Genomic DNA, 70,731 nt, shown 5'->3' with positions numbered 1-70,731 from the left:
TTTTTAATACGAATCGAATGTAGCGTTCCTAAAGTAATTCACTAGTACACACATTCTGTAGACAATCTGCACACATACACACAACCTGCAGAAAGACGGGTGTGGTCGGGCATTTAATTTACAATTCTCACTAGCTTCCGCTTCTTCTTCTACTTCCTTAACGCCCTTCATCGTCTTCTCTGACTATTCAGGAGGAGATCGCTTCACTCCCCCGGACTTCATTGTTCACACCTCCTGGCGTAATATTTGAATATATTACTGATGGAGGCATACTTTGCCCGGAGACTCCCAAGTACCAGATGGTCTTCAGGATATCACGCTGTGAGGATGTCTTGATTATTTGAAAGGATCCGCAGAACTTGTCCATGGAAGTCGCAATTCCTTTTCGTACTAGAACGCGGACGCCACCGTGAAGCAAGCAAGTGGACACTACGCAAACGGTATCATACAAGACTATCATTTGGGGCTTTATATCGACGCTGACTTGTTTTTGCGGCAACAATTGAGGTACAGGAAGATCCTTCAGTTTGGCACGTTGACTACTCCCCTCGACGGAGTTGGCAGGGTGATATGATCTTTCTTTTAGGCTATTTGATGGGCTGGGTGGAGGAACCCCTCATTGATAGGCGTTCAACCCATCTTTTGCGTTCAGCTCAGGTGAATTACGAACATGTTCCTGTTTTGCCGGCCGCCATTTCTTACGTCACTTCCGTGTTTGGCAACAAGAATTGTATGCACTGCAGAACGTCTTCAAATGTCAGTGGTGCACTTATCTGAACTTGGTTTCGTGCATCTACACATAGCCCTTGAGTAATTAAAGCTATAACTGCAGGCGATGGGAACTCAGGTTCCGCTTCATACAACCGACCGACCGACCGACCGACCGACCGACCGACCGTGAACTTTTATTGAGGTCCTGAGGGACTAGCCGGCGGAGACCCGCTGGGGCCCCGGCTCGTACAACAAACGGTGTTTTTCGAGAAAGTACTCTAGTAAAGAACCACATTGGTATTCAAAGCGTAGAGCCGCGTCCAGACTTTCACCAGCGTTGTGACGGAAAGCCGACAAAAAACTTATTTTCCAACTGTTCCAACAAGCTGGTGGCTTAACCAAAAGCTGTACGTCATACCACTTTCTAGCGAGGGCACCGAGGTAGCGTCGTATGTTCCGAATCTTCTCATCGTCAGAGAGCCACGCATTCTTTTCACATGCATATTCACAAAACCAAAGCCAGTAGTTGGGACACGGGGAGCTTTCCTCGAATATATCCGGTTCTACAACATTCCGTTCAAGTTTATGCAATTTTTTTAGCAGAGTTGTCGTAAGTTCACTCTGATGCGTCATCTGTCGTTGCTGTTGCTCGATAACCTTCAAAATAAGGCCCATATCTGCCGACGTTTCCTGCTTAAACCCGATCTGCACGATGGACCAAGTCCGCGAGCCGATCGGTCACGTGATGCGACGTCACAGTCCGCCGCGGTCCAGCGCAGAGCACATCCACACGGCGGCCTGTCATAGCAGACAACAAAGCGGACCATATATTCGCTTCTGCCTAAAACAATTATAGAATGGAATAACCTTGACCGACGCGTATAAACAAACAGATATACAAGATGCCGTTCGCTTGTCGTTTTGAGCACGATATTCATCGGTGGTGTTTGCAGTCAAACGGCGACGATTGCATTTTCGTCTCTATTCCTGCCGTCGCTCATCGTAGGCGCATTTCTTCTCGGGAGCCCGGACTATACGCGAATATAATGGGATTAATATTGTTACGGATGACATGGGTTTATTTACAAGATGATCTAGGGTGCGTAGAGACGAGGTCGAAGGCAATCAGGCATTCTTCTAACACACGCGCAGTTCTTCAATCTCCTCTTCTTCGGCTCCACCGCGCAGCGTAACATTTTCCTCCTACGCGGACGAAGCTCGCCGATCGAGTTAGGGAACCACATGGTTGGTACCGCTTGATTCGGGAACCCTATGATGGTAGGGCTTCAGGCGGGCCACATGAACCACTTGTGTCTTAATTCCACGACCGGCGATTACTCGAGGTCAGTTTTGCTATGACGTAGTTGACGTCACTTAATCGGTTTATTATCACGAATAGAGATAAACTTGCGATAGAAGCCTTTCTTACGTAGAGGTGTCCACAGTAAAACTTGATCGCCTCGAGCGAAAGTGACGGGTATATGCCGGGCGTCATAGCGTGCCTTAGTTGAAACTTGCGAAGAAAGTGTTCATAGGCGAGGAAGCCGACGCGCTTCTTGGGCACGACACAATGTTTATGCGATGGATGTGTCTTCTTTCAGTGTGAATGGCAAAATTGTGCCCAAGAAACTTTGGGGACTGCGAGCATACAACAGATAGAAAGGCGCATACCCGGTTACTTCGTGCTTGGCTGTATTGTAGTGATGAAGAAGATTGTGATGAAGGGCAACACGGCATCCCAATTCTTGTGATCAGCCGAGACAACATGACCAACACACACTAGAGAAGAGCAAACACCAACGGTCCGCAGGGTTTCACCCACGAATCCACGAGAAGTGTCTTTCGGTCCCACGCGAACATAACCTTGTGTCAGACGATTTTGAAAGAAAACACTCATCACTGAAACTGTAGCACCGCCATCCAATTAGGCATGAGTATTAAAACCATCAACACAGACACACACCTTGTTTTTCAGGACGGCGACAGGTGGAGGACTACGTGACCGTCCTGCGACCTCCATCGGTCGCACCAGCTAGTTTCCCAGCTGGAGTAGTGGGCGACGGCGAGGCGATCGCGAGCGGCGAAAGCCGGTCGGAGGTGGAGTAAGACTGCGGTCGGAAGCTGGAGACTCACGCCGAGATGCATATTCACGCGGATGTCGTCGAAGAGGTGCAGCGGTCTGCCACGGGGTACTGAACTGCCTTCCAGATTGACACTCGGGGATGGCCGGAACGTGCTGCTGCCGTCTGCGACAATACCTGGCGATACGTCCACGGATTCCGCAGCTAAAGCAAATAGGTGGCTCGCGGTACACAGGGTTGTCATAAAATGGGGTCTGAGGTTTGTATCGGGGTGAAAGGCGTTGGGGTGGTGCGGCCAGACGGCGTTCGAAGTTACGCGAAGGCTGTCGGAACTCCGTCGTGTCGACGCGGACACGTTCATCAAGCAAGGGCCGATTTTCATTGTTTGTAGTTGGCAAAGTACCGGCTGTTCAAGACAGCGTGCGTCTAGTGTGCATTGCTGGTACTCCCGTCCTCCGTCTCTTCCTCCACCTTGTGCTTGAAAGCGCGCAAGTTATTCCTTAACGAGTTGACGTACAAACAAAGCGATGTGGTGGGAGGTGGAGATGTCCACACTTGCAACCATGATGACGTTGTCAAGTCTGCAAAATTTTGGCAATACTCGTCGCGTCTTCAGCAGCTCAAAAGCACGACAGTGACATCTTAGATCAGAAGGAGTACGCAGGTCTTCCTTTGAGATAAGAAAATTGTAGACATCTTCACCGATGCCCTACAGGAGATGTCCAACCTTATCTTCATCCGACATGCCCGTCTTGACAATTCTGCACAGTTTCAATACTTCTTCAATTTAAGTTGTACATGTTCCCCGCGGGCAACAGTGCTCTTCGCGAAAGCGTATGTTCAGCCTTCTTTCTTTTTGAAAGTTAGTTCCCAAAGCAGCACTTGATTTACTCAACGAACCTTTCCCATGCAGTCATCGTGCTATAGTTGTTATCGAACCAGTGAAGTGCGGTTCCGGTAAGAAAGAAAACGACGTTAGCAAACTGATCACGCCGAAGAGCTTCATCCATTGTGGCCGCTTACCCTTTGATAATACTTGAGCCAGTAGTCGGCATCCTCATCAGCTTTGCCGGAAAAGGTGCGCGGTTCTTTACGAAGGATCCACCAGATGACTTGGCTTGGGCGCTCACTATCATCTTGCATGCTTGCTGCCGCCAGCTGCCGCCAGCTGCTTGCGGTTCGTTCGTCACCGTGTCTTCAGGCGGTAGTCCCACCAAGCGCCGGCTTCGTCGGAGGGTGCGTAGAAGAAGGTTGTCCAGAGCGATTACTCAGCACCTCCACCAAAGTTGTTACGGATGAGATCAGTTTATTTACAAGATGATCGAGGGGACGTAGAGATGAGATCGCAGGCAGTCAGGCATCTTCTAACACACGAGCAGTTGTTCAATCTCCTCTTCTTCGTCTCCACCGCGCAGCGTAACAATTTAATAATAACAGAGGCGATAGGAGAATATGTGTGCGTGCCCTATCGTCACGATGACAACCGATCAACACAATAAATGTGTTCGTACCTTTGTTCAATATTCCTTGGCACCTCTGTGTCGTGTGCTTAACAGCTTCGCTAAACATCCACCTTCACATAGGGAAATGCCTCATGATTTTTTTTTCTCAAACGCTCTCTTTTCAACACAAGCGTTATCCTCACTCTTCTTGGGCTGCTTTATTTTTATTAACTTTTTGATGATGTCGCAGCCGTGCAATTACTACAGGTTGTTACGTAAAAATAAACTATAGGAAACCCAGTGGTGACATTTACTCGAACGTGACTCAGAGCTCGACACACAATGCGTCATCAAGGGAGCCGGTAATAAACGTCGTTAAAGCCAATAGATCGTATAAGACGCCATGAAGTGCCGAAGCCTCGTATTTTCCGCGTATAAACGCCGCGTAACGAAACCAAGTAAGGAGAAAAATACCATCAATGCGAATACGTGCTGCGCGAACTTACCACAGCTGTTTTCTCCGTCAAGCGAACGTTGCAGCGTTCCCTTTGAAGAATGTTACTTTCGTAGGAAACACCAAGATATAAATCTTCTTCTGTATTCTGGTTTGTAGCGGTAGAGACGCAGACAGGGCATGTTTATGCCCGGTGATGTATGCCCGCCATTGCACTTGATCTGATTTCAATATCTGGGACCCTATGCCATGTTAAGCGGTGAAGAACGGAGTTCGCAGTGGTACAGATCTAATAAGATTACTGTGGAGTGATGATGCGCTCCCGAAATGGCGAATTTTGGCTACCCAGTTTTAATACCCGGTAATTCAGTTGAGAAGGTAACGTGTAAACATCGCTCAAGCCCACGCACCAGAGCAAAGCCATGTCCGGAGATATTCCCGCGGTCCTGCTTTGTGTCTGCGCTAACTTTTTGCTCAACCAGTTGACCCAAAGTTCCGAGGGTCATTCGCTTGTCGTGGACCATACGCGCGCAATATTCGTGAAAGACGGTGAGCCGTTTCGCTTCGTGGCGGGCGAAATGCACTACTTTAGAGTTCCGAGGGCATACTGGAAAGACCGACTGTACAAGATCAAGATGGCCGGCCTCAACACGGTTGCCTTCTACATCGAGTGGAGCGGACACGAGCCGGAGTCAGGAGTGCACAACTTCGTCGACGACTACGATCTGGACGCCTTCTTGGAGGAGATCAAGGAACAAGGTCTCCTGGCCATAGCTCGCCCGGGCCCGTACATCTGCGGGGAGCGGGACAACGGAGGATTCCCGTACTGGCTACTCAGAGATCACCCCAAGATGGCGCTATCGAAGCAGCGACAAGAACTTCGTAGCGGCAGTGGACCGGTGGTTCGCGAAGCTCCTGCCCATGCTGGTACCACACCTGTACCGAAACGGTGGCCCGCTCTTCGCCGTCCAAGTTGAGAATGAGTACGGCCACTACGGCAAGTGTGACCTAGCGTACATGGAACACCTGCTGACCGTCATGGAGTCTCACATGGGCAAGGACGTCGTCTACTACCGCACGGATTTCCCTTTCGTCTCTTTCTACAACTGCGACAAGGTGCGTGACATTCTCGTCGCCGGTAACATCCCGTCACACTACAACGTGCCCGCCGTGTTCAGTGTCATGAAGGGCGCGAACCCCAAGCCGGCCCCCATGGTCGTCATCGAGTACTACACGGGCTGGATGGACTACTGGGGTTGGTCGCACAACAGCAAGACGAAGGACGCCGTGCTCGACACCTTCAAGATCATGATGACCCACAACGCATCCGTGACCTTCTACATGTTCGTAGGCGGCACGAACTTCGGCTTCAAGTCGGCAAAAGGCAATACTTACCCCCTCACGACCAGCTACGACTACGGAGCACCCATCGCCGAAGACGGTGACATGAGGTCCATCTACTACGACATACGGAACCTGACGACCAACTACCTGGGTCACGTACCCAGCGGGGAGATGCCTCAAAACCAGACCAAGCTTAACGTGGGCACCGTTCAACTCGACGAACATATTTCTCTGGAAGAAGTGATGGACCACTTCCGCAGCAAGGAATGGCTCGAACAAAAGCATTCCGTCGACCTGTTGACATTCGAGGCAATGAGACACGACTATGGCTTCCTGATTTATAGGACTACAGTCAACGTGGTCACCGCGGCGACAGCGGTGCTTAACCTGCCGGCGCTACGCGACCGGGCTTACGTTCGCGCCGGAGGCAAGCAGTTCATCTTTTACAATCATGCCGTCAGTTATGGCAGCATAAAGTTATGGGACACGATTCCTGTGAAGAAAGGAGACAACCTCTCCATTCTCGTGGAGAACATGGGAAGGGAGTGCTATGGCATCATAAACCACGACGCGAAGGTGCGTACATGGCGAATCTCTTTTTATCAGCGAGAATGTCATGTAATGTTGATTTCAATGTGACCCATAATACTTTCGCACTATCCATATCGAAAAGTATTAATAGCTGTTTATGCCTAAGTACCACTTTTTCTGTAATGCGGAAACGTGGCTAAAGGAGGCTATCTAGCTGCAAATTAAGAAAATAATTCACCGACGATTACGATACTCCATAATGCGCAATTTGAGCGCAGCTCTATACGTGTTTTCACTTCGCGATATATTGACTGGCGCGCACAATGTGTCTCGTGCGGCAGATTCCAAACGAAGCGAAGCGCGGCGCGACTGCCTCGCTAATCGGGAGATCGCGAGAGGCAGCGCGCGGGTGACGCGTCGGTGCGGTGCGGTTCAGATCAGCAGCCGCAGACAGACCTGTGCTCATGCAGCGCTTTGTTTTAACGCGCTCGCCGCATGCCTTATCGATGGCGTCATCGGTGAACAGAAGACGCGCGCTACTCTGGTGCAACCTTGGAGCGACAGCCGCCGCAGAAAGCCTCATACACACTAGCGGTAAAACGCGCGCGGCGCGCCGCCGGCGTTAATACGAATCTGCGGCAGAGTGGCCACACCCACTGGCGGCGAGTCGATTCGGTAGTCACGTGGCAGCATGAAAACCTCGCCTGCTCTCTGTGGGTGCGAGATGTCACGTGCTTTTTCCTTCGTCTTCTGGCAGGTCGGCGCTGTGTTTACGGTTTTCGTCCTTCGTTCTTAACGCGAGTAATATCGTATGAAGATGACGAAGTTATGTCGGAGCGCTCTCTTCTGTTGCGGTGTCGCCGCGTTCCAACGTCAAGGAGAATGAGGTACTAGGAGGCTCCTCCGCGTCCTTGTATTCAGGGTCCGCCTTGTCAAAGAGAATCGGATATGGCGCACTGTTTCCAAGAACCTTTTCATCAGAAGTCTCGGTTTAGACTCGTCATTGTAAAAAACATTCGAAAGTCATGACAATCGAGACAAGCGCGAACGAGACCAAACCAAGCAAACGAAAGAAGCGCGAGCGAGAGCTAACGCGAGCAAATGATACTACGAACCGAGAGGTCCGGCTGAGACCCGATACGAGTACGCACCAAGCGGTTGGCCGGGTCCGCATGACACCAGCTTACCGCGTGGACGTCACTGAAGGGGCCGTTATCATTGGTTTCCGCCGTTCGCGGCTCGCGTCTTTCGCCTCCCGCTCCACGTTCGTTCTTTCATCTTTCGCTGTGTTCGTTCACTCGGTTATGCCGCCGACGCTCGCCTCAGGACGGGCCATTAGGAGCTGCGCTCTAAAATCGGGGTACTGGTTCCTAGGAGACCAACTCCTCATTGTAATGGTGTACATGCACTACTGGCGATCCATGTTGGCCGTGAAGATGGATCAGAACCAGGATCAGACGCCCGGATAAACAGAATATAATAAATAATATAGTCTGAGGAAAATAATACTTAAAAAATTCACCGCACATGCACCCCGTACAGATGGTAAACCAGCGAAGCAGAAATGTGCGGCCCCGGTGTTTATCACTGGGTTAATCCCGACCGTTCATTAATGCCTTCTTCAATTATTGGTTAAGCATTTGTCTAGCTCAGCCGAACGAGCCGCCGGATCGGCACGACATAGCCGCTTACGCTACACATCGCGGGCCCGATATTCTGCTGAGGCGTTGGAGAGACGCCTGCTTTCGGCACTCCTGCTCTCGGCGGTTCCTGCTCCTGCTCTCGGCGGTTCATAACCACATATCCAACGCGGGTATAAGCCACACGTGATTTAGTTCTTTCCTTCTTTGTTTCTTTCATTCCTTTCTTTCTTGCCCTGGCTCATACCCGCATACATACCCGCATATCGAATGCGGATATGCGCCGCACGCGATTTTATTATCATTAATCGTGACGTAACTGACGACCATGGGACGTTATTGATGTCATGACCTATCAGTCATGTTAGTCATACATCCGTAGCCTTCCATGCCAATTTTCGTATATACCAAGTGAACGAGACGCGAGTTCTCGATAGGTTTTCGATAGGTTTATTTCCGCCCGAGGGTTTCTCTGGTCGGACCAGGAGCGTTTCGCTTAGGCATATACAGCTTCGCTGCAAAAATATGATCGTAGCTGCAGTCCTAAAAGGACACAGCCCCTAAATACGCGGTAGAAAATAGATGCCAAGCATGACACTGTTCCGTAGCATGTTGCATTCGTGTACCAAATGGAACATGTACCAAATGGAACATGGCTCGCGCAGGGGCTCACACAGGCCTACCTGGGGGGATATGCACTCAAGAACTGGACTATTGAGGCCGTTCCCATCAACAAGAATCGAGACATCAGCGAACTCCTACGCATCGTTAGAAGACAGGGAAACGGAAGCGTTCCCGGTTTCTTCCACGGGACCTTCACCCTGAAAGAAGGACAGAATCCTTCCGACACATTCCTGAACCCGTCAGGATGGATCAAGGGCTTTGCCTTTATCAACGGTTTCAACCTGGGCCGCTACTGGCCTCCTGCAGGACCGCAGGTAACTGCATCTGTTAATGCTGATCATTGCGGTTGTTATAGCTGGTCATCGAATCAAGTATATTTCTAAATGAAGTAGTTGCTGAAGCGACTCTTGGACAGTGCTTAACGTTAACGCGTGCCGTTCATTACTTTTATAGAAGCAAAACTTTTTATCTCGGTTCACAGAATGCACTGCAAACCGAGGAAGGTTGAGATAAAGGTGTTTTGCAACACCCGAGGAAAAGGCCAAACCTCGCCTCGGTAATTCAAACACGCGCAATTGCAGCATACGATTTGCAAAATGACACAGGTAATGATGTTCAGCAACGACACGAAAATGAGTTCGTTCACGTTTTAACTATATCACATCGCACCAATGGCAAACAAATCGAAAAATAATACATATTCAGCTACACTATACTTCACCAACGTAGTTCATTATACAGTATGGCTATACAGCAACGTCAGCAATCAATCATGACTAGTAGCACGGCGTTCATTGCCAGGTAGAGGAATCATAACAAGTCACTGAACAAAAATAAACAAGGAATTAAACAGTAACATCACTGTTATTACGCCTGTCCTTACGGAAAATTGTTGAAATGCTTAGAGCCATATAGAAAAACTGAGCACCGCGCAAGCTTGTAGACACTTGGAAACCATTTTAGCATATCTAAGTACAACGGTCGGAATACACACCCAGGAAAAGAGAAAGGACATAAACCTAATTTAGCTTGGGCGCCAATGTGCTTGGAACCACGAAGTGGAGGGAACATAGACGTCGAGTCCTTCAAGGTGAAACTGGGCAAGCGTATTGCTGAGCTAGTTGGTTTATTAAGGCACTATGTTCTCCGGCACCGTTCGCTGCCTTCTAGATGGCTTACGCAGTATAAAGCTCTAAGCTGCTAAACATTATAGCGCCTGAGAGTTGCAAAGGAGAGTAAGCACCCCAATTTGGTGAGAGTACCATTCTTTTGTGACAGAATATGGGTGCCACTCGGCAGGAACTAAATAAAATTGTCACACGTTCCAGCAATGCGTGTGGCAGGCGTTTGCTAGTCTTTCAGGCTAACACCACCGAGTGATTAAGTAGCGCACGCAAGTCTCACGCCACGCATGCGCAGGTGACGCTGTACGTGCCGGCCCCGTACATCAGACCTCATCCAGAAGAGAACCGTCTGCTACTCTTCGAGACGGAAGGAGCGCCAGCGAATCGTACTGTCATGTTGGTCGACAAACCGTTTCTGGACGCAGACATTGCTCGCCCGAGGTCCTGAAGGCGGCTCTCGGCTAATGCGAGAAACTGCGTTCTTCATTTTTTTTAATTATTTTTTTATTTATTAATGGTGACCGATTGCTGCGCAAGAAGTCATCGTAGGATTCGGTCAGCATGACGTTGATACACATCTCCTTGTACCGTTTCATTGCACGCTGTTCTCCCTCAATGAAGGCAAAGCCAAAACCATGTTCATTTATCGTTAATCTCCCTACTTCCTGATTGTGGGCCCTTGTGATGACTTGTGAAGTATCTATCACGTGGTATGGTTCCATTAAACTTGAACAGCAAGTAGCTATCTTTAGGCCAGAACAACGAACCTCTACAATGTCACGAAGACCTTGCAGGACTAATGTCATTCCGAGAAATTGGAGTCTCACATCACAGCAGCCGTCGTGACGGTGGATGACAAGATACAGCGTCACGCACTGAACGCGAGGCCACGGGTTCGACTCTCGACTACAGTGGTCGCATTTCGAACTGTAAGAAACGCAGGGAAATGCTCGTGCACTTAGATATCAGTGCACGTTAAGGAAGGCGAAAGTAGCCGTAATCAATCCAGAGCGCTCCAATGTGGCGTCGCTCGAAACCCGAGCGTTTCTTTGCAACGTACCAAGTTGGATAATTCGACATTGTTAACTAACGAAGCAGTCTGGTGCTACCCAGCCAGTAAGCATCCATCTTTTCTATTCTGCCTGTTCATCCATCTTTGCTAGAGTAACAGTAGATGCAGCCGGCTACTAGATCGTCGTCGGTCACGAGAAGAGAACCGAAGTGATAAAGCCAGCGATAACTATAGTACATGCATTGCTGTCAGCGGAGCGTGTGAATAAAGATTAGGAAAAAAACTAAATAATAACGCAATGAATTTCGGATGGCACGAAATCGTAAAATGAAGCTCATGGTGGAGAGCTGAGAGTGATTATAAGGAGAGAAACGCTGAGGGCAGTTGCGTCCGAGCGGCTTACAAGGATACCTATTCATGTTGTGTGCGGTGCGAGGAACGCCTCTTATCTATACCTTCGCTAAATTACGAGGATTAATCTTCCATAGCGTCATATCAATTACGTTCCCCCAAACCACTACCATCCTCACAAAAATTGTAAGAAAATTAACATAGGCGTGGGTATACCTGCCCTCTACAGTCGGGAATATAATACCATTAGATGGTATGATGGCTATTGACCTATACGTCAGTTGCAAGAATTTCTCTGAAGTTCAAAAGGTTCTTTGTTCTTGCGAGACCCAATTGCCCCATGACCTCGTCATTTCTACCATGCTCCTAGTACAGTTTACTCCTTAGAATCAAAGTCGCATGTTTCTCTCTGCAAGTCCGAAGGTAAAAAAAAAAAAAAGCCACGTCAAGAGCGACATTAACATTCCCTCGAACAGGGCATAAATTTCGAATGCTGAACGCCAGCTGAATAAACCCGGCTTTCTTACTGGTTCAAGCATTACCTTGTCATTGGTTTTATTTGTTTTCTGTAGAATCAACACCTAATACACTTCTCAGACGAGAACCTTTGAGCGTGCTCAAGTAATTGATGGTTGAACTCTATGCAAATCGAGTGCTACTATACGTCACCTTCAAAAAAAAAAACCTTGGCGTTGAATCTTATGCGCTCGATAGTGACTCGTCTTTCGGTCGCTCTCCAGAAGGTCGATTTTAATTTCGGTTGAAAATTCCCATATGACAGGGTTATTAGACATACTAAATCTGTCGGTCGCATGTCGACGATTTGCGCCTCAAATTTCTTGCTCACTACGGACACCCTAAGAAGCAAGAATGAAACCACAAAGTTTCTCACAATCGTTATAGCACAATGCATTGTTAAAAAAAGCTTAGGCTACGTTACAGAAACGGAAGGCTCCCAGGTACACAAGAAATCGAGGCTCTACGTCCTCACAACTAAAGCCATAATTCCACCAAATTTATGGACTGCAATTACCTGGAAAGGAGTAAAAGTTACCGTTTATACAAAAACGCTCAATTAAAAAGAAGAAAGCCCTCGTTAATTTTGACACATACACATTCTTAAAGATACGTCACCGAGATTTTTTTTTTTTGTTCTACATTGCTACTAGCGCCGAGGTTTTTAAATTCTATGCATCAGCAAGGTTGAACAGTGAAAAATTCTGTCGCTTAAATCGCTTATACAAAACAAACTTCCGCGTGCAGCTTGAACGAAAGCGAACACCCAGGTCTACGAATAGTTGACGCTATGATAGGAATACCACAATAGAAAATGTAGGGTAACTAAAGAACCACCGTTTTCAAATGCACATTGATCTGATTCAACGGTAAATATGCGGACCGAATAATGGCGGTAAACAACCTCTGCAAACATCCCTGCTAAGCCACGAATCTCGCTAATAGTTCGCGAATCCTAATGAGTCCACAATTGAGCTGAAAACGCAATCTGTTCATGGTGGCGAAGAAGGTTCCTCACCGGACCTTTTTTTAAGCTCTTCAATACAGGAAGAAAAGTCACTTGATTACCTATTTGCCGGGGCTGGGGTTTTCCACCGAATTTCTTTAAGAACTAAAGGTGACAAACAAAGTTGTCAGCTTCGCCATAAGGCGAAGCGCTGAAAGCGATGGCAAAGTTTAGTGTCGCGCTATAGGCGTCTTAAGCTGAAACCCCGTAAGCTGAAACAAACGCTTGTTTTATCTACCATTTTTGTATACGTCTCCTTAATCTTTTTTTTCCCCGTCTTCAAAATCTACATTTTACGCTACTTACGACACCAATACTCCAAACGTCTCTCGCATATCTCGACTGCTGACCGGTTGATGCTTCCGTCCCCTTTAAACCCAAGCGCTTCTGGAAGATGTACGTTACGTACGGTTCGCACTGGGTGAATCCCTTCGCATTCCATTAGGATATGTGCTGAGTGGCCTCCCGATTTTTGCTACGGCATATACATGCCCCTTCTAGTTCCGAATATTTGCTGCGGTACGTTTTTTACCGCGACAGCGTTCGTGTCGCAGAAAATCCGGCGTCGGCGTCCGTGGCGGAGAAAATTATCCCCAACCACACCGACCGCGCAGGCCCTCCATGTAGTGCAAGGTTCTGGTGAACAAAAATTTAATTTCTCACAGTGAAATCCGTCAGAAAAGGGTATAGTTCGACTTAACCACAACACACAGACATGGTGGCGTCGGATTGTAATTTGAATGTACGAAAAAACATAATTCTGTTACGAGGAAACTCAAACACCAATGCCCTTTTCCAGCATTTATACCAGACCTACAGCTGCGCACTCGGGTAGTTTACTTGCGAAAATAATATCCAGATGGCGCTCGCATCCTCGGCAGGTCAAATTGGGACTTCACCTGTCTAATGCGTTTTGGACACGCGCGCGCGTCAGCGCAATAGCAAACAATTAATAAAATAACGAAAAAAGGTGCTAGGGCCTTCACATTTTAATATAAGACCATCTATATTGCCTCTGGAAAAACGTCATCCCAGTAATGCATTTCTGTTTACAAGTGAAGCCGACTTATGAGGACCTGTGTAAGCTTGGTCTTTGTAAGCTGGCTTTCCCACGTTCTGCGTTGCAGTGAAGCCCACTGCAAGAAAAATGCGATGCGAACGGGGCCCGTTAACGCTATCGCGTTTACTCTTACAGCGAAGCTTAAGCGTCCTCCAAATTTTTGTGCTTAGGCAGCCGGCTCGGGCCTCAAATAGCAAGGCACTAACTAGCCTTAGTGTTATCGTAGAGATTTTCCATTCAAATTTATTTCTTCCCATTTTTGTAATTATCTATGGTCCTTTTGTGTCCATTCTTTGCATCCAGTTTACGGACTCTCTCTCATTTTCTTTCTGATGAATTCTGGTTGTCCATTTACAGTTTGAATTATCCCATACTTGGTTGCCAACTTTCTTGACCTCTTCCTCCATTCTGTGTCCACGCTTTTCAGGTAGAGATACTTGTGCACTTTAGTCACCCATTTATTAAGGCGAAAGCCTTGTATGTCTTGTTTTGAGTTGACCTTGGAAAAGTGGAGCCAAAAATCGAACAAAAAATCGGTAAAAAGTATGTAAGAAATATCGATAACTCATTAAGAGCATTACAAACCCCACAACATTATATATCAATCGATAGGTAATTATCTGACGAATCATCTCTAGTGATAAATGTTCATAGTAGTCTTTAAATTATTTATATTAATTAGCATGATAAAGCGGAACAATGGGTCGAGAATTCGGAAAGTGGTCAAGAACAGAGAATTAATGATAGTAATTGGTGTAAGTATGGTTATGATGGCAATGATAATAAAAATGGGTATACAGAAAGCTGGATGAGGTCAATTAAGAGTGAATTGATGGCAAATTAAAGGGTTTTAGTTGGGTGATAGGAGTCAAACGAAAGGTAATCATGAGATAGAGTGAGCTGAGATAATGAAGAGTAAATAAGAGTGATATAAGTGTGAATGAAGATGAATAAAGTGGTGATAGGGTGAATCAAGAGTGAAGAAAATTGGAAATTTGGTGTAATAGAGCAAACCAAGTGTGATGGAAGTAAAACCAAGATAACAGAGTGAATAAAGGTGAATCAAGCAGTGATAGGGTGAATCAAGAGTGAATCAAGTGAATTAACAGTGAATCAAGGGGTTATGGAATGAGGCTGTGACTTGGGAAAAATATACGTCAGATTTGAGAGTCCAAGTGAGAGTGACTAAGTGAAAAAAGTGCTGAGTCACGGTTCCAGTTTGGTTAATCATAGGAAGGGTGACTTAGAAAAAAATATGATGGTTTGCAAAAATGTCTGTAAATTGTGGTTTCAGTGTGATGATGACTCATCGCACCACCTCACGAGATTCCACGCACCACCTCATACTTATTGCAGCCCCACAGTGTTCTATGTTTCATTATTGCTGCATTCCGTTTCGTCTTTATTTTCAGAATATCTTGGTCGATGCTTGATTAAATCTTTCCTTCGTTTATGTATACGCCGAGGTACTTAATTGCTTGACTATGGGTATGACTTGCTATTGAATTGACACCACGTAATTACTCGTCTCTTCCTTAAAGATCATTATCCCCTATTTATATGTGCTAACCATAAGGCCTAGATTCACATATATTTGCAAGTGCCTGTAAATATCTTGCATTGTCGACGCATAGCACTATGTCATCCGCATACATTAGTCCGGGGACCTTCTGTTGCACCATTTCTCCATTACACATGCAGGGTAAATCAAACCCTAATTCGCTGTTTTCCAGTCGTCTTTCTATGCTCTTAACATAAAGCGTGAACAATAATGTAGATAGAGGACATCCTTGCTTCAGTCCTTGGTGAATTCTGACCACTTCATTACCTTTCCGACCTTCCCATACAACTTCTACTCGGTTGTCTCTATATATCTCCCTCAGCAGCTCCACGAAATCGTCATCTACGCCGTCGTGCTTAAGAATATCCCATAACAATTCTCTGTCTATGTTGTCATAGGCTCCTGTAATATCTAGAAATGCTATTGATAAAGTTATTCTGAGCTACTGAAATCTCTATGCACTGAGTTAGTACAAACATATTGTCTTCTAAGCGTCTGCCTGGCCTGAGCCCATTCTGTAGTTCCCCCAATACATCGTTTTCCTCCAGTCACTTCGACAGTTCTAATTTTATGGCTTGCATTGCCATTCTATATATCACCAACTCGCCTGTACGAGCTCGTCTTATCCTTATCTCCTTTGCCTTTGTAGATGAGGTTCATCTTGCTTTCGCGCCATCAAACTGGAATTTTCTTTCTTCTAATCACTTCCTCTATGGCATTAGTCAGCAGTGCCTTGCTCTTTGGACTGAGGTTTCTGATTGGCTGTATTGGGATTTCATCGGGACCTGCTGCCGTGTTATTAGGGGCATTTTCTGCTGCTTTTTTTTTTTCAATGAAAGCTTTCCATGCTAAATTTTGTTCTCTTAGACCTCTCTTATGTTGCTGGATCTCTTGTCTGAACTACGTTTTTTCTCGTGCCAAAGTTATCTCTATTAACGTCTGTCATGTACCGCAGCTCATCGCCTCCTTCATATATATGTTACCGTATTCATCCCTTATAGCCGTTTGCAAGTGTTTAGTTCCAGCTCCAAGTGCTTTTATATGGTTCAAGAATCTATTTGGGGCGCTTTTGTCTCTTTTGCGAATGTCGTGCACCGTTCACTTGCACATTAAATTTTCTCTTGCATAATCTCAGTTGCCACCCTTTATTTTTTCCGCTATTTTTGTCATCTAAGGAGCGCCTCCTCCTCGTGTAATCCCAATGTTTTGGCTTCTCGATGATCCCTAGACGCCGGCTTACGCTCGTCTATAGCTTGTTTTATTTCCTTGTTCTACCACTTACGTGGTTTCCTCTTTCCGATCCAACATTTTCTCTTTTTTTGCCTTGTCTGTCTTATTTTCTGCTGCATAACGTCTACCAGTTCCTTATATTCCCAGACTGCTGGGAGGAAAAGCCTGAATTTCTTTCTCTATGTTTCATGCGATCCCTGTTATTTGCTCTTCATTCATTTTTAGAAATTGTCATGCTGTTGGTTCGTGTTTTGTGTGAGTATCTCTCCCAAATTTTAATGTTACACGGCTATGATGAATACCCAGGCTATTTTTTCCGTGTTCGTCTGCTATCATTTGGTCTAGGCGTTCGTATACCATTTCTGAAACGAAGACGTAGTCGATACATGACTGCCCGTTTCCTCATCGCCGCGTTACCTGTCCATGACACTTATTCTCCCTGTTAAATACTACAAGGTTCTGTTCATCACACAGATCCAGCAGAACCGTTGCAATCCGTATATCCGTCTAAGTCCTCCATGTGCGCATTCGTATGTCCTACTAATACCAGGCCTGGCCTGATTTCTTGAACTCATTAATATCGCTTCTAATGCAATTATTCAATCCTTTGTTTATTTCTGCTATCAGTATCTGTCCATAGGTAAGCTACTCCAAGCCACGCCTTTTTGCCTTACCATGTGCCGCTAATCCATAAGTGCTCCTTGCATGTCTCTTTTACACTTTGCCACTTGATACTTCGTCTAATAAGCATGCCTACGCCTCCACCTTTCCTTGGCCCAGCCATTCTGTTGCACCCTTCCCATACGAAAGTGTCAGTAACAGGCGGCTGCTGCAATTCTCGTAGATGAGTTTCGGCCAAGGCGTACACGCTAATAGCTTCGCCATTCAGCTGCGTTTGAATTTCCAGCCAGTTTTCCTGCTTGCGACCATCCTCCATGCTTATGTAACACATTTTAGCGTCTCTATACTTATTCTTTGTGCTCCTTTTCTCATTGTGGTCTAATTGTGCTCCTTGCTCGTGTGTCGCTACATCCAATACTTAATCTTCCTTCCTGGTTGCCTGAGGCCCGCCTGAAAAAGCTACTAGCCTTGCCACGAATCGACGTCCAACCGGTGATTGCTACAGTATCGCTAAAATGTATCCTGTCACGCACAAAAGCGCTTTCGCGGCTTGCTCGGTTCACTTCTCGGTTGATGTCAATGACCGTAAAATTCACTGCCTTAGCTAGCGCCCAAATTTCCCTGCTTATTGCAAGTACTGCCCTTTCAATTGCACCCCCCTGGCTTTCAAGCTCTGGCACAGTGCACACTGCGATTTGAACTTCCTTTCACACATTCGGCAGGTCGGTAACCCCTTTGGCTATTTGCTTCGCGATCCCTGCCCCCCTTCCTTGCAGTACGTCAATCACTCCGCCCATTATCACCAAGATGCACAGAGCGCCAAGATGTGCGGAGGGCAGAACCATCCGGTGGTGTTGAGGGAACTAATGCGTGACGTATCGCATGACATGCCACTCGCGCGGCACTGTCATTGGTGGACGCGGGCGCGGCAACGCGACGCAGGACGTCCATTTCTATACTCCATCTCACAAGCTGGTTGCAGCATTGTCGAAGTTACACGATTTCTTAGCCAATAGGAAGGCCGAATGTCCCTTGAGATGTGCTCACCCGCGCCGCGTCGTCTGCTCAGCGTCTGCTTGCCATACTGTTACATGCTCCATGGTTGGTGGATTGACGCAAACAACTTTTCGACGCCGTAAGCATAAGCTACGTTTACATGCATGCGACTGCAGGGTTTCGCTTCACCTGTACGCTTTCCCTGCAGTTACTTTGCAGCCTCCTTAGCAAGTAGTACGGGCGAACGCCCTCACAAATGTTCACCTGAACCGCAGCGTCTGTTCGGCGTCTACTTGGCGTTTACTCACTATCGTCTTCACGTAAATGCTAGAACGGGGTAATAAATTAATGATGCAGTGAATAATTGGACTTTTATAGAGTTCCACTTCGTCAACGCATCACCAATGTTAATACTGTGGTGTCATCTGCTAACTAGAAACCAAATCAGTCTCGGTGCCGTGTCTGTAGTCCAAGCAGCGTGAAAACAAACAGCCGATCTCAATAATTACGACAAAACATGCGTAATGATTTGACCTCAGCTTGAGATGTGACTTAGCGATGACCGATTTTTCCACTTGTTTCACGCGGACAAGGCGGAGAGCCAGTAACAAGCGCGAATTTGTATCGAAGTGGGCGGTCGGCGGTGTATGGGCGCGGCCATGTCACGGTTAGGGAGGCTATACCGTTACCGGCGGTAACCGCTACATTATTCACGGTGTACGACGTGCATGCGCAAAGGTCGTAACATATCACGTATCGCTGTACGTCTCCTGCAGTAAGCAAAAATAAAAAATGTCGCAGTTTCGCCCGAAAGGCGAAGCATCGATTGCGATAGCAAATTAGTAGAGAGCTATTCAGAGTAGGGATAGTAGTTGTATCGGCTGCATAAACTTGGACACATTGGCTTACTAACTGAATTAACAATCGTGGTGTCAGCGCGCACAAGCAAACATGAATGACCGCAGCCAACGACTGTCAAAACACTGGCAGCAAGGGCAGGTTCGCGTGGTCTATCGCTTTAACGGAAACTGAGCGGCGAATGCACAGCGCATACAAAGGTCAGAGCCGTGTAGAGATAAGAGACGGTGCGGGCGACGGGCACCGCCGGGCAAACTGCAAAGGAGAAGTTGTTGGCAGAGGATAAGCTGCCCCCCCTCCCCCCCTCTTCCCGCTTTGTTGCTTTCGCGTGGGAGATTAAGTGGCAAGATACGCCTTTGGTGCCGGAGCACAGCGCCGCCCCGCCTCCCTCCCTCCCATACCCCCACGCGACGGTCGCGTTTGCTTTCCGCCGAGCGTTCGCTCTCCGTGATAGCGCGCGTCCCCCGCGCGCTTTCGCTCGCGCATACGGCGCGTGGCGACGATTTTATCGCCCTTGGAATCTATACGGAACCTCACGGCGACGGCAACGGCAGAAATCCGGTTGAAGTGTCCATATAATTGCTATCGCAATAAAACTCTCTAGTTAGCCAATAATCAGCCAGTTACGCGCGTAACTATGTAGCGCTGCGCAAGTATATTGCCTGTGTACGCCTCGTACCTTCGGCAGTGCTGCAACGAGCTTCTGAGATGGAGTTATAGCCCCAAAAGTATTGCGCGACAACGCGATTTCCGTGGGCGCGTTCGTCGAAACGACGCCCGCGCCCCTCCGCACCGCGTCAATCGCGCCAAAAATCGCGCCATGGGGTTCCAGCTTAATCCTCCACGCAAGGGCCGTGGATGAGTCCTGGATAGTGGGACATCACGACAACGCCGACTACAACGGCATCAAAAATGGGAAAACATATTAGTCTTTGGGACGGAGCGGGTATTAAAAAAGTGAGTATATAACAATTAACTTCGTGTATGGTCGTTTAAGACAAAAGGTTCATAGCTCATAAAAGCGAAGAACTTACGCAATAAAGTAAGCTTGACGGTGAAACCCTGTTTCTAATAGTATTTTATTATCCACCCCTAATTTAACTGCCAATAAATAAGGTCTTTAAGGAAATAAAGCGAAGTGAAAACGTTCTCTTCTCATAGCAGGTAGCATTAGTAATAGAGATGGGCAAAACGGCTCACTTCAGTGAGCGGCTCGGAACGGCTCCGCTCACTGAAATGAACCGGTTCAATTGAACGGCTCACCAGTTCACTTAAACGTGTAACCTGTGTTATGCATATTCTATAGTTATGCGGCTTTAAAAAAAAGACGATATATGCATAATTTAATAACCGTGTTATTGGTATTTTCGCTATGTTTAGAAAATATTGTTACATATATTAAAAGCGTGAATGTTTAGTTCTAATGAAGCTTTCTTTTCTGATATTGGGGATAAGGTGCTTATGATACTGTGACAGGCAGAATGCGACGTACTTTTTTCAATATATATATATATATATATATATATATATATATATGTAACTTCATCGTCATTACAGAAGCTTGTCCGTTTTCGTGGTACTTTAAAATCACCTTTTTACAACTCAGAACACAAAATGATTGTACATTATGTGTCAACATTATTCATCTATGCACATACGTACGTTCACTATAATATAAGTAAGCTGTAACGGCATGCAACATGAATGTAGAAATCATTTCTTGAAGTACAATACAAAAATCATACGAAAGATCCACAAAACTGCCGCACGTACCTTTCGTTTTTTTTTTTTTTTTCTCTCTCTTGAGTGCACGCGCAATACTGGCGATCATGCCATCATACACCAGGACAAAAAAAAAAAAAGGAAAAAAAAGAAAACAAAGAGAAATGAAGTGCTATAACAACACAACAGATCACTGGCCTCGTTTTATTGACGTGCTAATGATACACGCTCAGAAAATGCAGGGCAGGTGGATGTCATGGGCGACATTTTCATGACTACACTAATTAGCGCAAATGAAGACCAGGACGTAAACTGTACGTTCACCTCTTGTCGTTAAAGGGCCCCTAAACCACCCAGAGGTCGAAATTTAGTTGTGGTGTTGCAGTTGTGCACGAGTCTACAACGAACACGTAGCCGCGAGAATTCTTCGAAATGGTGCCGTAATAGCGTAGTTACACGCGTTTGATGATCGACAAACGGCCCTCGCTCGTTTCGCTCTTTCCTTCGCTACTCTCCTCATCGGCTGGTCTCCCCTCCTCGCCGAGTGCTTCTCGAAAGGTCACGTGACATACGTCATCGCCAACGCGCTTCTCAAAACACTGCATACTTTCGGTCACGTCCACGCTAGCGGCACATATACCGACGGCGAACCAACCGTCCACCAGTGCCGTAGAACGTCTGCCGCGCGAGAGGTGTCCAAAGTAGACGGCAGTTCGGCCGGCGCCCCGCCCGCTGCAGCATCAATGGCCCAATCGACGACCGCGAACCTGCGCGCCTCCGCCACCGGCAACGAAAACATCAGCTGGAGCCGGGAGACGACGGGCTCGGCTGTGCTCGCATCGCAGCCGACGGCGCCGCTAATATCAGCGTATTTTTCTTCTTTGTGTACAAGTATTGCGAAGAGCGATTACAACGATAAGAAAATATTGCGGCTTGTGAGCGTCGGTATTTAATTTCAAAGCGCCGTCCGTTTTAGCTTTGAAGGGAACCAGAAAAGGCCTAGCGACGATATCGGCGCCGTCGAGCGATCAGCGGCGGTGAATCAGCCGCACAAATGAGTCCCGGTCTCATCCTCTCTACGTACGGCAAGGAAATCTCGCCTTTCGCGAGCAAGAACCGCTGTCGAACGGCGGCCCGCGAATGGCAAATGGCGTGCGATGAGTTACCGTGCCGGTAACATGGACTAAGCGCTTCTCGGCTACCCGCTGTTGCAGCGGTGCCGGCCCGTGTTATGCGAAGCGCACCGCTATAGACCCTGTGTTGCGCGCACGTCTGGAAAGGCCAACACTGTCGCACTCTGTTCGTGCAGCTAATCAGACCGCTAAGCACGACTGTGTTGAACGCGAGCGATTTGGCACTTGCGTTGCGGGCTGTAATTACCGATTCGCAAGGGCGCACAAACGAGCAACACGACGAGGAAGAGCAGAAAGCGCGCGTACCTGCTAGCAGACTAACCAGAAGTCGTAGGTTCTTGTTCAACCAATGGACACCGTTTCCGCAGTTGACATCACCAGATTCCCCCTGCTGACATCGTGACGACCGCTGGGGATACCGGAAAGGCGAGGGGAGGAGAACGGCATTGTTTTTTTTTTTTTTTTTTTTGTAGCGCTTCCGCGGCGCGTAGCGCTGCAGCGTTTGGCATCGTTGATCGTGACGGCATTCTGAACTCTATGCGCGTTTACTTGAAATGTTCAAAAAATATCTGAGGTTGTTAGGGGCCCTTTAAAGACACGGAAGACCATCTTCGAAGTGTTATTGGACCAGCGCACGATGTGCGATCGGTGAGAGTCGTGCAACATCGTTCGAACAGCAGCAGGCAACTAACGGTACCATCCTTTGCCAATTAAGACTACTTCTCCCCTCGGTGGCATCGGGTGCCACACCATAAGAAGCACAAAAAACCAAGGGGACTGCTGCGCACACCACACACTGCGAGCGAGTACCAGTAGCGCGAGTCGGCCCACACCAGCCACCATTCGTCGGTCAGAAATCTAAAAACATCGAAACCCAGCAGAAGACCCAGCTCTGACGGAACGGTTCGGCACGGCTCATTCAAGAAGAGAGAACCGTCTTCCTCACTCCGAAAGAACCGCCGCTCACTTACTCAACCACGGCTCCCTCGGTCTTCAAAAGAGCGACCCGCTCCTGAGCGCTCAGGAGCGAGCCGGGTCTTTTGAAGAGCGGAGGAGCCGTGGCGAAAAGAGCGGCTGGCTCCTGAGCGCTCTGGAGCGAGCCGGATCTTTTGAGCCGCTCTTTTGAAGAGCGAGGGAGTCGATCAGTAAGTGAGCGGCGGTTCTTTCGTTCTTCAGGCGAAGGCGAGGGGGTGAAGGCGACTCTTGCGAGGAAGGGCGGGAGGGCAGTTGCTTTCTCGTACCGCTAATAGATGGCGTGGAAGTCGCACCCAGCAGAAGACCCGGCTCTGACGGAACGCATCGGCACGGCTCTCTGAACGCGAGAGAACCGGCTCCCTTTCTCCAAAAGAACCGCCGCTCATTTTTACTGAGCGACCGCTCACTCGCTCTTTAAAAAGAGCCGCTCACAAGATCCGGCTCGCTCCTGAGCGACCCATCTCTAATTAGTAACGCATACGAGCATAGCAAACAATAAGAAGTTTATACTCAACTGTTATTTGACCATATTTCTCACGGCTCACGACCATTACATCAGATAAGTTGGTACTAATAAAACTTCACAGAAAATTTTTTAAAAAGCCTACTGGTAAAAAATTCGTATTTCAATAACAACGATTAGCAAAACAACAGAGTTGAGGCTACCTAGCGCATTTTTATAACAATAATGTCTGTCGAATAACACCTTGTAAAACGTGTAGTCATACGATGGACTCGTATAGATGAAGCGCAACAGTAAATAAGCGCGATTATTTTACCAGCGAAGCTGTTAAGTGCTGTCTCCGATGGTCGTGTCAGCGTGCAGAAAAAAACTATTATTGGCCGTATGCTGTATGTGCGAGTGAAAGGGCGCACGGGACGCGCGCTTTCACGAGGAGCGAGCGCACGGCGGAGAGCAAACGCGACTTCTTCCGTCGCGCGAAAGGCCGTGGGGGGATGGGAGGGGAGGTGCCGTTTAGCTGCGGCATCAAATGCGTATCTTGCGACCGGGCACAACGCGAACTGGCGACTTAATCACCCGCGCGAAAGGAGGAAAGCGGGAAGGCAGCGCGGGAGGGAGGGATGGAGGCTTTTGCTCGGCGAGCAATTGACTGCGTACTTGTACTTAGCGCGGCAACGGGCGGTCGCGCGCACCGTATCTTGAAAGCGATCTGCTACACCGGTTCCTACTTTTGTATGCGCTGTGCCTTCGCCGCTTAATTTTCGTTGAAGCGACAGACCGCATGAACCTTCCCTCGTTGCCGCTGGCGCGCTTGCTCACGCCAGCGTTTTGACAGCGGTTGTGTGCGGTCATTGAGTGTCATCTATTCCTGTTTGCGCGTGCACGCTGACACCATCCTTGTTAATTCCGTTGGTAAGCGAATGTGTCCAGGTTTATACAGCCGATAAACCTACTGTCCTTACTGCGTATAGCTCGCTACCAATTTTCTATCGTAATTGATGCTTCGCCTTCCAAGCGAAACTGCGTCTTTTCACAGCGAAGCTGTTAAGGGCTCACTCTTCGATGGTGGCGTCCGGATGTAGAAAAAAAACTCTCATTGGCCGTGTGCTGTATGTGCGAGTGAAAGCGCGCGAGGGCGAGGGACGCGCGCATTCTTGTGGAGCCAACGCATGGCGGAGAGCAAACGCGACTTCGCAGTAGAAGGGGAGCAGTGGGCGAGGAGGGCATCGAGCTCACCCTAGATTCTGCGTGTGCGTGCCCGCTCTCCCACTGCGGCGCATGCGCACAACCCGGCCGGCATCTGCCACCTGTGCCGCATACTCTCTCTGCGCTCTCGCCCGCCTCTCCCCTAACAGTGTCGACAACCTCGTTTAGCCGTTCCGTCACGTAGACATCGCGCTAGCACTCTTATCAGTTGCCCTTTCGACTCGCCATGGCCCGGCCGCGTGCAGTTCGGAGGAACAACGCAACAAGCGACGGGGAACTGGCGATTCAATCTCCCACGCGAAAGAAGGAGAGCGGGAAGGCAGCGCGGGAGGGAGGGGTTGTGGCTTCTGTTTTGCGAGCAACTTGTAGTTTGCACGGCGGTAGGCAGTCGCGCGCACCGTATCTTGAAAGTGACCTACAACACGGCTCCTACCTTTGTATGCGCTGTGCTTTCGCCGCTCAGTTTCCGTTGAAGAGATAGACCGCATGAACCTTCGCCCGCTGCTGCTGGCGCGCTTGCTCACGCCAGCGTTTTGACAGCGGTTGTGTGCGGTCAAACAAACAACGCGCAGAACTGTTGTCGACGGCGGCGGCGTTTTGCCCGCATTCGCACCGAACGCGCGCGGCGTTGGTGACGTGTTTATGAAGAACGTGCTAACCTTTGCCGTACACTCTATGGCGGTGTACGATAGCGACCATAAGGCCATGGTCCCTATGGTCACTAAATAAATGAAAACCACCGGATGATATATATTTCTGATCCTTTAGTAGTTCAAATAACCAACTTACACCTTACATCTTAATATTCATAATTGGAAATACATAATTCCCACCATAGTACAGCTTCGCTGGTCTTCCCTCTCCACCCCAGTGGAAGGGCTGACAGTTTTTTTTCCTAACCTTTATATGATATTGGAGCCGTGCCACTTCTACAGGTTCTATAGGAAACCCAGCAGTGACATTTACTCGAACGTGTCTCAGAGCTCGACACACACAATACGTCATCAAGAGAGTCGGTTATAAAAGTAGTTAATGCCAATTGATCGTATAAGATGCCATGAAGTGCCGAAGCCTCATAATTTCTGCGTAAAAACGCCACGGAACGCGACCAAGTAAAGCGGAAAATGCCATGAATACGAACTCGTTCTGCGCGAACTTATCACAGCTGTTTTCTCCGCCAACCGAACCTTGCAGCGTTTCCTTTGAAGAACGTTACTTTCGCTGGAAACACCAAGATGTAGATGCTTTTCTGTATTCCGGTTTATAGCGGTAGAGACGTGGACGGCGCATGTTTATGCCCAGTGACGTATGCCCGCCATTGCAGATAATCTGATTTCAATATCTGTAACTGTATACTGCATCCAGCGTTGAAGGCTGAATGTCGCAGAGGTAAAGTTCCAACAAGATTTCTGTGCAGTGATGACGTTCTCTCGGAATGGCGAATTTCGGCTGCCCACTTTTTGTACCCGGTAATCAGTTGAGAAGGTAACGGTGTAAACATCGCTCAACCCCACGCGCCAGCAGCAAAGACATGTCGGGAGATATTCCCGCAGTCCTGCTTTGCGTCTACGCTAACTTTTTACTCAACGAGTTGATCCAGTGTTCCGAGGGTCATTCGCTTGTCGTGGACCATACGCGCGCAATATTCGTGAAAGACGGTCAGCCGTTTCGTTTCGTGGCAGGCGAAATGCACTACTTCAGAGTTCCGAGGGCATACTGGAAGGACCGACTGTACAAGATCAAGATGGCCGGCCTCAACACGGTTTCCTTCTACATCGAGTGGAGCGGACACGAGCCGGAGCCGGGAGTGCACAACTTCAACGACGACTACGATCTGGACGCCTTCCTGAAGGAGATCAAGGAACAAGGTCTCCTAGCCATAGCTCGCCCGGGCCCGTACATCTGCGGGGAGCGGGACAACGGAGGATTGCCGTACTGGCTACTCAGAGATCACCCCAAGATGGCATATCGAAGCAGCGACAGTAACTTCGTAGCGGCAGTGGACCGGTGGTTCGCGAAGCTCCTGCCCATGCTTGTACCCCACCTGTACCGAAACGGTGGCCCGCTCTTCGCCGTGCAAGTCGAGAATGAGTACGGCCACTACGGCAAGTGCGACCTAAAGTATATGAGCCACCTGCTAACCATCATGGAGTCTCACATGGGCAAGGACGTCGTCTACTACCGCACGGATTTCCCTTTCTACTCTTACTACGCATGTGACTGGGTGCGCGACATTCTCGTCGCCGGTAACATCCCGTCGCACTACGACGTGCCCTACGTGTTCGGCATCATGAAACGCGCCAATCTAGAGCCGGCCCCCATGGTCGTCATCGAGTACTACACGGGCTGGATGGACTTCTGGGGTTACTCGCACAACAGCAAGACGAAGGACGCCATTATCAACCCATTCAAGGTCATGATGACCCACAACGCATCCGTGACCTTCTACATGTTCGTAGGTGGAACCAACTTCGGCTTCAAGTCGGCGAAATCCAATACTTACCCCCTCACGACCAGCTACGACTACGGAGCACCCGTCGCCGAAGACGGCGACATAAGGTCCATCTACTACGACATACGGGACCTGGTGACCAATTACCTCGGTCACGTGCCCAGCGGGGACATGCCCCAAAACCAGACCAAGCTTAACGTGGGCGCCGTTTACCTCGGCGAACATATTTCCCTGGAAGAAGTGATGGACCACTTCCGCAGCAAGGAGTGGCTCGAACAAAAGCAGTCAGTCGACCCGTTGACGTTCGAGGCAATGAGACACGCCTATGGCTTCCTGGTTTATAGGACTACAGTCAACGTGGTCACCGAGGGTAGAGCCTACCTTTTCCTGACGACGCTACGCGACCGGGCTTACGTTCACGCCGGAGGCAAACAGTTCATCTTTTACAATCATCTCGTCAGTAATGGGATGCCGAAGTTGTGGGACAAGATTCCTGTGAAGAAAGGAGACAACCTCTCCATTCTCGTGGAAAACATGGGAAGGGAGTGCTATGGTGTCCTGAACCACGACTCGAAGGTGCGTACATGGCGAACTTAGTTCATCAGCGAGGATGTCATGCAAATTTTATTTCCCTGCTAACCATGACACTTTCGCACTATGCATACCGAAAGAGAATTAATAGCTGTTTATGCCTAATTACGACGCTTTCTGACATTCGGAAACGTGGCTAAAGCAGGCTATATGTAGCTGCAAATTAAGAAACAAAAATATTGTACCCGACCGTGTAAAGAAAAAGCGGGTTTAGGAGACCGGCATTTCATTGGAAAGATCGTAAAGCACCGCACGAATTGCTATAGCGAGCTGCAACATCAACTCCGAAACATATACAGATCGGCGTGTTACCCCCGTATTCATGTAGAAATGGATATTAACTGGAAGAGCATGGCTAACTTGATATAAATGACGCCTGGCATAAACGTGCCTAAGATGTTGATTGCGTTTCGTTAGGTGCGTACACGACAGATGTCACTTAAATCAAGTCAAGCGTGGGTTTCAAGTTAAGGTGCATTTCTGAATACGGGGGTTAATCTGGAATGAGAATCTCACCCTTACAGAAATTTCTAATAACTCAGATGACACAATTTTTAGACAAATGTTACTGGAACCTAACAACGGTTTATTAAAAGGTTTCTTACCGTTTTTAAACTTCGTAAACACTTCATACCAACATCCTGTCGACTATTGGCAACCGATATTGAATTATATATTTATTTACAAAGTTTATTTAAACGATGAATGAACATCCTTCAAATATTAAAAGCAAACCCTGCCATACTAACCATCTTAATACATCATAGAAACCTTACATTAACATTCTACCAACCTTTTATTCACCGACCTGGAAACATCCTAGTAACTTTTTTCCCACTTTCTGTTGCTCGCCCTAGAAACAGCCTGGTGACATTTACGCACTTTCTCCAGCATTTTTTGAAATTTTCTGGTAGTGATCTGATGTAACCTTGAACATGAGTGGGATATAAATGCATGTTTCTGTTAGCAAAGGACATCAATTTTTTTCAAACACTGACATTTATTTCCCAACCCTTTCGTGCATATTCTCAGAGGCCACAAGCAAGCAGTGACGATAATGAGTTCTTGACATCCCCCGTGGTCAAATTAAGATGCCTTGCTGGGAGCCCAAGGGAGGAAACATGCTATAATAGTTACAATAGCCTTATGCATTGCGTATGTGGACGAGATAGCATGTAGTAGTCATCCACAGTAATGTGACATCAAATGACCTACAATGATAGCGAAGGTTTCAACTGACTGCCTTGCCACACATACTTAGAATTGGGTTCACACCTCTGGGCTCCAAGGCCTCTTTTTGGGCGACGTCCTTGTGGGTAGTGGAACGCCGCATCCTGCAATAATCCCTTATGGGATTGGCAGAATTTCAACAAAAAAAAAAAAACTGAAGCAGTACTGCTGCACAGCATACACGCCTGCTACATGTACGAATCATATACTTGTGCAAAGTAGCCATAAATGAATTGCAATAAGGATATTCTAACTTTTTAGAACGGCTTCAGCCAGATATGCCTACCTGTCAATAAGTACGATGACATCACTTACACAGTATACAACTTCACAAACTTGAGAGATACTTCAAACACCCCTTGTTATTACAATTTTCATGTATTTAGCAACAGTAAACTGATCAGTACTAAACGCAGCTGCTTGGGCTGCTCAGCAATAGAATATCCATATGAATGGTGTCTTACAAAGAGTATTCAGCATTATCTTTGATAGATAACTTGCGAACAAGTTTTGAGAAGAAATGCTCCATATGGGATAGAGTTATGGACAAATTTCAAAAACAGTAATTGTTAAATTCTGCATCTATCTTCTGGCTTCTACACTGAACTAAACGAACAAAATGCACCACAAAAGAAATCTATATGTACTTTTACAGGAATGTTCCACAATTATTTGCCCCATACTGAAAAGTACAGTGTGCATGCGTTTTTGTATCTTGCTCAGCTAGCTTGAACTAGGACAGACAGGCTGCTGAAAAGCACCTCGCTTGAAGCAAAAGGCTTCAACTCCTTAAAAGACAGGACTCATGTGTAGATTCATGGTGTTAAACATCCCAAAGCTGCTATGAGGCATACCTTCGTGGAGAGCTCCTGATTAATTTTGACCACCCATGGCATTCTTTAAAGCACGTTTCTGCATTTTTCCTCTATCCAAAAGCAGTCCCCACAGGCTGCGCTTCCTGGCAAGCACTACCCACAACTTCCTTCGTCATCCAAGCAGTACAAACGGTATTTATAATATTTATTGCCCAATGATGAATGAAGTCACCAATTTACAGCCGTCATATCTTTGGCAAAAAGGTTAGAATGAAAAAAATTCAGTAGCTGATCCATGCAGAATGCTTCTCCTGATATATATGTTTTCAGTAATGTCTTTTATCACACAAAAAAGAAAGAAAATGAGATAAGACAAAACGCTAGAAGACAGCAGACAGTTGAATGCATCTTGTGCCTGACTAAAAAAAAAAAATACGTGTTTGGATTGCCCTTAACTTTTGCTTCGCTGTACTCTCCACACGTCAATTTCCCCCACAAAAGTCTGTCAAGAGATATCACATTAGCTCTTTACTTTTGGTATTCAAGCTGTTCGACTGGGAAGACTTAAGAGTAAGGATCAACAGCGAATATCTCAGAAACCTACGGTTTGCAGATGGCATTGTCCTATTCAGCAACAATGGGGACTAATTAAAACGAATGATTGAGGATTTTAACAATGAAAGTGTAAGAGTGGGTTTTAAGGTTAATATGCAGAAGACCAAGATAATGTTTCATAGCCTTGCAAGGGAACAAGAATTCAGGATCGCCAGCCAGCCTCTAGAGTCTGTAAAGGAGTACGTTTATCTAGATCAGTTACTCACAGGGGACCCTGATCATGAGAAGGAAATTTGCAGAAGAATAAAATTGGGTTGGAGGGCATACGGCAGGCCTTCCCAAATCCTGACTTGGAGCTTACCACTTTCATTGAAAAGAACAGTGTACAACCATTGCATTCTACCGGTGCTAACATATGGGGCAGAAACTTGGAAATTAACAAAGAAGCTGGAGAACAAAGACGCCAGCAAAACTTGGCTGAGGTGTTCACATCCGCTGTCAGCGGACTATGTTTTTATTGCGATAGCAATTATATGGACACTTCCACTGGATTTCTGCCGTCGGCGTCGCCGTCGCCGTGAGGTTCCCTATAGATAAAATCTTCGCCGCGCGCCGTATGCCCGAGCGGAAGCGTGCGGGGACGCGCGCTATCACGGAGAGCGAACGCACTCAATCTCCCACGCGCAAGCAAGGAAGCGGGAAGCGAGCGCCGGAGGGAGCAGGGGGGGCGCACTTCTCTGCCAACAACCGCGCTCGTCACTCGTCGCTCGCGCGCACCGTCTCTTATCTCCACACGGCTCTGACCCGTACATTCGCCACTCAGTTTCCGTTGCAGCGATAGACGCACGTACCTTCCCCGGAGCGGCGTATGCTTGCTGCCGGTGTTTTGACAGTCGTTGTCTGCAGTCATTCAGTGTGATCTATTCGTGTTTGTGCGCGCTCACACCACGCTTGTTGATTCACTTAGTAATAGTCGGGCCACATTTTCCAACGCACGCTACACATGCAATGCTGCCCGGATCGGCAGTGCAGCGCTACCGGTGTGTCCCTTCGCACGCGCTGCCCACGGGAAGCGCTTCTCATCAACACCACTGTTTCACACGCGCCTTCTCGTGGTCATCCAGTCTCTCTTCATGTTTCACCAAGCCCGAGGGTTGGTTGGGACCTCTTTAAATAACTTTTAGGTAAAGGCTTATAACTTGGATGTCTATGGCCGTCAACTAGCATCTAGCCAGTTAAAGATTCCATGAGCACTGGTTCAAAATTTTCATTCCTTTAATACCAGCGTATTTTATTGCGATAGCAACGCTCGATGCGCATTCACACCGTCGACGCGAGTGGAATTGACGCGAGTGGAAGTTAAAACTGTCTGCAAAGGCGCACTATGAGTTGGACCGCAAAAGCGACTCAGTCAATTGGACACATCGGTCGCGGTCCGCTCAATGGGATCTGCCGGAGTCGCGGCTGGGATAACGTAATAGTTTTACGTCATCCTGGTCAGCGTTCTATATTCCGCTAGCTTGCACGAGCGTTGTGTACCGACGCATTCTCGCTGAGCATGTCACACCGTGGTGCATGCAGTTGTCTGAACAGCGACGGCAGTAAACGCCAAGTCTGTCTAACCCTTTCTTTGACCCGCTGGCCGACGCACACAGATTTCCCTCTTTTTCATGCCTGCACAATCGACGCCTGCAACGTCGCTGACGGCACTTCGTCATCACGGCGGCGTTCTGACGTTGGCTTCAGCGCAACGCCAAGCCATCCAATTTTTACAGCGGAGCTGTTAAAGCGTCGCTAGGCTGGTCTCGTCGGCCGCAGCATCGTCGAGCTGTGAGAGCGTGAGCTGGAGAGAGTGAACGCAGAGCATAGGAGGAGAGGAGTTTCAGAGAATGAGAGACAGACAGACAGAGAGGGAGAGAAATAAATACAACAAAATGAATTTTCTTGGCGAAGTGGGATTCGAACCCGGGTACCCACGGTCCGAAGGCGAGCGTCATAACCGCATAATGCGCTATACAACTTTTTTTTTTTCAGACGACTTTGACATTATACACCAACAGAAACACAAAACAACAAATAACACAAGATAAAACGTGTCAGTGAAATTTTTACTTGCACGACATTAATTTTTTTTTTCAATGATGCCACTTTGTCCAGCATTTCAGTCCATGTTGGCTGTTGAGGGAGTGCCCGATAGATATTCCTGAACCGTACTACACTTTCAATGAAGTCATCGAGTGCAGATCTCACTACGACATCAGCATTTTGAACTGCGTTCTAGTTGTCTACAAACTGTGGAGGCCCAACAGCATTATAGCGTCATACGGAAAACCCTCTGTTTCGCCCGGTAAGAATCTTATTCCTTGTGGATCTAAAGGTAACTCTTTCTGTAACGTCCTTTAACATAGAAAAACAATTGCGTGCCAGTAATCTAAAAACACGTGCTCAATCGTTTCAGATTTCTTACATAAGAAGCAGTTAATTGACCAAGGGATACCTTTGCTATGCATCCAGGTTTTAACTGATAGTGTGTAGTTAAAAAAAGGAAGCTTTTATTGCAGGGTGTTCTGGCATTTTTTTAACCCTTTTGAGAACATCTGCCGGGCTTCCATAGATTGACATGCGGTAAATCGGTACAGGGAACAAAGTATGTTCTGCGAGCGTGGTGTATAGCACAGTGCCTAATAGACACTGCGCTATACAAACACCACGCTCGCAGAACATGCATTTATGGGAACCATATGGTTGCATTGTACCGACGATTGTAATACAACTTGCTATGGGCGGGAGAACGAGAAAATGAAAGTGAGAAAAATAGAGAGAAAGAGAAAGAAGGAAATAGAAAGATAGAGAGAAAAAGAGACAGAGAGAAAGAAAAAAAAACAATATAAACATTCTTGGCGACGCGGGATTTGAATCCGGGTACTCACGGGTTCAAAAGTGGCCCGTGAGGTGATTAAGTTAGGAAATTTGCAGGCGCAAGCTGGAATCAGCTTGCGCAAGACAGGGGTAATTGGAGATCACAGGGAGAGGCCTTCGTCCTGCAGTGGACATAAATACAGGCTGATGATGATGATTATGATGGTGACTCACGGCCCGAAGGCGAGCGTCATACCCTTTACGCTATAACACCCACGCTTGCGAAACACCGTTGTTTCATCAGATTTCACAAGCGTGGAACTGGCTTAATTTTTCCCATTCACAGAAGCTTCGTTTTCGCCGTGCTGTCAGATATGAAAACACGGTACCCACCGATTGGGAAAGTACAAATTAAAGAACTGTAACTACGCGTTTAAGAAGAGAAATATGCAGCAAAATCTAATTGAAAGCATCCGCGGGTTGAATGATGTAAGCAGCCCAAGCGCTTGATGGGTATATGGGAGTCTAAAAGGAGTGTTGTAGTCATTAGGAATGTGAATTACCGACTATTCATGCAGGCCGTGACCATATCACCAGGATCCGATGCTCGAGTAAAGAGATTATAACGAAGAATAGAATCTGGAAAAATATTACTTAATAAATGTGATCGTAGCTGCAGTTCTAAAACTACACAGTCCTTGTATCCGCGGTAGAAAATCGATGCCAAGCATCAGGCTGTTCTACAGCATGTTGCCTTCGTGTATAACATGGAACTGCTCACGCAGGGGCTCACGGAGGTATCCCTCAATCGAGACATAATCAAGAACTGGACTACTGAGGCAGTTCCCATAAACAAGAATCGAGACATCACTGAACTCCTACGCATCGTTCGACGAAAGGGAGACGGAAGCGTTCCCGGTTTCTTCCACGGGACGTTCACCCTGAAGGAAGGGCAGAATCCTTCCGACACATTCCTGGACCCATCAGGATGGATAAAGGGCTTCGCCTTCATCAATGGCTTTAACCTGGGTCGCTACTGGCCTCCTACGGGACCGCAGGTAACCGTACCTGCTAATACTAAGCATCGAGGTTGAGGTTGTTCGCTCTTTTATAACTAGTCATCAAATGAAGTACAGCTCTTATTGAAGTAGTTTCTGAAGCGACTCGTAGCTAGTGCTAAGCATTAACGTGTGTCGTCTATTATTTTAGAGCGCCGCTCCTAGGCGCCCGTTCCTGCGGCATGCGTCGGCGTTCCCGCGTTGCGGAGCGAACGAGCGCAGCCGATATAGTGGTTCAGAGAGAGGAAGATGCTATTTTCTGCTATCCAGATGGAAGCACGGCTCAGCATCCGGGGGTGGGGGAGAAGGGAAAGTTAAGCGAGGTAAGACAGGAGGGGGAGAGGTAGGTAGGATATGAAAACGTTCAGACGTAGCAACGTGTCATGGCAAGGGACCACAAGGACCGGATAGATGGGCGATCGGCTACAAGGCGGCAAGGCCAGCCCCAGCATCAAACTCTAAGAAGGCTTGCAATGCTGTGACTGGGGATAAGCGGGGGAAGAGGAGGTCTTCCACTGTGTTGGCTGGAAGGCCGAGGCGTTGATGTGCGGCTGCCATCGCCTGTCTAGAAGTAGCGAGTGCTGGACAGTGGCATACGATGTGTTCCAGGATCTCAGGAGAGCCGCATCTCCTGCAGGCAGGTGATGAGGCGATCCCTACGCTGAATTTTCGGGGGGGGGGGGGGGGGGGGCAGGGCAGGCCATGCGCTTACTGTCCTGAGGCGCAGGAGGAGTGTCTGCTCTTGCCTGGTAAGTCCGACCTCGGGGAGTGGCCGGGATGCCTGCCCGCCTGCCCGCCGGCCACACGCGTGTCCGGATGTGCTGCGGTCAGCAGTTTCAGCAGTCGGTAGCGCGTGAAGTCCGATGCGGCTATTGCAGTGCTTACTCTGACCGGCCGTGATGGGCTGCTTTGGCTGCTGAATCCGCCTCTTGGTTTCCGGCTATCCCTACGTGTGAGGGGAGCCTAGTGAAGTGAGAGGGGGATGTCACTCCTTTGGATTACTGTGAGCCTGGCCAGGAGCCGGGCCACGGTGACACCTGCTCGGTCTGGTTGAAGCAGTTCCTGGAGAACCGGTCGGGAGTCTGTGAAGATAGCCACGGGGATCTGCAACAGGTGTTCAGCTAGGTAGTCGGCTACAAGGTGGAGACAAGCTAGCTCTCCTGCTGTGGAGCTCGCAGGGAATGGGAGGTGGCACTTTAGGGTCTCTCCTGTTGCGGGGATTATGCAGGCTGCTGTTGCCGAACCACTGGCAGGGAGGACAGATCCATCCGTGAGTATGTGGTGGTGTCCATCTAGTTCGTGGGCTTGGACAGCGCTGCCTGCTCTAGTTCGAATATGGGGGTTGTTTGATTTGGGAGTCGTGGTCTATCCGAGTTCCGTGAGGTCAATCTCACCGCTGCTACCAGTTGTAGGAGCTGGGGTTCGTGCCCTAGCCAGTGGTAGGAGTTGGAGTCGGGCATATATAAAGTGGTAGCTGGCCCATGCCGTCGTCCGACTCATCCACGCTGGCGCTGAAGACGTTGTTGAAAGGAGGAACAGGTTCTCATCGAGTAACTGTATTTATTTACATTATTTACATGAGAAGTTGGAGAACGATACGTCTCCTCAGTCTAGGATGACTGGATCGAAGCATACTAGATCGAAGCACTGGCTACATCTCAGGGCAGATGGGAGAGCACTCCCGATGGCCCGCCAAAGTCCGCGTTAACCCCCCCCCCCCCCCTGTCCAAGCTGCGGTCCCACCATCCTCCAATCGGAGCGTCGAGAGTCACCGAAAGGTCCGCCTTGAGGGCGAGGGTGCGCATAATTCCCCCGGCGCCTTCGTTTCCCCACCACATTCGAAGAAGTGCCCTCGGGCACACACAGCTCACTCCCCCACATAAAGGAGGGGACACTCGTAGACAAGTGACTTCACGCCAGACTTGAACTGACGCGTCTGTTGTTCCTGGAATGGGCCAGTCATCGACAGGTTTGGAGAACGGCCTTGGCGGCCAGCTGGTCTGTCGAGCGGCCGTGAGAAAGCGTCGTAGTAGCGGCCCTTTTCCAAGAGTCTCCTCTTCCTATAGTGTCGATACATGTACTCTTTGAAAGGTGTAGAGACATGATGTCGCCACTGATCTTTCCCGGTGGGACGGCTTTTCTGCCTCGCGAAGCGATTCGTCGCAGGTAAACAGGAGACACTTCCAAGATCGCTGCCCCCGCTGGTCGCCGAACGTAACAGGGTGCTCTTCTTCCATTTGCCTTCCAACTGGAGGTGCACATGGAGTGGTAGGGAGGTTGTGGCGTCACTACTGTGAAAGGTTGACCAAACAGCTCGTCATAAAGTGCGCAGACGCCGCCCATCCGGGAGGAAGGTCGGTTCTGCAGTCTGCGTAACCGGGCATCGCCATCCGGGGTGTTGTGCAGCCTGCCTATGAGGAGAAACCCCTGCCGTAGCATCAGCAGCAAGAGCGCCCAAGCCTAGGTCTTTGCGCAGCTGATGAAAGAGGGAACGCGAAGGGCAACGGGGCATGAAAAAAAAAAGCGGCGAGAGCGAAGATAGCACGAGCGGGAGAGCGGAGGAGAAGGGTACGGCGAAAGCGTGAGAAGAAAAGAGTAGTGCCGCGCAATCGTAGTGAGTGTGGCGACGACCGATACGAGATGGTGCCAGAGTAGCACGCCGTCGTGTGTTCACCGATGACTTCATCTTTCTTCAGTCACAGCATTTTACAACAGCAAAACATTTTATTTTGGTTCCCAGAATACACTGGAAACCAAGGGAGCTTGAGCTAAAGGTGGTTTGCAACACCCGCGGAAACGCCCCAGATTCACCTTGGTAGTTCAAACACGTGCAACTGCAGGGTTATGATTCGCAAAATGGCATGCATAATGATGTTTACAAAAACCCATAAAGGAATTCGAACATGTTTTCACTAGGTCACAGTGTAACAAGAGCAAACACATAGAAAAGTAATATGTATTCAGCTACAATATACTTCACCAATGCAGTTCAAAATACAATACGCGGAAACAATATGTTAGAAATCAATCATAGGCAGTAGCAAAGCGATCATTGCAGGTGAAGAAATAATAAGGTCACTGAAGGAAAAACAACGATACATTGAACGGTAACACTACTGCGACTACGACTCTCCTGATAGCAAACTCTTTGAACGCTCAGATCAATAGAGAATGAAAACTGACTCGCCATCCCGGCCCTGCGAAAGTACATGTCCAGCGACTACAAAAACCACCACTGCAATATTAAGGGGGGGGGGGGGGGGGGGTGCAATGCTTTATGGCTTTACAGTAATAATAGTAATGCTATTTTACAGTAATGGTGGTAATGGCAATTTTGACAGCATGCCGCCCGTCGCGGTGATGCAAGAACATTGCAATCAGTAGCTAGGCTGGTTATTTCATATATGTACGAAAGGCTAGAGACGTCACTCCACACGTCGTAAGCTACCATCGCCGCTGCGGCTTGCGCAACAGTAATCTTTACCGGGAAACGTATGCGGGGAGCGCTACATGCTTCGCATTGTTACCAGGAGCACCTTATCATCAATAATGTGGTTAGGATGCTTGCTTTGAGCTTGTTCTTTATTGAAACGTATGCTGTTCTGTATGTTGTACGCGTGCTTCCAAAGAATGTATGCACTGTTCGCTTCACTTTGCTCAGTACTTGTAGCCTCTGCCTTGCGGGCGTACGAGTCATTGCTCAGCCCTTCACTGCCGCCGGGATCGGCCCACCATTGTTTTCTGTCGCCGTTACGCCACGAATAAATCCCGGGATTCTAGTCATACACAGCTTTGCTGCAAATTTCAGGACAGCGCGCAAGCTTATACATAGTGGGGATCCTTGTTAGTATATCTAAGTACAACGCTCGGAATACACACTCAGGCAAAGAGAAAGGACAGAAAACTAATTTAGCTTGTGCGCCAAAATGCTTGAAACCCCGAAGTGGAGGGGACATAGACGTGGAGTCCTTCAAGGTGAAACTGGCCAAACCATACTCCTGAGCTAGTTGGTTCATTACGGCATATGTCCTCTGGCACCGTTCGCTGCCTTCTAGATGGCTTACAAAGTATACAGCTCTAAGCTGCTAAACATTACGGCGCTGAGAGTTGCAAACGAGAGCAAGCACCCCAATTTGCTGAGCATACCATTCTTTTGTGACAGAATATGGGTGCCACTCGACAGGAACTAAATAAAATTGTTACACGATTCAGCGACGCGTTTAGGAGGTGTTTGCTAGTTTTTCATGCTAACACAACCGAGTGATTCAGTAGCGCAAGTAAGTCTCACACCGCGCATGCGCAGGTGACGCTTGTACGTGCCGGCCCCGTACATCAGACCTCATCCAGAAGAGAACCAGCTGCTGCTCTTCGAGACGGAAGGAGCGCCAGTGTACCGTGCTGTCATGTTAGTTGACAAACCCATCCTAGACGCAGACATCATTCGTCCGAGGCCCTGAAGGCGGCTCTGGGCTCATGCGACAAACTGCGTTGTATTTTTTTTTCTTATTTATTAGTGGTGGACCGTGGTTGCTGCGCAGGACGTCATCGTAGCATTTGGCCAGCAGACGTTCATACACATCTCCCTGTACTAGTTTCATCGCACCCTGTTCTCCCTCAGTGAAGGCAGAGCTACAACCATGTTCACTTATCGTTAATCTCCCTACTTCCTGATTACGGTCTCTCTCTCTCTCTCTTTATCACATGGGATGCTTGCATTCAACTTCATTAGCAAGTAGCTGTCCTCCTGCCAGAACAAAGAACCGCTACGGATGCCAAGAAGACCTAGCAGGAGTAATGACATGCCGATAACTTTAAGTCTAGCATCATCGCAGCCATAGCGACGGTGGATGACAAGATACAGCGTCACGCTGCTGAACGCGAGGATATGGACTCGATTCTCGACCACAGCCGTCGCATTTCGAACAAACGCAGGAAAATTCTCGTGCATTTGGATATCAGTGCACGTTAAGGAAAGCGAAAGTAGCAGTAATCAATCCAGAGCTCTCGATTTTGGCGTCGCCTCAACGTCGAGCGTTTCTTTGCAACGTACTAAATCGGATAAACTGCCGAATCTGTCTAGCGCTACCCAGTCAATAAGCATCCATCTTTCAATCTTCCGTCTGTTCATCCATCTTTGCGAGAGTGACAACAGAGGCAGCCAGGCAACCAGATCGTCGCTCACGAGAGGAGAACCGGTGGCAAAGCCAGCGAGACCTAATAGTTCATGCATTGCTGTCAGCGGAGCGTATGAATAAAGATTAACCAAAAAATAACAACATGATGAAGTTTTGATGGCACGAAATCGTAAAATGAAGCTTATGATGGAGAGCTGAGAGTTATCATAATGACGTAATAGTTGAGGGCAGCTGCGTCCGAGCGGTTTACAAGGATACCTGTTCATGATGCGTGCCGTGCGACGCCTCCTATTTATAGAATCGTTAAATTAATCTTAAACAGTGTCACATCAATTACGTTTCCAAACCAATGCCATCCTCACAAGAATAAAAAAGTAAACATAAGCGTAGAATGTCACTAGATGTTATGATGGCTTTTGACCTGTACCTCACTTGCAAGAATGTGTCTGCAGTTTAAAAGTTTATTTGATGTTGCTTGACCCATTGCCCCATGCGACTCGCCCTTTCTGCCATTTTCCCAATATGGTTTACTCCTTAGAATCAACACCGCATGTTTCCCTCTGCAAGCCTGAAGGGATAAAAAGCCACGTCATTGACGACTAATATTCCTGCGGACAGGGCATAAATTTAAAATATTAAACGCCACTTGATTAAACCCGGCTTCCTTACTGGTTCAAACATTACCTTGTAGTTGGTTTCACTCCTTTTCCGCGGAATCAACACGAAAAACACTTCTTAGGCGGGTACTTTTGAGCGAGCTCAAGCAAATGAATATTGAACTGAATGCAAATCGACTGCAACTATACGTCACTTTCAAGCAACCCTGATTTCGAACTTTGTACACTCGATAAGGGCTCATCTTACGATTGCTCTCCAGGAGCTTAACGATGATCGACTTCAATTTTGGTACAAAATTCCCATGTGATAGGGTTTATTAGACATAATAAATCTGTCGGTCGCATGTCGACAATTTGCGTCTCAAATTCCTTGCTCACCGCCGAAAGACACCCTAACAAGCCAAGAAGGAAACCACAAAGTTTCTCACAATTGTTATAGCACAATCGCAATTTTAGAAGGTGCTTAGGCTACTTTACGGAAGCGGAAGGCTCCCAGGTACACAAGAAATCTAGGCTTCACGTCCTTACAAGTAGAGCCATAATTCAACAAATTTATGGACTGCAATTACCTGGAAAGGAGCAAAATTTACCGTTTATACAAAAACGCTCAATTACAAAGCAGAAAGCCCTCGTTAATGTTGAAACATACACAGTCCTTACAGATACGTCACCGAGCTTTTTTTTTTTATTATTCGACATTGCTACTGGCGCCGAGGTTTTCAAATGGTATACACCAGCAAGGCTGAACAGTGAAAAGCGTCGTCGCTTAAATCGCTTACACGGAACAAAATTCCGCATGCAGCTTCAACGAAGGCGAACACACAGGTCTGCGAGCAGTTGAGGCTATGATAAGAACACCCAAATAGGAAATGTAGGCTCACTAAAGAGCCGTCGTTTTCAAATCCACATTGCTCTGATTCAACGGTAAATATGCAGACCGAATAATGGCAGCAAACAACCTCTGCAAACAACCCTGCTATGCCACGAATCTCGCTAATAGTTCTAGAATCCTAATGAGCCGACAATTGAGCTGAAAACGCCATCTGTTCATCGTGACGTTCATGGTGGAGAAGAAGGTTCATTACCGAGCCTTCTCGAATACAGGAAGAAAAGTCACTTGATTGTTCTGGACATCACGGCCGTAGACAAGACGGAACGGTGTGAATCGTGCGGTTTCTTGAATGGCGGTGTTGTACGCGAATGTAACGTACGGCAGGACTTGATCCCATGTTTTATGCTGGACGTCTACGTATATAGAAAGCATGTCAGCAATTGTTTTCGTTTAGCCGTTCCGTCAGTCCGTTGGTTTGCGGATGATTGGAAGTCGCCTTGCGATGCTGCGTGTAGCTCAGCTTGAACACGTCCTCTATCAGTTGGGCTGTAAAGGCAGTTCCTCTGTCAGTGATGACATGTGATGGGGCACCATGTCTGAGGACGTTATCTATAAAGAACTTGGCAACTTCGTAGGCCGTGGCACGTTGCATGGCTTTCGTCTCGGCGTAGCGTGTTAGATAGTCTGTGGCGAATATAATCCACTTGTTTCCGCTGGCTGACAAGGGAAAGGGTCCCAGAAGATCCATGCCGATTTGATCAAACGGCGCGCTAGGTGGTGGGATGGGTTGGAGTAACCCCCAGGCTTTAAAGAAGGCGATTTCCTGTGTTGACACTCACGGCAGCTTTGCACGTAATGCTTGCCCGTGGTAGAAAGTCTGGGCCAGACGTAAGTCTGGCGTACTCTTGCAAGACTGCGTGAAAATCCCAAGTGTCCAGATGTGGACTCATCAAGACAGGCTAGGAGAATGTCATCACGGAGGGCGGCAGGTACGACTAGTAGATACTCTTTGTCACTGGCACTCGAGTTTTAAATGCGAAGCATTTCTCGGCGACCATTTGCCACTTTGACAGTATATATCTAGCCACCTACGGTGCTCTCATGGTCGTTTCGTTAACTTAGGTAGGTACCAAAATCGGCACATACCAAAAAGTACAAGAGTATATGACGAACATAATGACAGGTCATGACATGAATATCATGACATGTGTGTCATGTAGGTCATGAAACAGCAGTCTAAGTCTTGGGGCTCTCATGGTCATTACGTTAACTTGGTAAGTAACTAGAATGGGTTTGGACATGATTACTAGTCATGAGCATGACTCAGCAAAAATGACAATAACTAAGCAAAAAATATTAACACTCAAAAACCACTGGAATTGGTTCGGACGTGGGCACTTAGTGAAGGAAACATTAAAGGATGATGGTAGAAGTCATAGTGTTGACCATGACTCAGCAAAAATGACGGTGACTCCGCAAAAATGATTAACACTCAAAAACCACTGGAATAGGTTCGGACATAAATGATAAGTCATGACATGAATGTCATAACATGCGTGTCATGCAGGTGATGAAACAGCCGCCCACGTCTCGGTGCTCGCATGGTCGTTTCGTTAACTTGGTAAGCTCCCCGCACACTGCTTCGCATAACATGGATTCGCACAGAGCTTCGGATTTGCCCCTTTCCCCCCCCCCCCCCCCCCCCCCCTTGTAGAGGACACCCCTTCGGAGGCAGAAGGTCGAAAGACTGCGACAAATGTGTCGTGGGATTTTAACATTCTTGCCTTCTAGTTGATCGATGAGAGGGCGTATTTCGGCGTCCTCGCGCAGCCGTATGATCAGGTCAGATGCGGTGAGGGCCCCGAGGAATGCGTCGTCTTAGTCCGTGCCCTTATCGCAAGTTTAGACGGGAGCGCGCGACAAAGTGTCCGCATCTTCGTGTTTGCGGCCCGATTTGTAGACGATGGTATACCATCGAATTCCTGCAGACAGATAGATACTCCATCGAGCCAGTCTCGCCCGGACGGGTCTCATAAGTTGGCTAACCAACACACGGAATGGTGGTCTGCCATCACCTTGAAAAGGCGACCGTAGAGATAAGGCCGAAATTTCATGATGGCCCACACAACCGGTAGACACTCTTTCTCGGAGGGGAGTGGTTGATTTCGGCGCGTGTATATATATATTCCACCATTTCCATATATTGCCACTAGGTGTCAATAGACAGTTTTAGTATTGCGGAAATGGCACCACGCTAAACGCAATAAAATAGCGGGGTCAGACTGCGCATGCTCAGAACGCTATTTCAGTTTTGCGGGTAGCGTGCGTCCGCTATTTTTCAAATATAGCGGAGACGCTAAACGTTCGCTAAGTTTTTAGCGTTGCAAACATGGTGGCACCCTCGGCCCGAGCGCTTAACATGCAGGCTCGTTTCAAGGCTTGGCGTGGATCTACACGGCTAGTTTGGTAGTCGAGCTGCTCAGTTTGCTGCTTTGACTACTCGCAGCTAGATGGTGTTGCGCTTAGCGGCGCATCGTTGTCTTACGCTGTACTAAAAACTCTATCGAACAGCGTTCCGCAAAGATTTAGCGTGCGTAACACGCTAACGCTAACGCAAGCATTTTCCGCCATACTAAAAGTCTCCTAATATATGAATCGATAGGTAATTACACGAGGAATATAAATATATATAGATCTTCATTATAGTCATTAAATTAATTATGATAATTAGCATGACAAAGCGGAAAATGGGTCGGAAAACCCGAAAAATGGCAAAGAACCGAGAATTATTATTGTAATGGCTGTAAGTATGGTTATGATGGTAATGATAATGACAAAAATGGGATTATTGTAATGGTTGTAAGTATGGTTATGATGGTAATGATAATGATAAAGAATTGGTATACAGGAAGAATCAAGAGTGATTTGATGGCGAATTAAAGAGGTTCAGTTGGGTGATAGGAGTCAAACGAACGCTAATGATGGGATAGAATGAGCTAAGATATGAAGAGTAAATGAGAGTGAATAAATAGTGAATTAAGGTGAATGAAGTGGTGATAGGGTGAATCAAGAGTGATGAAAATTATAAATTTGGAGAAATACAGCAAACCAAGTGTGACGGAACTAAAACCGAGATGATACAGTAAATGAAGGTGAACCAAGCCGTAATAGGGTGAATGAGTGAATCAAGTTTGAATTAAGAGTGAATCAAGGTGTTATGGAGTGGGGGAGTCACTTGCAAAGGAATATATGTGAGATTTGTTGGTCCAAGTCAGAGTGACTCAGCAAAAAAAAAGTGCCGAGTCACGGTTCGAGTTTGGTGAAACATAGAAAGGGTGACTTGCAAAAAAACATGATGACTTGCAAAAATGACTAAATTGTGGTTTCAGAGTGATGATGACTCCGAAAAAAAGTGCTGAGCAATGGTCCGAGTTGGATGAATAAAGGATGCCTTGCATAAACGACTGATATGGGTTCAGAGTGACGATGACATTACAAAATTAAGTGCTGAGTCATGGTCCGAGTTCGTTGAAATAAGGATGAATTGCAAAAGTGACTCTGCAAAATATGGGTGCGGAGTGAAGATGACTCAGCAAAAAAGTGGTCGTGGACGCCAACGGTGCAGATGTGCCCGGCGCGTCCTTATATTTGCTATCGCAATACAAATAAGGAAAACATAACCCTATGGGACGCTGAAGGTATTAAATAAAAAAAAAACGTGAGTTTAACGATTAACTTCATGTGTACTCGTTTAACAACAACCATTCGTAGCTGAGAAAAATGAACAACTTAAGCAATAAAGGAAGCTTTGTAGTGAAACCCTGTTTCTAATATTTTCTTTTATTATCCACCCCTAATGTAACTGCCATTCAATAACGTCTTTAAGGAAATAAAGCAAAGGAAAAACGTTCTGGTTCTCATAGCAGGTAGCATTTGTAACGCATATAACAAGCAATAAGAAGTGTATACTCAACTATTATTTGACCTAATTTTTCACCTCTCACGACCATTACATGAAACAATTTCATGCTAATAAAATTTTAAAGAAAAATATTTGAAAAAAAACCTTACTGGTAAAAAGAAGTTCGCCTTTGAATTACCACAATTAACGAAAGAAAAGTTTAAGGCTACCTACCGCATTTTGTAGCAAAAATGTCGCTGTTTCACCCGAAAGGCGAAGCATCAATTGCGATAGCAAATAGAGAGCTAGCTATACGTAGTAAGGATAGTAGTTTTATCAGCTGTATAAACTTGGACATGCAGCAGCACCAACAACGCGCAGAACTATTGTCGAGACCGTCGGCGTTTTATCCGCGTTTGCACCGAACACGCGCGGCGTCGGTGACTGTTGCAGGTGCCTCTGGGGGTGGCTCGGAGGACACTCGTTGAACAGCGTCGGAACTCTTTACTACCTTCTTGCCTCGCATCGTTTTTTATAATTACGCCTTTGGTGCCGCAGCTAAACGTCGCCTCCCCTCCCTCCCTCCCGTCCCCCCACGGCATTTCGCGCCACGGAAGTCGCGTTTGCTCTCTATATATGGTGATTGTAACGGAGGAAGGAGACGCAGCCGTTCAGGGAGCACGGCACCGAACGCGCGTTTGCTCTCCGACGTACGTTCGCTCCCCGTGAAATCGCGCGTCCCACGCCCCCTTTCACTCGCACATACAGCGTCCGGAGCGCGGCGACGATTTCATCGCCGTTGACGTCATACAGAACCTCACGGCAACGGCGACGACGACGCCGACGGCAGAAATCCGCTTTGGAGTGTCCATATAATTGCTATCGCAATAATTATGTCTGCCGAATGATGTTTTGTAAAGCATGCAGTCGTACGATGAACTCGGAGACAATAAAGCGCGCCAGTAAATTAGCGCGATTATTTTTCTTAACCTTCTTATATATGCTGCCAGCGCGGTGCGCCTACTGCAGGTTGTTATGTAAAAATATGCTATAGGAAACCCAGGAGCTACATTTACTCGAACGTGTCCGAGAGCTCGGTCGGCACGCACAATACGTCATCAAGGGAACCGGTTAATAAAAGTTCGTTAATGCCAATTGATCGTACAAGATGCCATGAATAGCAGAAGCCTCATACTTTCCGCGTATAAACGCAGAGGAACGCGACCAAGTAAGGAGAAAGATGCCATGAATAAAAGCACGTGCTGCGCGAACTTGCCACAGATGTTTTCTCCGTCAACCGAACGTTGCAGCGTTTCCTTGGAAGAATGTTAGTTTCGTAGGAAACACAAAGATGTAAATGTTCTTCAGTATTCCGGTTTATAGCGGTAGAGACGTGGACGGGGCGCATGTTTATGCCCAGTGACGTATGCCCGCCATTGCACATAATCTGATTTCAATATCTGTAACCGTATACTGTATTCAGCGGTGAAGGCTGAAGTTCGCAAAGGTAAATTTTCAACAAGATTTCTGTGCAGTGATGACGAGCTCCCGCAATGGCGAAATTCGGCTGCCCAGTTTTAATACCCAGTAATTTAGTTGAGAAGGTGACGTGTAAACATCGCCCAACCACCCGGGCCAGAGCAAAGGCATGTCGAGAGATAGTGCCGCGGTCCTGCTTTGCGTCTACGCTGACTTGTTCCTCAACCAGTTGATCCAGTGTTCCGAGGGTCATTCGTTTGTCGTGGACCATACGCGCGCGATATTCGTGAAAGACGGTCAGCCGTTTCGCTTTGTGGCGGGGGAAATGCACTACTTTAGAGTTCCGAGAGCATACTGGAAGGACCGACTATACAAGATCAAAATGGCCGGCCTCAACACGGTTGCCTTCTACATCGAGTGGAGCGGACACGAGCCGGAGCCCGGTGTTCACAACTTCATCGACGACTACGATCTGGACGCCTTCCTGAAGGAGATCAAGGAACAAGGTCTCCTGGCCATAGCTCGCCCGGGCCCGTACATTTGCGGGGAGCGGGACAACGGAGGATTCCCGTACTGGCTACTCAGAGATCACCCCAAGATGGCATATCGAAGCAGCGACAAGAACTTCGTTGCGGCAGTGGAGCGGTGGTTTGCGAAGCTCCTCCCTATGCTGGTACCACACCTGTACCGAAACGGTGGCCCAATCTTCGCCGTCCAAATCGAGAATGAGTACGGCCACTACCCCAAGTGCGACATGGCGTACATGGAACAGCTGCTAATCATCATGGAGTCTCACATGGGCAAGGACGTCGTCTACTACCGCACGGATTTCCCGTTCGTCTCTAACTACGCTTGCGACTGGGTGCGCGACATTCTCGTTGCCGGTAACATCCCGTCGCACTACGACGTGCCCTACGTGTTCGGCATCATGAAGCGCGCGAACCCAAAGCCGGCCCCCATGGTCGTCATCGAGTACTACACTGGCTGGATGGACTTCTGGGGTTACTCGCACAGCAGCAAGACGAAGGACGCCATTATCAACCCATTCAAGCTCATGATGACCTACAACGCATCCGTGACCTTCTACATGTTTGTAGGTGGTACCAACTTCGGCTTCAAGTCGGCGAAATCCAATACTTACCCCCTCACTACCAGCTACGACTACGGAGCACCCGTCGCCGAAGACGGCGACTTAAGGTCCATCTACTACGACATACGGGACCTGGTGACCAACTACCTCGGTCACGTTCCCAGCGGGGACATGCCCAAAAACCAGACCAAGCTTAACGTGGGCGCCGTTTACCTCGGCGAACATATTTCCCTGGAAGAAGTGATGGACCACTTCCGCAGCAAGGAGTGGCTCGAACAAAAGCAGTCAGTCGACCCGTTGACGTTCGAGGCAATGAGACACGCCTATGGCTTCCTGGTTTATAGGACTACAGTCAACGTGGTCACCGAGGGTACAGCGTACCTTTTCCTGTCGACGCTACGCGACCGGGCTTACGTTCGCGCCGGAGGCAAACAGTTCATCTTTTACAATCATCTCGTTAGTAATGGGATGCCGAAGTTATGGGACAAGATTCCTGTGAAGAAAGGAGACAACCTCTCCATTCTAGTGGAAAACATGGGAAGAGAGTGCCATGGCGTCCTGAACCACGACGCGAAGGTGCGTACATGGTGAAGCTCTTTTTATCGACGAGGATGTCATGCAAAGTTGATTTCACTGTGAACCATGACGTTTTCGCACTAGCCATATCGAAAGAGTATTAATAGCTGTCTGAAATGGGGAAACGTGGCTAAAGCAGGCTATCGAGCTGTAAATTAAGAAAAAAATATTGTACACAACCGGGTTTAGGCGACGAGCCCTCTCATTGAAAAGGTCGTAAAACACCACACAAATTGGTACAGCAAGCTGCAACATCAGCTATTAAACCTACAGAACAGCGTATTTATCTCTAAAGGTGATCTTGGAGGCTAATGCCATTGTCGGTACAAGTGTCTCAGCGCGGAAACACGGCTAGAAATGTTCAAAGGGGCCGTCAACCTGTTCTTATCGAAGAGGAGAAATGCATTTGAAGTTAAAATATGCTATTTCACAAATACTTTGCCGCAAGAAATAGTTCAATGCGATCAGCAGAAGCGGAGTTATTGACAATCAAACACGGCCTCCGCGGTGCTTCCGCTCCTTCTTCAATGCCTTGCACTGCGAAAGCTACGGCGGAGCAGGACGCGTGCCTTCAGCGTTCCGCCTTCTACACGTCGCCGTGGCACGCCGTTGAAATTTCATTTTGTATGCTAACGTAGGAGCCACTATTTCCGGTTTTGGCGCCTTCGACGAGCGAAACGTAAAGCCAAACGTAAGCCAAACGCGGTTGTCTTCAGCAGGTCATATTAACTCTAATTCTTCAGCGAGCCGCAGTTCTCTTCGCCAGTATAGACTCGTCGCGGCACCTCGCGGCGGCCGCGGTATTTGCGCTACGTAGCAGATCTGAGCTACATGCAACTGTAGTGCGTATGCGCAGCGTTTGCTTTGTGCACGACAGGGTTTCAGTGCGTGCTCGCCCTCATATTAAGCTGCAGTCTGACCATGCTACGTGGTGCGGACCGGCTTTGACTTTCGCTTGCTTGACCGACGGATAGTAGCCACATCCAACTTGCGCATTTTAAGGCGATAGCTTTAAGTCCCCGTCTCGCAGAAACTCCGGTGACGGTGTCGGTGTCGGCGTCGGTGGATTTGTCTATCGGCTTTGCCGGACTCGTTTAGGCTCTGGCGGAGTCAGGGCTGGGATAACGTAAAGCAAATTGGAATAGTTTTACGTCAACCCGGTCCAGGTCAGCGTTTTGTATTCTGCTGCTTTCATGAGCGTTGTGCATGCACAAATTAGCGTTCCCACTCAGCATATTACACCGTAGTACATACAGTTGTCTGAACGACGACCACAGTAAACGCCAAGCTCAGTCTATCTAATCCTTTCTTTGGCCCGCTGACTGAGGCCAACAGCTTTGCTTCGGTTTCATCCGTACACAATCGACGCCTGAAACGTCGCTGATGGCATACGTCATCACGCCAGCGTTCTGAGATTGGCCTCAGCGCAATGCCAAACCATTAAACATATTGGCCTTCACGCAAAAACGACAATTTTAAAAGAATCCACAGAAAGTATAATTTAAAGGGACACTAAAGCAAAACAATAAATCAACTTAGACTGATAAAGTATTCTTAGAAAACTCTGCTGTCGTTAATTACACTGCAGTAGGTCAATCATTAGAAGACAAACTGAAGCTGAAAATAATTTTTTTTTTTTTGTAATGTCGCGTGGAAAGCCCAACGTCAGCACTTCAGTGTGACGTCACGAATTCTAAAGTAATTTTTCGAATTTGGGCCACGTTCGTTCGTTCAATAGATGTGGACTCATCTCGAACACAGTCTAGTCAATCTTTACCACTAAAGAATGAACTGAGACCGAGGAGACGCTGTCAAAATGTATGACGTCACGGTGAACTGGTGCGGGAACTTCAATGTACGGTCGCCACTCGCCTCTGTGTTTTTCGTTTCTTTATGGCTTACCAAGCGGCTTCTCGGGGTAGGGGTGGTGTTTTGGGTATTGTGGAAGGATAAGCTACAGATACAGAAAAAATCATTTTTCCCTTTAGCGTCCTTTTAAAGAACTGTAACTACGCACTTAACAACACAAATGCGCAGCGAAATCTAATTAAGAGCATCCGCGAGTTAAATTATGTAAGCCGCCCAAGCGCTCGATGGATATAAGGGAGTCTAAAAAGACAGAGAGAAACAGGCTGGGAAAGGCAGGGAGGTTAACCCGAAAAGATTCTGGTTTGCTACCCTGCACTGGGAATCTAAGAGAGAGAAAGGATGCACGGGAAGGCAGGGAGGTTAAGCAGAGTTGGTTGCGGTTGGCTACCCTACACGGGGGGAAGCAGCAGAGGGATAAAAAGAGAAACAGATTGTAAGGGCGAGAAAGAGAGAGAAAAAGAGAAAAACAAATCGCGTACACAATGGAGCGCTAGGAGGCGGCGTTCTTAAAGTATATCGTGAAGGCCCGTGGACCGGAGGAACCTTATAACGCGAGTAAGGCCTTCAAAGCGGATGTTGTTTCGGAGCACTGACCAAATGCTTTTAGTTCTCATAGTGGGCGATTGTCCAATTGGTCCAGCACTCTGCACATCACTTGCCTCTCTGCACTATATATGGGGCGGGCACACACACATAATGTGTGTGAGCGTCTCATCGCTGCTCCACATGTCACAGGTGGGGCTGCTGGCCAAGGAAGACACATGAGTTCGCAGATGCAACGCCTAGCCACAGACGCTACAGGATGGTCCGTTCACGTGTTGGTAACCCAGACGGTAGATGCATCCGTAGGGCAACGAACGCAGACGACACTTGGTGAAAGCGTTCGAGTCCAACAGGGGCAAAGTACATTCACAGCACATCAATCGCCACCCACCCAACGCGTTCTGTTCGCGAAAGCAGAATCAAGACACATGACCACTTTCATGTACAGATCGGGCGGCTTCGTCGGCGCCGTCATTCCCGCTGATGTTACCATGTCCTGGAAGCCATTGAAAGATTCTGTTACGTCCCTTGTCATCGCTGCGATGATATATCTCTCGTATTTCTGAGGCCAGCTGTTCATTGGTTCCGTGGCGTATTAGGTCTTAAAGCGAAAGCGTTAAGGGCCCCAAGTCGCCGAAAATCCGGTGTCGGCGTCAGCGTCGGTGTCGGAGTTAAGCATCGGCGTCTGGCGGAAATAATCATGCCGAACCACATCATCCCGAACTACCCCGACCGGGCGGGCCCTTCGCATGGCGCAAGCCGTTAGTGAACAAAAATTAAATTTCTCAAAGTAAACTCCGTCAGAAAAATCGTAAAGTACAACTTAACCCCAACGTACAGACGTGATAGCGTCGGGTTGTAATTTGAATATACCAGAAAAATCCTGATAAGCAGCCAGGGATAATGCTATCGCGTTCCACTCATAAAGGCGAAGCTTAAGCGTCCTCCAATTCTGATGGTGTTTCGCTGTATTTTGGTTCTAGGCAACATTGAGGGGAATGTTGAAAAACCGAGCCAATCTAAATTTCAATCGGGCCCCATGTAAAAAAAAAAAAAAAATACGGTGTCGGTGTCGGCGTCAACGGCGTCCAATGAAGCTATCGCGTTCCACTCTTAAAGGCGAAGCTTAAGCGTACTCCAAGTTTTTGTATGCACTGAAGGGCTGCCTTGGAATCACTGTCCATGGCTGCGGTGGTTCCTGATTATAGAAATCAAGTGCAGCACGGATTGCCGCAAGTTCTGCACCCGTCGAGGTGGTAACACATGAAGTTTCTAAACCTTGATTTCTTCAGGTATTGCCGGGATGATGACTGCGGCAGCCGAGCTGTTGAGATTTACCGAACCATCTGTGTAGATCTGTTGCCGGAATATGTGGAGGCTGTAAATGTGTTGGACGTTGTAAATGTAAAGATTGGTTGGAGATGATCCTATCCACAATCTGAAAATGGGTGTAGTTCATGTGCGCAACGGCACAGCCCACCACACGACACCGCAGCACGCCGCATCACGCCGTACTGCGCAATGGTCCATATAGACGCTGCCCAGCTAGAACAAATGCCTAAAGAAGGCGCCGCGCAGCGTGGCGCCATCTGTCGGGGCGACGCAAATCGCGGAGGCCATGGCGGAACTCACGGACCGCTGGCGTTCATAAGAGCACAAGTAACCCTCTCTCAGCGCCAAAAGATGACAATCAAGTGTATGGTGCCCTGTAGCTGCCTTTTAAACGTCGCTATTGTAAATGACAAAACTTCAGCGTACTAGAAGTTACAGCTTGAGTGATATTGTGAACAAACATTAGGACGAACTCCAGAGCAATATTTTTTTTAACTTGTTTGGGAAGTAACTAGCGTATGTAATGCGGCCCTGTACAAAGGGTTGGGGACCAGAGACCACATTTTCTCAACTTTTGACTGGTTGCCTGGATGATCTCGTTTTGAGTAGAACTTGTTCAGCGCCCGACCTATCGTTTCATACTTTTCTTCTAAATCTTTGTTTCCTGTTAGCGCACTAATGTATTCCTCAGATTTCGTTTTGTTCTCGCAACGATGCCCGGATGCTTTCGTTTGAGTGCCCGGATAACGGCTCTGGCCTCTGGCTCAAGGTCACTTGAAGGTCGCCGACGACGGGAGGCAAAAACATTTCATGCTTAATATGATCGCAGCTGCAGTTCTAAAACGACTCAGTCCCTGTATCCGCGGTAGAAAATCGATGCCGAGCACAAACTTGTTCTGCAGCAAGTTGCCTTCGTGTAATAAATGGAACTGCACGCGCAGGGGCTCACCGAGGTATACCTCGACCGAGACATAGTCAAGAACTGGACTACTGAGGCAGTTCCCATCAACAAGAATCGAGACATCACCGAACTCCTACGCATCGTTCGACGAAAGGGAGACGGAAGCGTTCCCGGTTTCTTCCACGGGACGTTCACCCTGAAGGAAGGGCAGATTCCTTCCGACACATTCCTGGACCCATCAGGATGGATAAAGGGCATCGCCTTCATCAATGGTTTCAACCTGGGCCGCTACTGGCCTCCTACGGGGCCGCAGGTAACCGCACCTGCTAATATTAAGCATCGAGGTTGAGGCTGTTCGCTCTTCCATAACTAGCCATCAAATGAAGTATAGCTCTTAATGAAGTAGTTTCTGAAGCGACTCGTAGCTAGTGCTAAACATTAACGTGTGTCGTTTATTATTTTAGAGCGCAGCTCCTAGGCGTCCGTTATTGCGCCGAGCGTCGGCGTTCCCGGCGTAACAGAGTCAACGAGCGCAGCCGCTGAAAGAGCGAACGCGGAGCGCACCTGGGGATAAAAAAAGCGGCGAGAGCGAAGATAGCGCAAGCAGGAAACCGGATTAAGAGGGTGCAGTGGAAGCATCAGGCAAAAAGCGGAGGAGGAGGGTATGGCGAAATCGTGAGAAGAAAAGCGCAATGCCGCGCAAGCGTAGTGTCTGCGGCAACGGCCGCTACTAGATGCGCAAGAGCAGCGCGCCGTCGTCTGTCCACCGATCACTTCTTTATTTTTCTTCTGTCACTGGTTTTTACAAAACAAAACATTTTATTTCGGTTCACAGAACCCACAGGAAACCGAGGAAGATTGAGCTAAATATGTTTTGCAACACCCGAGGAAACGCCCGACTCGCATCGGTAATTCAAACACGTGCAACTGCAGGATTATGATTCGCAAAATGGCATGCATAATCATGTTAACAAAAACATGTAAAGGAATTCGAACATGTTTTCACTCTGTCACAGTGTAACAAGAGCAAACAAATAGACAAATAATATGTATTCTGCTACATATACTTCACCAATGGAGTTCGTTATACAGTATGCGTAAACAATAATGTTAATCGTTCACTGCAGGTAAAGAAATCATAAGGTCACTGAAGCAAAAACAACGATACATTGAATGGTAACAGTACTGCCACTACGCCTCTCCTGATAGCAAACTGTTTAAACGCTTAGATCAGTATATATAAAAACACTTGACTCACCATCCTGGTCATGCGAAAGTGGATGTCCAGCGAAGCTGTTGAAAACCATCATTACAACTTCTGAGGTGGTTTGCAATGATTTTAGCTTTACAGTAATAATAGTAAGGATATATTAAAGTAATGGTAGTAATGATAATTTTGACAGCACGCCGCCACACATCACGGTGCTGCAAGAACATTGAAATCCGTTGCTAGGCTGGTTATTACAGCGAATCTGTTTATGACTAGGCTCCTGTGCATTTTTCGTGTATGTTCGCGAAAATGTGGGCCGATCCTGATGACGTGCACAAAGTGGTCCAAGCTGAATGGTGCATATCCCTGTGGACTCCGGATGGTGGGCACCGAGAGCTGTAACGCGCCCTTGAACTACCCGTGTCAACACCTAGGACTCCAAGAGGTCCCACGAACAATGGTAACTACGAATACTACGATCGGATCAGCCAAAAAAGCCGACCCGCGCCGGCCATATCTACGTTCGCACCGCCTTCTTTTTGTCGTCCTTCCAACGGCTTGTGTGCTTAGTTCCTTGCTGCTCTCCCGGGGCGGCGGCACCGTCGCGTGTGTATAAAAGACAAGGTGCCGTTCTACATTTTGAATTTCACTTCTCTCGTCGTAATGGGGAGGCCGCGTGTAGTGCGCACTCCCGGCAACGATTGCATTGTCGCCTCTGTTCCAGTCGTCACTCTACCTAGTGATTCAGTAGCGCACGTAAGTCTCACGCCGCGCATGCGCAGGTGACGCTGTACGTGCCGGCCCCGTACATCAGACCTCATCCAGAAGAGAACCGGCTGCTACTCTTCGAGACGGAAGGAGCGCCAGTCTACCGTGCTGTCATGTTGGTCGACAAACCCATCCTAGACGCAGACATCGAGCGCCCGAGGCCCTGAAGGCGGCTCTCGGCTCATGCGACAAACTGCGTTGTATTTTTTTTCTTCTTATTTATTAGTGGTGGACCGTGGTTGCTACGCATGACGTCATCGTAGCATTTGGTCAGAAGACGTTGATACACATCTCCCTGTACTGTTTCATCGCACCCTGTTCTCCCTCAGTGAAGGCAGAACCACAACCATGTTTACTTATTGTTAACGTCCCTACTTCCTGGTTGCAATCTCTCTCTTTATCAGGTCGGACGGTTGCAATAAACTTCAGAAGCAAGTAGCTGTCCTGGTGCCAAAACAAAGAAGTGGGGCTACCACGATGACCTTGCAAATTAACGGCATGCCGATAACTTTAAGTCTAGCATCATCGCAGCCTTAGCGACGGTGGATGACAAGATACAGCGTCACACTTCTGAACGCGAGGATATGGACTCGACTCTCGACCACAGTGGTCGCATTTCGAACAAACCCAAGTAAATGCTTGTGCATTTGGATATCAGTGCACGTTAAGGCAGGCGAAAGTAGCCGTTATCAATCCAGAGCACAGCATTTTGGCGTCGCTCGAACTTCGAGCGTTTCTTTGCAGCGAAACTACCGAATCAGTCTAGCGCTACCTATTCAGTAAGCATCCATATTTTTCTGTTCCGTCTGTTCATCCATCTTTGCTAGAGTAACAGCAGGGGCAGCCAGCAACTAGTACGTCGCTCACAAGAGGAGTACCGAGCTAAGTGACAAAGCCAGCGAGACCTACATAGTACATGCATTGCTGCCAGCAGAACCGTGTGAATAAATATTAGCCTAAAAAATAATAACGTAATGAATTTTGGATGGCACGAAATCGTAAACAGAAGCTTATCATGGAGAGCTGAGAGTGATTATAATGACAGAATAGTTAAGGGCAGTTGCGTCCGAGCGGTTTACAAGGATACCTATTCATGATGCGTGCCGTGCGACGCCTCTTATCTATAGATTCTATAAATTACGAGTATTAATATTCCACAGCATCATATCAATTACGTTCCCAAACCAATACCATCCTCACAAAAAAAAGTAAACATAAGGGTGGGTATACCTGCCCTCTATAGTCGGCAATATGACATAAGATGTTATGATGGCTTTGACAAATACCTCACTTGCAAGAATTTGTGTGCAGTGTAAAAGTTTATTTGTTGTTGCTTGACCCAATTGCCCCATGACCTCGTCATTTCTACCATGCTCCTAATTTAGCTTTACTCTTCAGAGTCAAAGTCGCAAGTTTCTCTCTGCAAGTCTAAAGGGAAAAAGAGCCACGTCAAAGGCGACATTAACATTCCTGTGAACAGGGCATAAATTTCGAATGTTAAACGCCAGCTGAATAAACCCAGCTTTCTTACTGGTCAATCATTACCTTGTCATTGGTTTTATTCGTTTTCTATAGAATCAACACCTAATACACTTCTGAGACGAGAACCTTTGAGCGCGTTCAAGCAATTGATGGTTGAACTCAATGCAAATCGGATGCTACTATATGTCACCTTCAAGGAACCTTTATTTTCGAACTTTGTGCACTCGATAGTGACTCGTCTTTCGGTTGCTCTCCAGAAGCTCGATGCAGATCGATTTGAATTTCGGTTTAAAATTCTCATATGACACGTTTATTAGACATACTAAATCTGTGGGTCGCATATCGACGCTCGAAGTCTCTAATTTGTCACTCACTACGGTAAGACATCCTAAGAAGCAAGAATGAAACCACAAAGTTTCTCACAATTGTTATAGCATAAAGGCATTGTTAGAAAGTACTTAGGCTACTTTACGGAAGCGGAAGGCTCCCAGGTACACAAGAAAGCTAGGCTCCACGTCCTCACAACTAAAGCCATAATTCCGCCAAATTTATGGACTGCAATTACCTGGAAAGGAGTAAAAGTTACCGTTTATACAAAAACGCTCAATTAAAAAGAAGAAAGCCCTCGTTAAATTTGAAACATACACATTCTTAAAGATACGCCACCAAGTTTTTTTGTTCTACATTGCTACTAGCGCCGAGGTTTTCAAATGGTATACATCAGCAAGGCTGAACAGTTAAGAACGCCGTCGCTTAAATCACTTATACGAAACAAAATTCCGCATGCAGCTTGGACGAAAGCGAAGACCCAGGCCTACGAATAGTTGACGCTATGATAGGAATACCACAATAGAAAATGTAGAGTTACTAAAGAGCCGTCATCTTCAAATGCACATTGATGTGATTGAACGGTAAATATGCAAACGGCACAATGACGGTTAAACAACCTCTGCAAACAGCCCTGCTATGCCACGAATCTCGCCTAATTGTTCTCGAATTCTAATGAGCCTATAATTGAGCCGAAAACCCAATCTGTTCATTAACAAACACGACAACCGGGTTCTTGACAGCTTGACGCATTTCCATTAAAAAAAGTATACTCGGAAAACAGAAATTTATAGCTTTTTTCCCACCGAAGTCTGCGAAAGAGAGGCTTATGTAGTTCATATAGCGGTGTTCAAAATTAAGCTTTGCGGAATTTTTAAAAATCGCCTGTGGCAGGTAGCACAATTCTTATCGTTCAGCTGGATTTTTCGATGAGGCGGACATTAGTATCACGAGAAATCGAAACACGTATTCAACTGATTAACAAAAAATTACAAATTAACTTTACGTAATACCTTTGCGACAATATTGCAATTTACGAATTGCGGCCAATGAGCTTGTCAGACGTATCCACCTAGCATGAATTTCCAGAATGACACCAGTTTGGAGGATATGCGCCATCAAACTCGCCGTTAAAATACACTGTTGTTCCACTTACCTTTTTACCAAAGTGCTACTTTATACATTGAAGCACAAAAGTAACTGGAACGTCCATGTATTTCGTCCCACACTTTGGGAAATAATATCGCGAGACTGGTGTCATCCTGAAAATTGATTTCAAGCGGATGCTTTTTGCAAGCTCAGCGGCTACAATTCGTAAATTGCAATATGTGTCGTAAAGTAACTAACTAAGAAGTTCATTAGTCAATTTTTGATAATTAGTTGAAGTTGTGTTTCTATTTCTCGTGCTACTGATGTCCGCCTCTTCGAATAACCGAGCTCAAAGACAAGAATTATGCTACCTGCCACAGCGATTTTTAAAAATTCCGTAAAGCTTAATTTTGAACACCCTGTGTAAGCGATACCATGTACGTAAAACTACAGATGTACTTACGATTGTTTTAAACGCACTAACAAAGGAAGAAGTGAGTAGACACACTCAAGCACTAACACCTAGAAGGGCCGGCTGTACTAAATATGAACTTCTCGAGCACTGACGTACGGCGTGTTGGTAAGAACAAGGCCGTACGACGGAATATGCAGACGTGTGCAGCCACGGGAATGTCGTGTCTCGACTCTAAGACGTCCGAATGAGGAGGGTGGCAGTCACACAAAACTATATGGGTCACACAAAACTACCGGAACGTCGGTTAGCCTGTGTGAGGCACCTTGCACCTTAGTTCTTCATTTCTGACTCGCAATCGCACTATATCAATGTACTCAGGATAAGAAGGAAGATGCGGTGTCTAATTAGCTAAGTGTACTAGAAACGCCTTCTAAGGAAAGTGTCCCGTTTCCATTGCACTGGGAGTCACACCAATAAGGGTGTTCTACCGTTGCAAAGTGATGTGAAGAAACACGGCAAGACATCCCGCAAGCACTGGCCAGCTGCGGATTGCAAAAGCGAAACACTCCTAAACGACAGAATTAAAGTCAGCGCACGTCAACCTTAAGGACTCAACGTCTGCCAAACACTCACGTTTCAAAAGACGCAATTAGAGAAAACGGTCGTGAAACAGTCACTCAAACAGCGGTACTGTTCCTTTAAAGAAGCGTGTTAAGGACAGGTTGGAAGCTGGATTCGAATACTCGTGACCGCCCGCTTGATATCGCTGAACGTGTGCTAAGAAAGAGTTGCACGTCACACAAGCAAATTAATACGTGTGTAATCACTATTTCTTTTTTACCGGCGAAAGGACAATGAATGGAATAATGGTCCACACAAATGTTCACAAACAAAAAAGGCTACAATAACGAGGGAACAAACAGTTCGGTAGTCGACGAAAATACTTTGGCTTTGTCCCGCAAGCAGATCGTGAGGATTGCGCTTAACTGAACGCGTATGATGATTGATAAGATATACAACGCGAAGCTGACAACAAACGTGCCCATGGAAGGGGAGGGGGGGGGGGGGGGGCACCTGTACACGGATAAACTTCACTCTAAAATGGAAATGTGAGCCTTGCTTAAATGTGGAAAGAGCGTAAGAGAAAGTGCTGCATAGTAGTTAATCTGAAAGTAACGCAAGCACGTCGTAAGCGATCTCCAAGAACGACTACCTGGTTTAGAATATGTAGCTAGGAATTTCGCTTAGCAACGTACCTCCTCGAAGGCAGCGCTTGGCGCGTGTTTCCTTCAGCCCTTCTCGGAACGTCTCGCACGTGCTCCATTGTGCTGCCAGCCTCACTCCGTCCCACGTCAGCACGGACGCCGGAACTAAGTTACTCATACGTAGAAGTTACTCTCTCACAACATCGATAACTTACATCGTTCCTCGATGCTTTATCATGCCTGCTAATCGCGACGCAATGAGACGATGACAGGGCAACCAGCGCGAGCCCGACATGGAAAGACGACCAGTAGTGGACTACGAAACTAAAGCAAGACGTGCGCGAACTTCACCGTGCGGGATTCTCCCGAAACACGTTCGATTAGGCAGCATCTGCGGTCTGATCAGCGTCTGCATCCAAGTGACAGTCAGCGGCAATGGCCGCACGTTCGTCATCGACCACGTGAACAAGCGATTCCTCAAGGATGGGCAGCCTTTCCGGTACGTTGCCGGCGAGATGCACTACTTCCGGGTCCCGCGGGCTTACTGGAAGGACCGGCTGCACAGAATCAAGATGGCGGGCCTCAACGCCGTCTCGTTTTACATCGAATGGAGCGGCCATGAACCGGAACCGGGTCAGTACAACTTCGAGGTGAGTACGCACAAATTCCACAGGGGCGGTCTTAATGGTTCTCACTACGCGCGGTTAGGACAACGTAAGCCAACGAATCGGTGACTTTCCTGACTATAGCTGTATGCTTATGACATGGAAAATAAACTGTGAAGGCCTTCCGCACCAGCAAGCAACATGTTCTTAATTTCGTCAATTTAGTTCGGGACCACTAAACGATTTATTCATCTTAATACAAAGAATAGATCTTCAATTAAATTCGAAATAAATATATAAATGAAGTCATTAATTAAATTGTGTAAATGCCGGGTCACTACAACTTCGAAGGTCGCCTGAATTCTTAAAGGCGCAGGTTCGAATGCGCACCGCTACGCGCTGTTAACAAAATGAACATACAAAATGGCGACTTTGCTGCTGTTACCGTTTTACTTATGACATGGGAATTAAATTTTTAGAGCCTGTTGTTGCGCCAATTTTGCCAGTTAAGTGCGAGAAAGCTAAATGCTTTGATCAATTCCATCCAACGAACAGACCAGTGGTTAAATGAGTGATTTATTGAATACATTCATTGAATATTTGAATGAAGGGACGAGCAAACGGACGACCGAGCGAAGGAGAAAAACCAACAAACAATTGAAAGCGACAATAAGCCTGGCGGAATGACCACAAGCACATAAGTGCCCCGCAACAACGAAATAAACAGTTGATTTCGCATTTAATACTACACGTCGTATAGCGAAAAATACCCGTGTCACACGGCACATGTAATGTCATTTGCAGTAAATGACATTCACATCGAATGTCATTGCGGTCTTGCGTTCCCAGTCTACATGGGTAAACAAAATGGCATTCGCAATTGATGGCAATGTTTATCGGCAGGCTGCTATGATAAAGAAGCCGTACAAATCGTGCTTCCTGTTTACATATTTTCACTATATTGTTAGCGATACAATGGTAAACATTGGACGGTTATTTGAAAATGTATTACATTTCGTTTTAACTTATCGATTTTGGAATTTTTTGCCAAGCCCCTATCGTCGAGATTACACAAGTCGCGCGTGCATGAGTTCGGGAAACTCATTCAATGGGCGAATGCCATTAGCTGTGAATGTCATTCACTATGCCCGTGTAGAAGCAACAAAATGGCATTGACACGTAATCTCATTCGCTGCGAATGACATTACATGTGTCGTGTGGCAGGAGTATAACATGATGCAAACTTTATGTAACGTTGAACTTTCTAGTACTTCGTGTTTATTAGACTCACTTTATTAGCCGCGTAAACTCTATTGAGGACTCCTATTAGTGCATAAGAAAGAAAAAAGTGTAGAGGTGGTAACAGCGGTTAAAAGCAAGAGCATCAGTAATAAGGACAGCTAAAAAATTAAAAATAAACGCAACTTCTCACTTGTCACATCTAGATAACATCACAACATATTCACGTGAGTACAACGCGATTGCAATAACTCCTGTATTGCGCAAAATAACAGGGCAGATAACGTTTTCTTTTCCTCAATATTTAGTTTCGTGTTAACGACACCCCAACTGCAGGACATATACGACCTGGATGCATTCCTGAAGCAAGTGAAAGAGCAAGAGCTTCTGGCGATAGCGCGACCAGGCCCTTACATCTTGGGAGATCGGGACAACGGCGGCCTGCCGTACTGGCTTCACAGGGAACAACGCAACATGACTTACCGGGTCCTGGACAGCGAATTCCGGCACCACTTGGACAGGTTGGAAATGATTCGCGTACCTGTGTCACTTGGCTATCGAAATGATTAAGAGTCGCTTATTTCTTACATTGCACATGCCTTAAAGCGAAAGATTCTCTTGCCGTAACATTGATGCCTAGAAAACAAGCAACCCGAGAACTATCGAATAGTAAATGTAAACGCGTATTCCGGTGAACTGTCGTTAAAGAGAACGCGGTCAAGCTGAATTCTCACATATGTAACCAAACAACGTGGGAACGTTTGTTTGGTTTTCCATAGAATCAATACAAAAAAAAAAAAGTCCGGTTAAGACCAACCGTCTTGGACGTACTCTTCGGTTAAGACGACCATTCGGAGTGACCACCACCGTTACCGATCCTGGAGGCTAGGGTACCGGAGCCTGCACCGATGACCTGTGAGGCGGCAGATGCCTGCTTGAACTCCCAAGTGAACTTTTTCCAGCAGCACGAAGGCACAGAATGATTTTTAAGGTCATTAGGTGAGATGACGTCGTTTGTGGCTGCTCGCCGATTTGCACAGAAGCGACAAACATCCATCACGGACTGGATGAAACCAAGCAAGAGTACCACTTGAAGACAGTTCGATTAAGTTCAGCTAATTAATATATGCTTTTTAAGCCATTTCCGCCCCGTTGTGAGCCTACTTCACTTACCGTTCGAAGTAAGATGGAGCTCGTCTGTTAAGACGAACTTCTCATAAGACGAACACATTTTCATGGTCCCTTCGAGTTCGTCTTAAAGGGAGTCTACTGCATTTAAATGAATATGTCGGGTGCTCTGTGTAGTCCGTCAGGATTATCATTACTCGGGACTGAGATGGGGACGTGATTCCACCTGCAACCCTATCCGATATCTGTTTTCAGACAAATGGGCCAACATTGACATGCCATTTCAATTATGTCGCCCCGCCTAATTCTCGTTAAATTGCGGGCACCTTCAGACTGCCAAACCATGCAGACGCTTCCTGGTACCCATGCAGGTAAACATGGAAAGGGTCTACATGACATGAAATGAGTATTCTACTCTAATTGGCTTCATCTGCATTTTCGGCTGCTTCGTTACCTCTAGAGACCTTGGCTCTTGGTGACTCAAATGAATACATTGCTTTATTAAGGCGAAAGCCTGAGATGGCTCATGGGTCGAAAATTTGACCGCCCAGAAAATTGAATGGCACAAAACTGGGGGTCGAACCACGACCTTTGGTGTTAATTAAGGCGCAGTTAATTAAGATAGAGTTAATTAAGGCACTCGAACCCACGACCTTTGGTGGGTGAAAACAATAGGAATTCACAACGCATTCGAGTGAGAATGTCAAGTAATTTAATGAATGTCTCGTGAACGCGCAGACCTTTGCCTTCATCCTCTTTAGCGTATGCTAAAGTGACTGTCAACTTTTTGGTATATTTTGGGGATGTATGAGACAACCCTGCACGCCTCCGTCCGGAGGCACTGTTAGCAGTTGCTCAATCACTATCTTGCTAACTTCTTGTCTATAGGCTGTGTAATTGCGTTCTAGAGGCTTCTTCAATGAACAACTCATTGTCACAAACTTCTTCGCATAAAGAAACACTTTCTTGCCTGTTGGACCGTGCTCTCGAAATGTACTCTTCTTCGATGGATAATACAACATTTCAATGCAATATTTTTGCAAACGTATTTGTGACCACTGCCACTGTTCCTATGGCACTCAGCGATCGTAGCTTCTGCGGTAACCTAGTTTGGTTCGGAAATCAAGGGGAAACATGTATTTTATTGCGATAGCAATTACATGGACACACCAGACGCATTTCTGCCGTCGTCGGCGGCGTCGGCGTTATGTTCCGTATAAAGTCTATAAAGTCTTCGCCGCGCGCCGTATGCTGTATGTGCGAATGAAAGCGTGCGAGGGTGAGCCTACGATGGCGGCTAAATCTCGCGCGCAAAAAGGGAGGAAAGCGGGGAGGAAGCGCGCCGTATTCCGTCGCGCGCAACGCACCGGAGGGAGGGAGGGGGAGGGGGGCGCTTTCAACACGGCGGCTACTTACTACGTATGGCGCGGCCGCGAGGGCCCTATATCTTGGAAGCGATCTGCGATGGGGACAGAGTACGCCGATTGCTGATAGCTTCGTGTGCGCTGTGTTTTCGCCGCTTAGTTCGCGTTGAAGCGAGAGGCAGCACGAAGGTCCACTCGCTCGCTGCTGCCGCCACGCTGCCTCACCCCAGCGTATTGACAGCAAGTTTCCGCTGTCATCGAGTGAGATGTGTTCATGTTTGCTTGTGCGCGCGTGACACCATGCCAGTTTGTAAGCGAATGCTTGCAAGTTGATACGTCCAATAAAACTAATATCCTTACTTCGTATAGCAGTCTACTAATTTGCTATCGCAATCGATGCTTCGCCTTTAGGTCGAAACTGCGACTTTGTTTCTTTCGTTTTCGACGACAGGTGGATTAACAAGCTCTGCACCGTCTTGAGCCCGCACACGTACAACAAAGACGGATCTGTCATCGCCGTCCAAGTTGAGCACCTGTACGGCGTGAACGGTGCGTGCGATCACCTGTACATGGAGCACCTGCTCACCATGCTGCAGGTGCGGCTCGGCAGGGAAATGGTATTTTTCCGAGGCAACCCCGCAAACAAGTCCTACTACGACTGCGACAAGGTGCGTGACATCCTCGTCACCGCGTACATGACGCCGACGGAGATTCCAGCCAGTGTGGCCGCCATTGTAGCTTCTGCACAGGTGAGCAGCACACCCGCCCTGGTGGCGTAGTGGCTTTGGTGTTGCGCTGCTAGGCCAGAGGGCGTGGGATCGAATCCCGGCCGCGGCGGCCGCATTTCGATGGCGGCGAAATGCAAAAAACGTTGCAGTGGCTTAGCTCGGCTATGCCAGGATATACGTAGCGTTAGCAAAGGTTCAGCTGATTATTCTTAGCTTTCCTGGTTGTCTCCTACGCTCAACCGCTAATTGCCAGGCAACTACTTCGGGATCCGATGAGTCAAGCTTCTCTGTTCTTCTGCGCTGTTGAGCAGCATTTGCGCTCTCCTTCTCCATGGCTATACCACACTGGCAAACGCCAGTCAGAAGCGCAGCGGCTCCAGCGCAGTGTCAGACGGCGACTGCGCAGCGAGCGCGCGCCGGCGCCAGTGCGTCTACTACGGCTACGACGTCACTCCTCTGGAATGCGCAGACCGGCGGCGGTGAGTCGCGCGCGGCGGCGGCGGAGTGCGCGAGAGGTGCCCGCTCCGGTGCGCAAGCCGTGTGACATCACTGATCCTTGCGCATGCGCAGCACGGCTCTTGATGTGCCGCGCGAAACGGGCTTGGCTAGGCCAGTGTAGCTAACGCTACAAAACACTTGTGTGCCACGGATTTGGGGCGTGTCAAAGAAGCCAAGGTGGTCAAAATTAATCCATAATCCCCCACTACGGCGTACTTCGTAATCATGTCATGGTTTCGGCACGTAAAATGCTATTAAAAAAGAGAGAAAAAAGCTGAGCAGCAGACATACTTTGAGTATACCGTACCCCGGCCTCCCCCCCCCCCCTCTCCCCCGGTATACCGCACCTATAGGTATGGTATACCGGAGTGCCCCTTACGTAGCTCGTCCCACAGGTTCGCCGGTTAGAAGAGGAGGAAGAAAAGAAGGCAGGTTAGAAATACTTCCTTAACTACCCCACCTATATAGCGCACTCCGCAGACGGATTTTGGATGCAAGAAGCCTCTCTCTATATAGCAGTTTGTCTACTCCTTATGCTGCCACATTTCGTTTTCACGGCTAAGCTGTCTTCACCTATTTCCTCGGGTTTTGAGTGTGTCGTACTTGTGTTCCTTGCCAAGTTGGAGGAAGCGGTGTATATCTTATATTTATTTAGCTCTGAACGTCGACTAAGTAGCGCCGGTAATCGCACCTCTGTCCTGCGTAATAAAACGATCACGACATAGCACTTGTAGATATATAATGCCGGCTCACGCGTACCTCTAAAGCACACACACTTCCCAATAGAATAAATAGCACATGACTTGGAACTTCTTTGAGTTTCTCAAATTTCCAATATTTGGCCTTCCCTATTCTTCCACCATTGGGCTCGTACCACTGGGTTTGCGCCCAATTCTTTGTCGATCCCCCGGAATAGGTTATCAGCGCTATTATAAATATTACAGAATCACCAACACATCACAAATAATTTAAAAAAAAGGTAGGTGGAGCGCTGCACTCGTGTCTCACTGCAACCACTTTAATTATTTAGAACGACGCAAAATGCGTTTTCTGATGTTCCTTAAACACAAACCGGTTTTAAAAATTGAAATTACCGCGGCGAACGGAAGGCGTGACGTCCACGCGCTCGACACTTGCAGTCACTAATCTTATTACAGTGCGAGATACTACACTGCAAGGCCAAATGCTTCTATAGAGCGTCAAAATATACGTACAGCATCGACTGCCTTACAACCACAGAACAAATTCACGCCGCCTTCGCTGTGCTACTCTCATGGAGCCATGCTACCTAGCAGACCTGAAAAATGTTCTTTGAAACGGCATCAGATGTTACTATGACTCAGCGACTGCCCGCAACCAAACTATGATGAGATGGCTAAGATGACTGGAAACTACGCCGCAGCGCTAGCGCCCTTTCTTTTTCATAGCGTATGCCTTTTATTCAAAATTGAAAAAGAAAACAGTTTGTGGTGGGAAATTTCGTTACTGTCACGGTGAAAGTCATCACGAAACTAGAGAAGCGAGAAGAGACAGGTCAAGATGTAGTGTGTGCACTAACAGTGTTTTTGCAGCAAACAGACACAATAGCCTTCGAAATACCTTGCACCGTCCCCAGTCAACAGATACCAGCAGGTGTGCTTCACAACATGTCACGCTTCGTCTCACCGACCCCGTGCAGTCCAACAAAAAACTAGCAGCGTTTTCAGCCACTCAGGAGACCGAGAAGACATGCGCACGGTAACGTCCGACCGCGTGTTGACTCACTTTCGTGTCGTCTGCTAGGGCGTGCAGACGACATAAACGTGTAGTTTCGGATTCCGGCGGGAACAGTGTAGTTTGAATGGCAGCTTCAGTCGTGAATGTCTTTAGTGAATACGCTGGCATTTCTCTGGCTACTGCCCGGGCAAAATTTCGTCTTCTCGCACCGATAAACGAAGGTGTGCGAGGAAGAAAGCGGAGAGCGCAAAAAAGGTGTCAAAGATTTGGAACAGTCGCTGACGTCATTTCAAAGCCAAGAGATGCGGGGGAAAAGGCGGAGATAAACCAGAAGGAAGGGATGAAAGGAGACGTGTAGTGAGTTTGGCTGCAAAAAAACGACACATTGTCCCGCTCTGCTCAATTGGCTGTGAAGCGTAACCTGGGCAGCGTTCCACCAATAGTTGCTAGCTTGAGCGAAGAGGCGGGAAAGGAGGGGGAGACGCGGGAAAAGGAGAGGGGGAGACACGCGGTACGCTTGGCATGCATAAACGACGAAGCTCAAAGAGGGCAGCATCACACTCTGCTCAGTCGGTACCGCAGCTAAAAAGTTACTAATCCAGAATACCGCCGGTTCTCAACCATATTTTATTTTTCCTGCCTCGCGTATTGATCACTTTCACCGGCATGTTTAGGTCTACAGCAAGACGAATGCTTGTCTCAGCGATCCCCCACTGCCACTGCCACAAGTCAGCCGAACCTATGCTTGCAAATGACCTCTCTAGTCTAAATCCAATCCTCTGCCGTCATGCTCGTGTATAGCCTGTTATCTGTCTGAGAGCGGTCTGGAGGGAATACTGCAAACGCCTCGCCATCCTATTTTTTCCCCACGTCGCAGGTCGATCCGGGACCGCTCGTGATCAGCGAGTACTACACGGGCACCGTCGACTGTTGGGGCTGGCCACACAAGGCCATACCGCCACAGACGGTGCTGCAGACCTTCAAGACCCTGATGCAGATGAACGCCTCCGTGTCGCTGTACATGTTCCACGGCGGCACGAATTTCGGCTTCACGGCCGGTAGCCGTGAGAAGCGCCCCGTGGTCACCAGCTACGACTACGAAGCTCCGCTCAGCGAAGCTGGCGACCCGAATGCTCTTTACTACGACATCCGACGCACCATCAGCACCGTACGTATATATGCATTACGTACTCTGGTGGGGCTAGTTGGTTCGGATCCACAACTTTGGTCAGCGTCGCGAACAGTAACGCGTACAATAAGCGAAGAAGAGCACGGTTACGAGCGCACGTCTTCATGCTTACATTCTATTGTTCGTGTCCCTGCGGGCAACACCAAGTAGTTAAGGGTAAGTAACCCGCTTACATTAGAGATTTTAAGTCTATATATATGTGTGTACGTATCAGTGTTTAGCAGCTTAAGGAACACACAGGTGATCATCAGCGCAGATAGAAACCTGATGTTACGTTGTGTCCAAGCATGAAAGCGTAAGAAGCGTGTTCATGTTGCGTGTGCGTTTTCGAAGAAAAAATTAATACGTTTGCGGTGATCACGACCCCCTGTCGACGCTATTACAGAAGCTGTTGAGTATAACATAGTCGGTCACTGCAAATACTACTTATGCATTCTCTGGTTGAACCGTCGCCGAAAGATGTCACTGGCAGTGCTCGTGCTGGTGCCAATGTTTGCAATATGCGGTAAATTTTGATACGCACGCGGCCGAGTTCAAGCTGTTTGATGGCTTTGGAGTATTTCACAGTAACTTATCTACCCTGAAAGAGAGATAAGTTGGGGAAATAGTGGCCTACGAAGTGGCGTCACGTCGCGGTGGTCAGTCATAGCAACCTTTGGGAATGCGAATATATATTATTTAGTAGTTCAAAAGGACGACGACTAAGCGATAACGAAAGTCAGCATCTGTAACAACATCTGCTGCGGGCGGGGTCAATGGTTTCCATATGTCTGTCTGTCCAACCACTTGTGAGAGCCCCGGGAACACGAAATTTGCCTAAGACGAAGTAGCGGGACACCGTTAAAGCGGACGTTGAAGCCGTTGAAGCACAAAATTTCTGAATGCTGCCTCAAAGAAAATGCGGCGTTGCTGCCTATGCGGGTTTCTCAAGCGTCGTCCCAACCAGCATAGTCGTTTAACCGCGCAAGTGATATCAAACATATGAGCTCTGACAAAATGTTGCACGTGTATTACGTAATTGTAAAGTAAATAAGAGCATATAAGAAATATACGGGAGAAATCGTAGCAAATAAGAGTCGGGACGCTTTAAAGCATAGTCCACAAGTTGAAACGAGCAGATTCGACACAGAGGTGCAATTTAAACCGCATTGTTCACAAAAGGAAACAGAAGAGAAAGGAGGTCAGGACGTTTGTCAAAATGTTAGGCCTGCCTTCGCTGGGAGGGAAACGAAAACAAAGGCGAGAGAGAGAGAGAGAGACAAAGGAGAGGAGGACAAATTACGGTCGTTGCTTTGTGGGCAATGATCGCAAAGGTAAAAAATATATATATTCATCACTCAATGGAATGGCTTACAGTACTGCATGCGATGTCCGCGACTGCTCAAGAAAGTCAAGCTTACATAAAGTTGAGTGAGCACATTGCACGGCATGACACCTACAGATGAACGCTGCAACTGAAAACGATTCCACACAATACTTGTCTTACGCTTCTACACTGTTTTTCCCGCAGTATTCGCAAGTGCCAAAGGAGGATCCGCCGGGTCCTTCGCAAAAGATGCAAATTGGCCCCGTAGCCCTGGAGAAGTACGTATCACTCGACGAGGTGATGGCTCACTTTCGCGGGAAGAACTGGCTGAAGAGGAAGGAGTCCGCGGAACCACCGAGCTTCGATAATTTGGGACAGGCGTACGGCTTCGTGTTATACACGACGACTGTGCCTTTCGCGACAGCGGCCAAGGCTTGGCTGCAGCTCGAAGGATTCTCGGACCGGGCGTACGTGTACGGAAAGGCAGGAGAGGTGCTGGTCTTCTACAGCTTCACGGTGAGCGGACAGATTGTTAAGATCGCCAACTACGTGCCGGCGGGACTAAACCAGACCCTTTCCATCCTCGTCGAGAACATGGGCAGAGAGGCGCAGACCAAAACCTCCATTCACCCAAAGGTAAACATCAAGACAGAAACACGTCAACGCTTACTCTTTAAAACCCAGACAGAAGTGAATCAGCTGGTGTTGTAGTACGAAGAAGATGCGACGAAGAAACGGCACTATTTAATGGCTTACATCAAGGCTGTTATTCTTCTGAACGCCATGCTAAACAACACGAAAACGCCACAATTACATTGCGAACAGTTCGTCCAATTAAACTAGATTATTCGTTTTGTTTTTCAAGTTAAACGTCAGAAAAACGCGTGATTCTTTAATGGCTGGTAGTCAGGCTGATAAACGTAAACCATTTGATTTTGGTTTCATGCACGCTTAGAACTTTCCTTTGCGAGGTTTGAGCAAATAGTCCCCACATAGCATCACCTGATATGAGCTATGCACCACCCCATAGTGAATTACCTTATCTTGCATCTACCTCTTTTCATGTATCCAGGGGTTCACATCGGCGAAGCTCAACTACGTGCTACTGAAGAATTGGACCGCTGAGGCAGTTCCTTTGACGACAGCTGAAGACATCAACAGAGTTCAACAGTTAGTTCAAAAGAAAGACAAAGGCGGAGTTCCTGGGTTCTTCCACGGAGTATTCAAGCTGCCTGAAGGTCAGCAGCCGTTGGACACATTCTTGGACCCTACAAACTGGACCAAGGGCGTGGCCTTCGTCAACGGCATCAACCTGGGACGATACTGGCCCGTGACAGGTCCGCAAATCACGCTCTACGTTCCGGGGCCGTTCCTTAAACCACACCCTGAGGAGAACAGCGTGATGCTCTTCGAGACACAAGGAGCTCCCCCACGTGATCAAACTGTGCGCTTCGTCGACAAGCCACGTGTTAACGTGTCTATACTGTATCCGAAGCCCTGAACTTGTAGGGCTCAGTAAACATTTACACTCAACCAGACTACACAGTTTGGTTACGGTCTCAGAATCCTCCCGGCATTTGTTTTGCGTATAAACATGCTTTATCTGTTAAGAAAATGAAAACCAACCTTATTAGACTTTGTACGCAACCTTGCAGCCGGTGACGTCAGCGCGTCTTGTCCTGTCTTGTCCGCGTCATTGTAATACCTTCAATCGCTTATTTCGTCATGTACTAACAAGCAAGCCAAAACGGCTCTTCTCAGTTCTCTTCTCAGACGCAAGCATGAACTTATTGAATGAGAGCTTCAGTGAAACGAACTCCTTCCGCGGCTCGCATTCACAAAGTCTCATCCATCGCACGCATTTAAAACTGATAAAAACGAAGTTTGGAACCAATATTACAACTCAATATATCGGGGAATAACTAGTTAATTATCATTGATTGATTCGCGGGATTTCAGGTCCCAA

General features: G+C 47.6%; 5 protein-coding genes across 5 annotated transcripts; all 5 read left to right on the top strand.

Annotated features, from left to right (window-relative positions):
- The first annotated feature begins 5,266 nt into the window (after positions 1–5,266).
- LOC125941345 (beta-galactosidase-like) lies at positions 5,267–6,507 on the top strand. The gene is made up of 3 exons (XM_049658391.1): positions 5,267–5,511; positions 5,555–6,459; positions 6,503–6,507. Exons 1-3 carry the CDS (start codon positions 5,267–5,269, stop codon positions 6,505–6,507), a joined length of 1,155 nt encoding a protein of 384 aa, XP_049514348.1.
- Positions 6,349–10,437, top strand: LOC119432791 (uncharacterized). Its single transcript, XM_037699949.2, has 3 exons — positions 6,349–6,608; positions 8,869–9,141; positions 10,247–10,437. The coding sequence occupies exons 1-3, from the start codon at positions 6,567–6,569 to the stop codon at positions 10,397–10,399; spliced, it is 468 nt and encodes a 155-aa protein (XP_037555877.2). The 5' UTR covers positions 6,349–6,566; the 3' UTR covers positions 10,400–10,437.
- A 15,725-nt stretch (positions 10,438–26,162) lies between these two features.
- Positions 26,163–35,346, top strand: LOC119432790 (beta-galactosidase). The gene is made up of 3 exons (XM_037699948.2): positions 26,163–27,689; positions 33,949–34,221; positions 35,230–35,346. The coding sequence occupies exons 1-3, from the start codon at positions 26,193–26,195 to the stop codon at positions 35,344–35,346; spliced, it is 1,887 nt and encodes a 628-aa protein (XP_037555876.2). The 5' UTR covers positions 26,163–26,192.
- An 11,008-nt stretch (positions 35,347–46,354) lies between these two features.
- On the top strand, positions 46,355–55,087 carry LOC125941344 (beta-galactosidase-1-like protein). Its single transcript, XM_049658390.1, has 3 exons — positions 46,355–47,851; positions 52,537–52,809; positions 54,489–55,087. The coding sequence occupies exons 1-3, from the start codon at positions 46,355–46,357 to the stop codon at positions 54,639–54,641; spliced, it is 1,923 nt and encodes a 640-aa protein (XP_049514347.1). The 3' UTR covers positions 54,642–55,087.
- Positions 55,088–59,222: 4,135 nt separating this feature from the next.
- LOC119432789 (beta-galactosidase-like) lies at positions 59,223–70,266 on the top strand. The gene is made up of 6 exons (XM_037699945.2): positions 59,223–59,642; positions 61,173–61,357; positions 63,780–64,077; positions 67,148–67,438; positions 68,970–69,401; positions 69,838–70,266. Exons 1-6 carry the CDS (start codon positions 59,286–59,288, stop codon positions 70,264–70,266), a joined length of 1,992 nt encoding a protein of 663 aa, XP_037555873.1. The 5' UTR covers positions 59,223–59,285.
- Positions 70,267–70,731: the final 465 nt, after the last annotated feature.

Source organism: Dermacentor silvarum, chromosome 11, assembly GCF_013339745.2.
Source record: "Dermacentor silvarum isolate Dsil-2018 chromosome 11, BIME_Dsil_1.4, whole genome shotgun sequence".
Taxonomy (NCBI): Eukaryota; Metazoa; Arthropoda; class Arachnida; order Ixodida; family Ixodidae; genus Dermacentor; species Dermacentor silvarum.
The sequence above is the reverse complement of the archived record's forward strand: the minus strand, read 5'-3'. Positions and strand labels throughout refer to the sequence as shown.

What these genes read in the sequence shown, in the direction of transcription:
- LOC119432791 (XM_037699949.2), top strand. Translation starts at nt 6,567, where the DNA reads ATGGGAAGGGAGTGCTATGGCATCATAAACCACGACGCGAAG. An exon ending in TCATAAACCACGACGCGAAG is followed by an intron (nt 6,609 to 8,868) that starts GTGCGTACATGG and finishes TGGCTCGCGCAG; the next exon opens with GGGCTCACACAGGCCTACCT. An exon ending in GGCCTCCTGCAGGACCGCAG is followed by an intron (nt 9,142 to 10,246) that starts GTAACTGCATCT and finishes ACGCATGCGCAG; the next exon opens with GTGACGCTGTACGTGCCGGC.
- LOC119432790 (XM_037699948.2), top strand. Translation starts at nt 26,193, where the DNA reads ATGTCGGGAGATATTCCCGCAGTCCTGCTTTGCGTCTACGCTAACTTT. An exon ending in TCCTGAACCACGACTCGAAG is followed by an intron (nt 27,690 to 33,948) that starts GTGCGTACATGG and finishes CTGCTCACGCAG; the next exon opens with GGGCTCACGGAGGTATCCCT. An exon ending in GGCCTCCTACGGGACCGCAG is followed by an intron (nt 34,222 to 35,229) that starts GTAACCGTACCT and finishes GATTACTGTGAG; the next exon opens with CCTGGCCAGGAGCCGGGCCA.
- LOC119432789 (XM_037699945.2), top strand. Translation starts at nt 59,286, where the DNA reads ATGGAAAGACGACCAGTAGTGGACTACGAAACTAAAGCAAGACGTGCG. An exon ending in CGGGTCAGTACAACTTCGAG is followed by an intron (nt 59,643 to 61,172) that starts GTGAGTACGCAC and finishes CCCCAACTGCAG; the next exon opens with GACATATACGACCTGGATGC. An exon ending in CCATTGTAGCTTCTGCACAG is followed by an intron (nt 64,078 to 67,147) that starts GTGAGCAGCACA and finishes CCCACGTCGCAG; the next exon opens with GTCGATCCGGGACCGCTCGT.
- LOC125941345 (XM_049658391.1), top strand. Translation starts at nt 5,267, where the DNA reads ATGCACTACTTTAGAGTTCCGAGGGCATACTGGAAAGACCGACTGTAC. An exon ending in CGGGACAACGGAGGATTCCC is followed by an intron (nt 5,512 to 5,554) that starts GTACTGGCTACT and finishes GCGCTATCGAAG; the next exon opens with CAGCGACAAGAACTTCGTAG.
- LOC125941344 (XM_049658390.1), top strand. Translation starts at nt 46,355, where the DNA reads ATGTCGAGAGATAGTGCCGCGGTCCTGCTTTGCGTCTACGCTGACTTG. An exon ending in TCCTGAACCACGACGCGAAG is followed by an intron (nt 47,852 to 52,536) that starts GTGCGTACATGG and finishes CTGCACGCGCAG; the next exon opens with GGGCTCACCGAGGTATACCT. An exon ending in GGCCTCCTACGGGGCCGCAG is followed by an intron (nt 52,810 to 54,488) that starts GTAACCGCACCT and finishes GCGCATGCGCAG; the next exon opens with GTGACGCTGTACGTGCCGGC.